This window comes from Lolium rigidum, chromosome 6 (genome assembly GCF_022539505.1).
Source record: "Lolium rigidum isolate FL_2022 chromosome 6, APGP_CSIRO_Lrig_0.1, whole genome shotgun sequence".
Lineage (NCBI taxonomy): Eukaryota > Viridiplantae > Streptophyta > Magnoliopsida > Poales > Poaceae > Lolium > Lolium rigidum.
Genome location: NC_061513.1, coordinates 359,189,655 through 359,261,743, shown reverse-complemented (window position 1 = coordinate 359,261,743; position 72,089 = coordinate 359,189,655). Strand labels below are relative to the sequence as shown.

The window sequence follows — 72,089 nt, the reverse complement described above, 5'->3', positions numbered from 1 at the left end:
GTACATATTAGGAATATGTATCCATATTTAAAACATAGAGTATTTTTCAATGATAAAGAAGATAAATTTGACGGAAAGAGTTTTTATAAGATTAAGAAAAAATACTTTATATTTTTCAAATATTAAAGGTGATGCCCTCGCATTTGCGAGGGTCCATGTGCTATCAATTACATAACTGTGCAGGTCCGGTTGACACGTTATATAGACGTACCATGGAATCTGACTCTAAAACTGATCGGTGATTATAAAATATGTGCAAAGCTGATACGTGATTAAAACCTTGGTAACGTTTGGCTCTCACACGGACTTGGCATGGCTTCATGTTTGGCACTCCCGCGAGAAAAAAAAAGATTTAAATGGAGAACCGTGAGTCCAGCTAAAACAAAACACACAAACGGACTTGGCATGACCCACCCGGAAATAGATAGATCTGCATGAGATGTACATACATGGTACACTAGCTCATCTAAGAAATACTTACGTTTGGATACGACATGCATGGATTTCACTAGACCCCTAAAAATGGTACCTAAAAGATAATGATTCTAGGACACATCGTACCTATTTTTAATATGATTTTTATTTATCTAGAATCTAAGTTAATGATAAACAAGTTGAATACGATTTTTAATGGACATATACCAATATTTGTGTAGCGACGTGTATAGCTACTCCTCCGCCCACAAATAAGTATACGCTTAGCTTTGTGTTAAGTTAAATTTATTAGCTTGACCAGGCACCGCGGGATATTACGATCGTGCAATAGGGAGTCAAACGGGAAGCAGCTATGGAATATTTTCGTGACCCCATCGTACAGGGATCGTATGAAAAAGATCATACATATAGTAGGCCTAGAAAATAAATACACAAGTTTTCTGAAAATAAATATAGCTTTTCGTTCAATATAATTACATTGCTTAATAGTAGAACACGTAAAGAGACACGGCGTGTTCAGGAAGACCATCGTGGAGTCCTCCCGAGGGGGTTATATGCTTGTGGAAGTGTCCAGGAAGTCACCGGTGTGGACACATCGAGTTGTTGTCAAGCGCCGGGTACATAAGACAACTGACTAGACACGAACCTGCTCGGAGCGTGGAAGGTGCTCAACCGGAGGTATTTCTTCCTGATGGAGAACACGGTGACGCCGCATAGTCATGCGGTGATGTGTGTCAACCAGTCACGTGCTAGCATCGTCGAGAGGTCTTTGCCAAGGGCTTCAGCGACAAGCTCCATGTCTTCTCCACCGACTTAAGCGATGGCCACTTTGTCAAGACATGTGACGGCGTCAATGGCGCCACGTAAGATCGACGGCTTCTCTAATTTAAGGAATTTTCAGCATTGTTTGCAAATAATCCTATAGTCTTTTCATACATGTAAGACTTCTTCGACATATAATTTTGACCAATAGATTTAGAAACGGAATATGGATTATGTGCCACGAAATAATACTATACATACAAAACAGTTTATCCGATCTTTGTACGACAAGAAGATCCATCCATCCGTCGGTGGCAGCTAAGTGCAGAGTACCACTAGATTCAACATCGTACATAGGTCGTACCAGAGAACGGCATACGTGGAGTGCTTATGCAAAAAGAGATATCACTTGAAACTTCCTTCTAATATAAATCAACAAATATTAGTTTTTTATAACATGGACGGTTGTTCGACCAATTCTTGGTCAAAGATTATTATTGCAAAGTATGCACAATTTCTTTTCGGGAACATAAGAGTATAATTTGTATATCAAGCCATATGCAACAGTGCAATTAATATGTTATATCACACATTGATGTCTAAAACGAGCAAACAATTAATAGAAAATTTTGCAGGGAAACCCAACGGTGTTTTATCCAGATGCACATTTTCCCAATTGTTCTCATCGATTGTTCAAATGATGCATCAATGCTAATTCTGCAAAAAATAAAATCAAATAACCTTCGGCGGATAGGGGACATACATGTATAGAAAGCAATACTGCATGCAACATCATAAATACCAAGCTACGAAAAGTGCGAGCAGGAGAGAGTGTATATATTAACAAATAAACCTGCATAAATTATAGTAGCTGCGAAAATCACGGTTAGGTCTAAAGTACAAAACTAAGACAACTGTAGCTTTAAAAACGGTATAATTAAACGTTCAGCTGATGGACATATTCTGCCTAAACTTGAAATCATAAAGAAAATATTAATAATAATTTTACCATGACATGTCGGATTTAGAAATCGTGAATGTTTTCTTAGATTTTTTTTTTGACAAATATTGTCTTAGATATTGATACGTCTCCGACGTATCGATAATTTCTTATGTTCCATGCCACATTATTGATGATATCTACATATTTTATACACATTATATGTCGTATTTATGCATTTTCCGGCACTAACCTATTAACGAGATGCCGAAGAGCCACTTGTTGTTTTCTGCTGTTTTTGGTTTCAGAAATCCTACAAAGGAAATATTCTCGGAATTGGACGAAATCAACGCCCAGGGTCCTATTTTTGCACGAAACTTCCAGAAGACCGAGGGGGAAAGGAAGTGGGGCCTCGAGGCGCCGACACAACAGGGCGGCGCGGCCTGGCCCTTGGCCGCGCCGGCCTGGCGTGTGGGGCCCTCATGTGGCCCCCCGCGTTGCCCTTCCGCCTACTTAAAGCCTTCGTCGCGAAACCCCCAGTACCGAGAGCCACGATACGGAAAACCTTACTGAGACGCCGCCGCCGCCAATCCCATCTCGGGGGATTCTGGAGATCACCTCCGGCACCCTGCCGGAGAGGGGAATCATCTCCCGGAGGACTCTTCACCGCCATGGTCGCCTCCGGAGTGATGAGTGAGTAGTTCATCCCTGGACTATGGGTCCCTAGCAGTAGCTAGATGATTGTCTTCTCCTCATGTGCTTCATTGTCGGATCTTGTGAGCTGCCTAACATGATCAAGATCATCTATCTGTAATTCTGTATGTTGTGTTTGTCGGGATCCGATGGATAGAGAATACTATGTTATGTTGATTATCAATCTATTACCTATGTGTTGTTTATGATCTTGCATGCTCTCCGTTATTAGTAGAGGCTCTGGCCAAGTTTTTACTCTTAACTCCAAGAGGGAGTATTTATGCTCGATAATGGGTTCATGCCTTCATTAAATCTGGGACAGTGATAGAAAGTTCTAAGGTTGTGGATGTGCTGTTGCCACTAGGGATAAAACATTGATGCTATGTCCGAGGATGTAGTTATTGATTACATTACGCACCATACTTAATGCAATTGTCTCGTTGTTTTGCAACTTAATACCGGAAGGGGTTCGGATGATAACCTCGAAGGTGGACTTTTTAGGCATAGATGCATGCTGGATAGCGGTCTATGTACTTTGTCGTAATGCCCAATTAAATCTCACAATATTCATCATATCATGTATGTGCATTGTCATGCTCTCTTTATTTGTCAATTGCCCGACTGTAATTTGTTCACCCAACATGCTATTTATCTTATGGGAGAGACACCTCTAGTGAACTCGTGGACCCCGGTCCATTCTTTTACATTGAATACAAATCCGCTGCTATTGTTCTTTACTCGTTCTTTGCAAACAATCATCATCCACACTATACATCTAATCCTTTGTTACAGACAAGCCGGTGAGATTGACAACCTCACTCGTTTCGTTGGGGCAAAGTACTTTGGTTGTGTTGTGCAGGTTCCACGTTGGCGCCGGAATCCCCGGTGTTGCGCCGCACTACATCTCGCCGCCATCAACCTTCAACGTGCTTCTTGGCTCCTCCTGGTTCGATAAACCTTGGTTTCTTTCTGAGGGAAAACTTGCCGCCGTACGCATCACACCTTCCTCTTGGGGTTCCCAACGGACGCGTGATGTACGCGTATCAAGCATATTTTCTGGCGCCGTTGCCGGGGAGATCAAGACACGCTGCAAGGGGAGTCTCCACAATCCAATCTCTCTACTTTGTTTTTGTCTTGCTTTACTTTATTTACTTACTTGTTTGCTGCATTATATCAAAACACAAAAAAAATTAGTTGCTAGCTTTACTTTATTTACTGTCTTGCACTCTATATTAAAAACACAAAAAAATTAGTTACTTGCATTTGCTTTACTTATTTCAACATGTTTCCTTTTAATTTTACTGTAAAAGATATACCTGTGGGACAAGGGTCTATAATTGGAAGAGATAATATAGAAGAATTTTTCACCCATGTTATTATGCATGAAGATCTTAAAGATATACCCCTTGCAAAAGCTGTCCCTACTTATGAAGATGCCTCTAATTGTTTGGTACGCATGATGGAAGCTAGATTTATTAGTCTCAACCCCATGATACAACACATGTTTCTTACACTTTCTGATATGGAGCGGGGAGAGAAGAGAGATTTTGTTCTAAAAGTCTTAGTGCGAGAATTTGCGGATATAGCTAAAGAAGCTAGAAAAGTTTTTAGTAAGCATGAGAGGCTTGGTATGATCACCGATTTTAAAAGAACACTTGAAAAAATGGATATGGATAGAATAAAGTACACTAATAATGTTAATGATGGTGGGGAGATTAAAGCATCAATACCATGTAAGCTCCTAGCAATGCATGAAGCTCTAGATAATAATTATGCTTGACTTGTTCCTGAAAATTTGTTTGATGAGAGCAGCAAGCCAAAGACTAATGAAAAGGGAGCCGCTGAAGCTTATGTATCCAGCATACTATGCATGGTTGAGAAAACTCCCAACACCCAAGGTAATGCCGATGCTTCATCTCTCGATAATACTTGATACACACTTTCTGCGCCTAGCTGAAAGGCGTTAAAGAAAAGCGCTTATGGGAGACAACCCATGTTTTTACTACAGTATTTTTGTTTTATATTTGAGTCTTGGAAGTTGTTTACTACTGTAGCAACCTCTCCTTATCTTAGTTTTGTGCATTGTTGTGCCAAGTAAAGTCTTCGATAGTAAGGTTCATACTAGATTTGGATTACTGCGCAGTAACAGATTTCTTTGCTGTCACGAATTTCGACCTGCCTCTCTCGTAGGTAGCTCAGAAAAATATGCCAATTTACGTGCGTGATCCTCAGATATGTACGCAACTTTCATTCAATTTGGGCATTTTCATTTGAGCAAGTCTGGTGCCTCAATAAAATCCATCTTTACGGACTGTTCTGTTTTGACAGATTCTGCCTTTTATTTCGCATTGCCTCTTTTGCTATGGTGGATGAATTTTTTTGTTCCATTAATGTCCAGTAGCTTTATGCAATGTCCATAAGTGTTAAGAATGATTGTGTCACCTCTGAACATGTTAATTTTTATTGTACACTAACCCTCTAATGAGTTGTTTCGAGTTTGGTGTGGAGGAAGTTTTCAAGGATCAAGAGAGGAGGATGATACAATATGATCAAGGAAAGTGAAAGCTCTAAGCTTGGGGATGCCCCGGTGGTTCACCCCTGCATATTTTAAGAAGACTCAAGCGTCTAAGCTTGGGGATGCCCAAGGCATCCCCTTCTTCATCAACAACATTATCAGGTTCCTCCCCCGAAACTATATTTTTATTCCATCACATCTTATGTACTTTGCTTGGAGCGTCGGTTTGTTTTTGTTTTTGTTTTTGTTTGAATAAAATGGATCCTAGCATTCATTGTGTGGGAGAGAGACACGCTCCATCGTTGCATATGGACAAATATGTCCTTAGGCTTTACTCACGAGTATTCATGGCGAAGGTTGAATCTTCTTCGTTAAATTGTTATATGGTTGGAATCGGGAAATGCTACATGTAGTAATTCTAAAATGTCTTGAATAATTTGATACTTGGCAATTGTTGTGCTCATGTTTAAGCTCTTTCATCATATACTTTGCACCCATTAATGAAGAAACACCTAGAGCTTGCTAAATTTGGTTTGCATATTTGGTCTCTCTAAAGTCTAGATAATTTCTAGTATTGAGTTTGAACAACAAGGAAGACGGTGTAGAGTCTTATAATATTTACAATATGTCTTTTATGTGAGTTTTGCTGCACCGGTTCATCCTTGTGTTTGTTTCAAATAACCTTGCTAGCCTAAACCTTGTATCGAGAGGGAATACTTCTCATGCATCCAAAATCCTTGAGCCAACCACTATGCCATTTGTGTCCACCATACCTACCTACTACATGGTATTTCTCCGCCATTCCAAAGTAAATTGCTTGAGTGCTACCTTTAAAATTTCCATTCTTTACCTTTGCAATATATAGCTCATGGGACAAATAGCTTAAAAACTATTGTGGTATTGAATATGTACTTATGCACTTTATCTCTTATTAAGTTGCTTGTTGTGCGATAACCATGTTTTCTCGGGGACGCCATCAACTACTCTTTGTTGAATATCATGTGAGTTGCTATGCATGTCCGTCTTGTCTGAAGTAAGGGAGATCTACCACTTGAATGGTTAGAGCATGCATATTGTTAGAGAAGAACATTGGGCCGCTAACTAAAACTATGAATCATGTTGTAAGTTTCAGTTTTGGACATATATCCTCAATCTCATATGAGAACACTAATTGTTGCTACATGCTTATGCATTAAAGAGGAGTCCATTATCTGTTGTCCATGTTGTCCCGGTATGGATGTCTAAGTTGAGAATAATCAAAAGCGAGAAATCCAAAATGTGAGCTTTCTCCTTAGACCTTTGTACATGCGGCATGGAGGTACCCCTTTGTGACACTTGGTTAAAACATGTGTATTGCGATGATCCCGTAGTCCGAGCTAATTAGGACAAGGTGCGGGCACTATTAGTATACTATGCATGAGGCTTGCAACTTGTAAGATATAATTTACATGATACATATGCTTTATTACTACCGTTGACAAAATTGTTTCTTGTTTTCAAAATAAAAGCTCTAGCACAAATATAGCAATCGATGCTTTCCTCTTTGAAGGACCTTTCTTTTACTTTTATGTTGAGTCGGTTCACCTATTTCTCTCCACCTCAAGAAGCAAACACTTGTGTGAACTATGCATTGATTCCTACATACTTGCATATTGCACTTGTTATATTACTCTATGTTGACAATTATCCATGAGATATACATGTTACAAGTTGAAAGCAACCGCTGAAACTTAATCTTCCTTTGTGTTGCTTCAATACCTTTACTTTGATTTATTGCTTTATGAGTTAACTCTTATGCAAGACTTATTGATGCTTGTCTTGAAGTACTATTCATGAAAAGTCTTTGCTTTATGATTCATTTGTTTACTCATGTCATTACCATTGTTTTGATCGCTGCATTCATTACATATGTTTACAATAGTATGATCAAGGTTATGATGGCATGTCACTCCGAAATTATCTTTGTTATCGTTTACCTGCTCGGGACGAGCAGGAACTAAGCTTGGGGATGCCGATACGTCTCCGACGTATCGATAATTTCTTATGTTCCATGCCACATTATTGATGATATCTACATGTTTTATACACATTATATGTCGTATTTATGCATTTTCCAGCACTAACCTATTAACGAGATGCCGAAGAGCCGCTTGTCGTTTTCTGCTGTTTTTGGTTTCAGAAATCCTACAAAGGAAATATTCTCGGAATTGGACGAAATCAACGCCCAGGGTCCTATTTTTGCACGAAGCTTCCAGAAGACCGAGGGGGAAAGGAAGTGGGGCCACGAGGCGCCGACACAACAGGGCGGCGCGGCCTGGCCCTTGGCCGCGCCGGCCTGGCGTGTGGGGCCCTCGTGTGGCCCCCCGCGTTGCCCTTCCGCCTACTTAAAGCCTTCGTCGCGAAACCCCCAGCACCGAGAGCCACGATACGGAAAACCTTACTGAGACGCCGCCGCCGCCAATCCCATCTCGGGGGATTCTGGAGATCACCTCCGGCACCCTGCCGGAGAGGGGAATCATCTCCCGGAGGACTCTTCACCGCCATGGTCGCCTCCGGAGTGATGAGTGAGTAGTTCACCCCTGGACTATGGGTCCATAGCAGTAGCTAGATGGTTGTCTTCTCCTCATGTGCTTCATTGTCGGATCTTGTGAGCTGCCTAACATGATCAAGATCATCTATCTGTAATTCTATATGTTGTGTTTGTCGGGATCCGATGGATAGAGAATACTATGTTATATTGATTATCAATCTATTACCTATGTGTTGTTTATGATCTTGCATGCTCTTCGTTATTAGTAGAGGCTCGGCCAAGTTTTTGCTCTTAACTCCAAGAGGGAGTATTTATGCTCGATAGTGGGTTCATGCCTCCATTAAATTTGGGACGATGACGAGAAAGTTCTAAGGTTGTGGATGTGCTGTTGCCACTAGGGATAAAACATTGATGCTATGTCCGAGGATGTAGTTATTGATTACATTACGCACCATACTTAATGCAATTGTCCGTTGTTTTGCAACTTAATACCGGAAGGGGTTCAGATGATAACCCGAAGGTGGACTTTTTAGGCATAGATGCATGCTGGATAGCGGTCTATGTACTTTGTCGTAATGCCCAATTAAATCTCACAATATTCATCATATCATGTATGTGCATTGTCATGCTCTCTTTATTTGTCAATTGCCCGACTGTAATTTGTTCACCCAACATGCTATTTATCTTATGGGAGAGACACCTCTAGTGAACTGTGGACCCCGGTCCATTCTTTTACATTGAATACAAATCCGCTGCTATTATTCTTTATTGTTCTTTGCAAACAATCATCATCCACACTATACATCTAATCCTTTGTTACAGCAAGCCGGTGAGATTGACAATCTCACTGTTTCGTTGGGGCAAAGTACTTTGGTTGTGTTGTGCAGGTTCCACGTTAGCGCCGGAATCCCTGGTGTTGCGCCGCACTACATCTCGCCGCCATCAACCTTCAACGTGCTTCTTGGCTCCTCCTGGTTCGATAAACCTTGGTTTCTTTCTGAGGGAAAACTTGCCGCCGTACGCATCACACCTTCCTCTTGGGGTTCCCAACGGACGCGTGCTGTACGCGTATCAGATATATACCCACACATTGGTTTGTTGGAAAATATGCCGATATGTGAACAACAGAGACATGCACAATGGGATTTCCTGACGCCCGAAGGCGACGGAGAAGTGATAGATATTTGCACTTGCTCTAGGATTTTTTCTGAAAGTTGATGTATACCACAAGAAATGACACAATAACATTTCAACATAAATATTTCATAAAATATCTCCAAATCTAGATGTACAACGTGGAACACTACCACATATGTCATATTTTTACCTAACATAGTATTCGTGGTAGCTATGTGTCTGCTATACACTAATTACACCACTAAATTATCTCATGAGTAGATTTGACAAGGTAAAGATGATGCCCTCGCATTTGCGAGGGCCACCTTGCTAGTTCAACAAAGGTAATAGTTGGTGGCGTTCCCAGAAACATGGTTACCGCTCAACAAGCAACTTATTAAGAAATAAGATACATAAGTACATATTTTCCACCACAATAGTTTTTAAGGCTATTTTTCCATGAGCTATATATTGCAAAGACAAAGGATAGAATTTTAAAGGTAACACTCAAGTAATGTACTTTGGAATGGCAGAGAAATACCATGTAGTAGGTAGGTATGGTGGACACAAATGGCATAGTTTTTGGCTCAAGGATTTGGATGCACAAGAAGAATTCCTCTCAATACAAGGCTAGGCTAGCAAGGTTGTTTGAAGCAAACTCAAGTATAAAACGGTACAGCAAAACTTACATATGAACATATTACAAGCATTATAAGACTTTACATCGTCTCCTTGTTGTTCAAACACCTTAACCAGAAAATATCTAGACTCTAGAGACCAATCATGCACACCAAATTTTAACAAGCTCTATGTAATTCTTCATTACTAGGTACAAAGTACATGATGCAAGAGCTTAAACATGATCTATATGAGCACAACAATTTCCAAGTATCAAATTATTCAAGACATTATACCATTTACCATATGCAGCATTTTCTGTTTCCAACCATATAACAATGAACGAAGCAGTTTCGTTTCAACCTTCGCCATGAACATTAAGAATAAAGCTAAGAACATATGTGTTCATACGAAACAGCGGAGCGTGTCTCTCTCCCAAACAAAGAATGCTAGGATCCGATTTTATTCAAACAAAAACAAAAACAAACAGACGCTCCAAGTAAAGCACATAAGATGTGACGGAATAAAAATATAGTTTCACTAGAGGTGACTTGATAAGTTGTCGATGAAGAAGGGGATGCCTTGGGCATCCTCAAGCTTAGATGCTTGAGTCTTCTTAAAATATGCAGGGATGAACCACGGGGGCATCCCCAAGCTTAGACTTTTCATTCTTCTTGATCATATTGTATCATCCTCCTCTCTTGACCCTTGAAAACTTCCTCCACACCAAACTCAAAACAAACTCATTAGAGGGTTAGTGCATAATCAAAAATTCACATATTCAGAGGTGACATAATCATTCTTAACACTTCTGGACATTGCACAAAGCTACTGAAAGTTAATGGAACAAAGAAATCCATTCAGCATAGCAAAAGAGGCAATGCGAAATAAAAGGCAGAATCTGTCAAAACAGAACAGTCCGTAGAGACGAATTTTTCAGGGGCACTTAACTTGCTCAGATGAAAAAGCTCAAATTGAATGAAAGTTGCGTGTAAATTGGCAGATTTTTCTGAGTTACCTACAGAGAGGCCTATTGAAATTCGTGACAGCAAGAAATCTGTTTCTGCGCAGCAATCCAAATCTAGTATCAACCTTACTATCAAAGACTTTACTTGGCACAACAAAGCAATAAAATAAAGATAAGGAGAGGTTGCTACAGTAGTAACAACTTCCAAGACACAACAAAATAGTACCAAAAATAAAAACATGGGTTATCTCCCAAGAAGTGCTTTCTTTATAGCCATTAAGATGGGCTCAACAATTTTAATGATGCACTCGCAAGAAACAAGAGTTGAAGCAAAAGAGAGCATCAAAAAGCAAGTATGAGACACTTTTAAGTCTAACCCACTTCCTATGAAAAGGAGTCTTGTACACAAATAAATTCATGTAGAACAAAGTGACAAGCATAGGAAGATAAAACACAAGTAACTTCAAAATTTTCAGCATATAGAGAGGTGTTTTAGTACCATGAAAATTTCTACAACCATATTTTCCTCTCTCATAATAATTTCCAATAGCATCATGAACAAACTCAACAATATAACTATCACATAAAGCATTCTTATCATGAGTCTCATGCATAAAATAATTACTACTCCCAACATAAGCATAGTCATTCTTATTAATTGTAGTGGGAGCAAATTCAACAAAGCAGCTATCATTATTATTCTCATCATCAAATATAGGAGGCATAGTATAATCATAATAAAATTTATCCTCCATAGTAGGCGGCACCAAAATACCACTATCATTATAATCATCATAAATGGGAGGCAAAGTATCATCAAAGTAAATTTTCTCCTTCATGCTTGGGGGACTAAAAATATCATGCTCATCAATACCAGCTTCCCCAAGCTTAAATTCTTCCATAGCATTATCAACAATGGTGTTCATACTAATAACATTGCTACTAGCATGCAAATAAGGTTCCATAGGTTTTTTAATTTTCGCATCACAAAATTTATTTCTTAACTCAGGAAATAGATTAAAAAGCTCATTGTTGTTTTCCATTATGCCTAACTAGTGAAAAATAAAAACAAGAAACAAAAAGATGCAATTGCAGGATCTAAAGGAAATAGCTTCGAGCACTCACACACCGGCAACAAGACTAGGAGGTAGCTTAGTAGTTGGAGGATGTGAATACCTTTTACCTTACCTCCCCGGCAACGGCGCCAGAAAATAGCTTGATGTCTACGCACGCTTCTATTCCTGTAGACAGTGTTGGGCCTCCAAGAGCAGAGGTTTGTAGAACAGCAACAAGTTTCCCTTACGTGAATCACCCAAGGTTTATCGAACTCAGGGAGGAAGAGGTCAAAGATATCCCTCTCAAGCAACCCTGCAATTACGATACAAGAAGTCTCTTGTGTCCACAACACACCTAATACACTTGTCAGATGTATAGGTGCACTAGTTCGGCGAAGAGATAGTAAGATGCAAGTGATATGGATGAATATGAGTGGTAATAACAATCTGAATAAAATATGGCAGCAAGTAAATATGCAGTAGAACAGTAAATAAACGGAGTTTCGATGCTTAGAAACAAGGCCTAGGGATCATACTTTCACTAGTGGACACTCTCAACATTGATCACATAACTGAATAAACAAATAATACTTTCTCTACACTCTCTTGTTGGATGACAAACACCATTCATTGTGTAGGGCTACAAGAGCTCCCTCAAGCCGGAGTTAACAAGCTCCACAACATTCGGTGTTCATATTTAAATAACCTTAGAGTGCATGATAGACCATTGCAATTATACCGAGTACTAACATAGCATGCATACTGTCACCGTCAGGCTATGAAAGGGGGAATAGATCGCATCAATACTATCATAGTAATAGTTAACTTTATAATCTACAAGAGATCACAATCATAGCTTATACCAAGTACTACATGATGCACGCACTGTCAACATTACATCATGGAGGAGGAATAGACTACTTTAATAACATCACTAGAGTAGCACATAGATGATATTCAACTAGATCACAAAGCTCATGATCACATAAAGATCACATGGTGGAGAGAGATGAACCACATAGCTACGGTACAGCCCTTAGCCTCGGGGGAGAACTACTCCCTCCTCATCATAGGAGACAGCAGCGTTGATGAAGATGGCGGTGGTGTCGATGGAGATGCCTTCCGGGGGCAATTCCCCATCCCGGCGACGTGCCGGAACAGAGACTTCTGTCCCCCGAATCTTGGCTTCGCGATGGCGGCGGCTCTGGAACTTTTCTCGTATCGTGGCTTATTCGTGTCCAAGATTTAGGTCACGAGGAGTCTTATAGGCGAAGAGGCAGGGTCGGAAGGGCGCTGGGGGGCCCACATAGTAGGGGGCGCCCCCCCCCCCTCTGGCCGCGCCGCCGTGGCGTGTGGGGGCCCTGGGCCTCCCCTCTGGTCCCTCCTCGGTGTTCTGGAAGCTTCGTGGAAATATAAGATCGTGGGCCTTGATTTCGTCCAATTCCGAGAATATTTCCTGTGTAAGATTTCTGAAACCAAAAACAGCAGAAAACAGGAACTGGCACTTCGGCATCTCGTCAATAGGTTAGTTCCGGAAAACGCATAAAATCATCATAAAGTGTGAACAAAACATGTAGGTATTGTCATAAAACAAGCATGGAACATAAGAAATTATAGATACGTTGGAGACGTATCAAGCACTAGCATTAGGACTCTAGCAAGTTTTTGCAAGAACTTAATAACTTCAGAGATATGACAATTATCAAAATCAAAATCATTATGATCTAAAGCAATGGGATCATTGTCCCCAATACTCTGAAAATTTTTAGCACTTTTATCACAAACAGTTTCAGCAGTTTCAGGCAATTTTGCATGCTTTGTATTAGAAGTAGAAACATTGCCAACACCAATTATTTTTACCAGTGATAGTACGTAGGAGATTTAGCAACATGTGAAGCATTAACATTACTAGTGATGGTAATAGTCCAAACTTTAGCTACATTATTCTCTTTAGCAAGTTTTTCTTCTCTTTCCCACCTAGCATGCAATTCAGCCATCATTCTAATATTGTCATTAATTCGAACTTGGATAGCGTTTGCTGTAGCAAATGACTTAATATATTTATCTTCATTAGGCATAACTTTCAATTTTAGAAGATCAACATCAGCAGCAAGACTATCAACCTTAGAAGCAAGAACATCAATTTTACCAAGCTTTTCTTCAACAGATTTGTTAAAAGCAGTTTGTGTACTAATAAATTCTTTAAGCATGACTTCAAGACCAGAGGGTGCACTCCTACTATTGTTGTAAGAATTACCATAAGAATTACCATAACCATTACCATTATTAGAAGGATATGGCCTATAGTTGTTGTTACCAAAATTATTCCTATAAGCATTGTTGTTGAAATTACTATTTTTAATGAAGTTCACATCAACATGCTCTTCTTGAGCAACCAATGAAGATAAAGGAACATTATTAGGATCAACATTAGATCTACCATTAACAAGCATAGACATAATAACATCAATCTTATCACTCAAGGAGGAGGTTTCTTCAACAGAATTTACCTTCTTACCTTGAGGAGTCCTTTCAGTGTGCCATTCAGAGTAGTTGATCGTCATATCATCAAGAAGTTTTGTTGCAGCACCCAAAGTGATGGACATAAAAGTACCTCCAGCAGCTGAATCCAATAGGTTCCTTGAAGAAAAATTTAATCCTGCATAGAAGGTTTGGATGATCATCCGAGTAGTTAGTCCGTGGGTAGGGCAATTCTTTACCAAAGATTTCATTCTTTCCCATGCTTGGGCAACATGTTCATTATCCAATTGATTAAAATTCATAATGCTACTTCTCAAAGATATAATTTTAACATGAGGATAATATCTTCCAATGAAAGCATCTTTACATTTAGTACATGAATTAATACTATTCTTAGGCAAAGACAGCAACCAATCTTTAGCTCTTCCTCTTAAGGAAAAGGAAACAATTTCAGTTTTATAATATCCCCATCTACATCCTTATACTTTTGCATTTCACAAAGTTCAACAAAATATTAAGATGGGCAGCAGCATCATCAGTACTAACACCAAAAAATTGCTCTCTCATAACAAGATTTAGTAAAGAAGGTTTAATTTCATAGAATTCTGCTGTAGTGGCAGGTGGAGCAATAGGAGTGCATATGAAATTATTATTATTGGTGCTAGTAAAATCACACAACTTAGTGTTTTCAGGAGTATTCATTTTAACTGTAGTAAAGTAAACCCAATTAAATAAAGTAAAACAAGTAACTAATTTTTTGTGTTTTTGATATAAAGAAAGCAAACAAGACAAAAAATAAAATAAAACAAGAAAATAAACAAAGTAAAGAGATTGGATGTGAGAGACTCCCCTTGCAGCGTGTCTTGATCTCCCCGGCAACGGCGCCAAAAAATATGCTTGATAACGCGTGAAGCACACGTCCGTTGGGAACCCCAAGAGGAAGGTGTGATGCGTACATCAGCAAGTTTTCCCTCAGTAAGAAACCAAGGTTATCGAACCAGTAGGAGATGAAGGCCACGTGAAGGTTGTTCGTGAAGGAGTGTAGTGCGGCGCAACACCAGGGATTCCGGCGCCAATGTGGAACCTGCACAACACAATCAAAAAACTTTGCCCCAACTTAACAGTGAGGTTGTCAATCTCACCGGCTTGCTGTAAACAAAAGATTAAACGTATGGTGTGGAGAATGATGTTTGTTTGCAAGGAACAACAGAGAACAATGATTGCAGTAGATTGTATTTCAGATGTAAAAGAATGGGCCGGGGTCCACAGTTCACTAGTGGTGTCTCTCCAATAAGATAAATAGCATGTTGGGTGAACAAATTACAGTTGAGCAACTGACAAATAGAGAGGGCATAACAATGCACATACATATCATGATGACTACTATGAGATTTACTTAGGGAATTACAACAAAGAACATAGACCGCTATCCAACATGCATCTATGCCTAAAAAGTCCACCTTCGGGTTAGCATCCGCACCCCTTCCAGTATTAAGTTGCAAACAACAGACAAATGCATTAAGTACTGTGCGTAATGTAATCAATACAAATATCCTTAGACAAAGCATTGATGTTTTATCCCTAGTGGCAACAGCACATCCACAACCTTAGAACTTTCTGTCACTCGTCCCGCATTCAATGGAGACATGAACCCTATCGAGCATAAATACTCCCTCTTGGAGTCACAAGTATCAACTTGGCCAGAGCCTCTACTAGCAATGGAGAGCATGCAAGATCATAAACAACACATATATGATAGATCGATAATCAACTTGACATAGTATTCCATATTCATCGGATCCCAACAAACGCAACATGTAGCATTACAAATAGATGATCTTGATCATGATAGGCAGCTCACAAGATCTAAACATGATAGCACAAGAGTAGAAGACAACCATCTAGCTATCGCTATGGACCCATAGTCCAAGGATGAACTACTCACGCATCAGTCCGGAGGCGGGCATGGTGATGTAGAGCCCTCCGGTGATGATTCCCCTCTCCAGCAGGGTGCCGGAGGCGATCTTCAGAACCCCCGAGATGGGATTGACGGCGGCGGCGTCTCAGTAACTTTTCTCGTATCGTGGCTCTCGGTACTAGGGTTTTCGCGACGGAAGGAATAAATAGGCGAAGGGGAAGAGTCGGGGGGGGGGGCGCCCGAGAGGCCCACCCCATATGGCGGTGCGGCCATGTGTGGGGCCGCTCCACCCTATGGTTGGCCGCCTCGCGTCCCCTCTTCGTCTCCTCTTCGGTGTTCTAGAAGGCTCCGTGGAAAATAAGACCGTGGGCTTTTGTTTCGTCCAATTCCGAGAATATTTCCTGTGTAGGATTTCTGAAACCAAAAACAACAGAAATCAGGAACTGACACTTCGGCATCTTTTTAATAGGTTAGTACCGGAAAATGCATCAAAATGATGTAAAGTGTATATAAAACATGTGAGTATTGTCATAAAACTAGCACGGAACATAAGAAATTATAGATACGTTTGAGACGTATCAGCACTCACCGGCTGGCCCCTCTTCGTCACGGCCTCCTTCTCTCACCGTGGGGTGCTAGGCGGCGCCCATCTCCACGGCCTGCTCGGTGGTGCCCCTCCTCGCAGCGGCGGCCTCCTTCCTTCTCCATAGCCTGCTCGACGGCGCCCCTCTCCACGTTGCTGGCCTCCTCCCCTCTCTATGGCGTGTTGGGCGGCGCTCCTCATCGTGGCATGTGATACGTCTCCAACGTATCGATAATTTCTTGTGTTCCATGCCACATTATTGATGTTATCTACATGTTTTATGCACACTTTATATCATATTCGTGCATTTTCTGGAACTAACCTATTAACAAGATGCCGAAGTGCCGACTGTCGTTTTCTGCTGTTTTTGGTTTCGTAAATCCTAGTAAAGAAATATTCTCGGAATTGGACGAAATAAAAGCCCGGAGGCCTATTTTCTCACGAAGCTTCCGGAAGACCGAAGACGAGACGAAGAGGGGCCACGGGGAGCCAAACCCTAGGGCGGCGCGGCCCCCCCTTGGCCGCGCGGCCCTGTGGTGTGGGCCCCCGTGCCGCCTCTCGACTTGCCCTTCCGCCTACAAATAGCCTCCGTGACGAAACCCCCAGCACCGAGAGCCACGATACGAAAAACATTACCGAGACGCCGTCGCCGCCGATCCCATCTCGGGGATCCTCGGAGATCGCCTCCGGCACCCTCGCCGGAGAGGGGATTCATCTCCCGGAGGACTCTACGCCGCCATGGTCGCCTCCGGAGTGATGAGTGAGTAGTCTACCCCTGGACTATGGGTCCATAGCAAGTAGCTAGATGGTTGTCTTCTCCCCATTGTGCTATCATTGTCGGATCTTGTGAGCTGCCTATCATGATCAAGATCATCTATATGTAATTCTATATGTTGCGTTTGTTGGGATCCGATGAATAGAGAATACTTGTTATGTTGATTATCAAAGTTATACATGTGTTGTTTATGATCTTGCATGCTCTCCGTTATTAGTAGATGCTCCGGCCAAGTAGATGCTTTTAACTCCAAGAGGGAGTACTTATGCTCGATAGTGGGTTCATGCCTCGCATTGACACCGGGACAAGTGACAGAAAGTTCTAAGGTTGTGTTGTGTCTGTTGCCACTAGGGATAAAACATTGATGCTATGTCTAAGGATGTAGTTGTTGATTACATTACGCACCATACTTAATGCAATTGTCTCGTTGTTTGCAACTTAATACCGGAGGGGGTTCGGATGATAACTCGAAGGTGGACTTTTTAGGCATAGATGCAGCTTGGATGGCGGTCTATGTACTTTGTCGTAATGCCCAATTAAATCTCACTATACTCATCATGATATGTATGTGCATTGTCATGCTCTCTTTATTTGTCAATTGCCCAACCGTAATTTGTTCACCCAACATGCTCGTTCGTCTTATGGGAGAGACACCTCTAGTGAACCGTGGACCCCGGTCCAATTCTCTTTACTGAAATACAATCTACCTGCAATACTTGTTCTACCGTTTTCTCTCGCAAACAATCATCTTCCATACAATACGGTTAATCCTTTGTTACAGCAAGCCGGTGAGATTGACAACCTCACTCGTTTCGTTGGGGCAAAGTACTTTGGTTGTGTTGTGCGGGTTCCACGTTGGCGCCGGAATCTCCGGTGTTGCGCCGCACTACATCCCGCCGCCATCAACCTTCAACGTGCTTCTTGGCTCCTCCTCGGTTCGATAAACCTTGGTTTCTTTCTCGAGGGAAAACTTGCTGCCGTGCTCATCATACCTTCCTCTTGGGGTTGCCCAACGAACGTGTGAAATACACGCCATCAAGCATATTTTCTCGGCGCCGTTGTCGGGAACCGAAGAAAAGCTACACCACAAAGATTTCTAACTCCCACGTCAACTACGCACCAAGCATATTTTCCGGCGCCGTTGCCGGGGAGATCAAGACACGCTGCAAGGGGAGTCTCCACTTCTCAATCTCTTTACTTTGTTTTTGTCTTGCTTTATTTTATTTACTACTTTGTTTGCTGCACTAAATCAAAATACAAAAAAATTAGTTGCTAGTTTTACTTTATTTGCTATCTTGTTTGCTATATCGAAAACACAAAAAAAATTTAATTTACTTGCATTTACTTTACTTATTTCATCATGTTTCCTTTTGATTTTACCACAAAGAGCATACCGGTAGGACGTGGGTCTATAGTTGGGAGAAATAATATAGAAGAATTCTTCAACCATGTTAGTACCATTGAAAATTTTGAAGATAGACACTTGGTAGATCTTGCGCCTACTTATGAAATTGTTGCTGCGCATTTAGTTCGCTTGTTGGAAACTAAATTTGTTAATCTTAATCCTATAATCCAACACATGTTTTTCACACTTGGTGATATGGAAGAAGGGGAAAAGAAAGATTTTGTATTAGAAACCCTTCTTAGAGAATTTGGTGGTCTAGCAAGAGAAGCTAGAAAGGTGTTTGCTAAATTTAATATGCTTGGTTCTCCTACTCATTTTGTTAGTCTCCTTGAAAAGATGGATATGGATAGAATAAGATACACTAATAATATTGATGATGGAGGGGAGATCAAAACACCAATACCATGTAAGCTCCTAGCTATGAATGATGCACTAGAAAATAACTATGCTTGGCTTGTTCCTGAAAATTTGTTTGATGAGAGTAACACGCCTAAGACTAATGAAAAGGGAGATGCTGAAACTTATGTATCTAATATAATATGCCTGGTTGAGAAAAGTCCACACCCCTCTGTAGAAGTACCACCCTTCGATAATACTTGATACACACTTTCTGCGCCTAGCTGAAAGGCGTTAAAGAAAAGCGCTTATGGGAGACAACCCATGTTTTTACCTACAGTACTTTGTTTTTATTTTGTGTCTTGGAAGTTGTTTACTACTGTAGCAACCTCTCCTTATCTTAGTTTTGAGTTTTGTTGTGCCAAGTTAAGCCGTTGATAGAAAAGTAAGTACTAGATTTGGATTACTGCGCAGTTCCAGATTTCTTTGCTGTCACGAATCTGAGTCCACTGCCCTGCAGGAAGCTCAGAAAATTATGCCAATTTACGTGCATGATCCTCAGATATGTACGCAACTTTCATTCAATTTGAGAATTTTCATTTGAGCAAGTCTGGTGCCATTTTAAAATTCGTCAATACGAACTGTTCTGTTTTGACAGATTCTGCCTTTTATTTCGCATTGCCTCTTTCGCTATGTTGGATGAATTTCTTTGATCCACTAATGTCCAGTAGCATTATGCAATGTCCAGAAGTGTTAAGAATGATTGTGTCACCTCTGAATATGTCAATTTATATTGTGCACTAACCCTCTAATGAGTTGTTTCGAGTTTGGTGTGGAGGAAGTTTTCAAGGATCAAGAGAGGAGTATGATGCAACATGATCAAGGAGAGTTAAAGCTCTAAGCTTGGGGATGCACCCGGTGGTTCACCCCTGCATATATCAAGAAGACTCAAGCTGTCTAAGCTTGGGGATGCCCAAGGCATCCCCTTCTTCATCAACAAATTATCAGGTTCCTCCCCTGAAACTACATTTTTATTCGGCCACATCTTATGTGCTTTTTCTTGGAGCGTCGGTTTGTTTTTGTTTTTGTTTTGTTTGAATAAAATGGATCCTAGCATTCACTTTATGGGAGAGATACACACTCCGCTGTAGCATATGGACAAATATGTCCTTGGTTTCTACTCATAGTATTCATGGCGAAGTTTCTCCTTCGTTAAATTGTTATATGGTTGGAATTGGAAAATGATACATGTAGTAATTGCTATAAATGTCTTGGGTAATGTGATACTTGGCAATTGTTGTGCTCATGCTTAAGCTCTTGCATCATATGCTTTGCACCCATTAATGAAGAAATACATAGAGCATGCTAAAATTTGGTTTGCATATTTGGTTTCTCTAAGGTCTAGATAATTTCTAGTATTGAGTTTGAACAACAAGGAAGACGGTGTAGAGTCTTATAATGCTTTCAATATGTCTTTTATGTGAGTTTTGCTGCACCGGTTCATCCTTGTGTTTGTTTCAAATAAGCCTTGCTAGCCTAAACCTTGTATCGAGAGGGAATACTTCTCATGCATCCAAAATACTTGAGCCAACCACTATGCCATTTGTGTCCACCATACCTACCTACTACATGGTATTTTCCAGCCATTCCAAAGTAAATTGCTTGAGTGCTACCTTTAAAATTCCATCATTCACCTTTGCAATATATAGCTCATGGGACAAATAGCTTAAAAACTATTGTGGTATTGAATATGTAATTATGCACTTTATCTCTTATTAAGTTGCTTGTTGTGCGATAACCATGTTTACTGGGGAACGCCATCAAATCATTGTTGAATTTCATGTGAGTTGCTATGCATGTTCGTCTTGTCTGAAGTAAGGGCGATCTACACTGAGTTGAATGGTTTGAGCATGCATATTGTGAGAGAAGAACATTGGGCCGCTAACTAAAGCCATGTTCCATGGTGGAAGTTTCAGTTTTGGACAAACATCCTCAAATCTCTAATGAGAAAAGAATTAATTGTTGTTGAATGCTTAAAGCATTAAAAGAGGAGTCCATTATCTCGTTGTCTATGTTGTCCCGGTATGGATGTCTAAGTTGAGAATAATCAAAAGCGAGAAATCCAAATGCGAGCTTTCTCCTTAGACCTTTGTACAGAGCGGCATAGAGGTACCCCTTTGTGATACTTGGTTAAAGCATATGTATTGCGGTGATAATCCGGTAGTCCAAGCTAATTAGGACAAGGTGCGAGCACTATTAGTACACTATGCATGAGGCTTGCAACTTATAAGATATAATTTACATGATGCATATGCTTTATTACTACCGTTGACAAAATTGTTTCATGTTTTCAAAATCAAAGCTCTAGCACAAATATAGCAATCGATGCTTTTCCTCTATGAGGACCATTCTTTTACTTTCAATGTTGAGTCAGTTCACCTATTTCTCTCCACCTCAAGAAGCAAACACTTGTGTGAACTGTGCATTGATTCTTACATACTCGCTTATTGCACTTATTATATTACTCTATGTTGACAATATCCATGAGATATATATGTTACAAGTTGAAAGCAACCGCTGAAACTTAATCTTCTTTTGTGTTGCTTCAATACCTTTACTTTGAATTATTGCTTTATGAGTTAACTCTTATGCAAGACTTATTGATGCTTGTCTTGAAGTGCTATTCATGAAAAGTCTTTGCTTTATGATTCACTTGTTTACTCATGTCATACACATTGTTTTGATCGCTGCACTCAGTACATATGCTTTACAAATAGTATGATCAAGTTTATGATGGCATGTCACTCCGTAAATTATCTTTGTTATCGTTTTACCTCGCTCGGGACGAGCGTAACTAAGCTTGGGGATGCCGATACGTCTCCAACGTATCGATAATTTCTTGTGTTCCATGCCACATTATTGATGTTATCTACATGTTTTATGCACACTTTATATCATATTCGTGCATTTTCCGGAACTAACCTATTAACAAGATGCCGAAGTGCCGCTTGTCGTTTTCTCGCTGTTTTTGGTTTCGTAAATCCTAGTAAAGAAATATTCTCGGAATTGGACGAAATAAAAGCCCGGAGGCCTATTTTCTCACGAAGCTTCCGGAAGACCGAAGACGAGACGAAGAGGGGCCACGGGGAGCCAAACCCTAGGCGGCGCGGCCCCCCTTGGCCGCGCGGCCCCGTGGTGTGGGCCCCCGTGCCGCCTCTCGACTTGCCCTTCCGCCTACAAATAGCCTCCGTGACGAAACCCCCGCACCGAGAGCCACGATACGAAAACATTACCGAGACGCCGTCGCCGCCGATCCCATCTCGGGGATCCTCGGAGATCGCCTCCGCACCCCGCCGGAGAGGGGATTCATCTCCCGGAGGACTCTACGCCGCCATGGTCGCCTCCGGAGTGATGAGTGAGTAGTCTACCCTCGGACTATGGGTCCATAGCAGTAGCTAGATGGTTGTCTTCTCCCCATTGTGCTATCATTGTCGGATCTTGTGAGCTGCCTATCATGATCAAGATCATCTATATGTAATTCTATATGTTGCGTTTGTTGGGATCCGATGAATAGAGAATACTTGTTATGTTGATTATCAAAGTTATACATGTGTTGTTTATGATCTTGCATGCTCTCCGTTATTAGTAGATGCTCTGGCCAAGTAGATGCTTTTAACTCCAAGAGGGAGTACTTATGCTCGATAGTGGGTTCATGCCCGCATTGACACCGGGACAAGTGACGTAAAGTTTTAAGGTTGTGTTGTGTCGTTGCCACTAGGGATAAAACATTGATGCTATGTCTAAGGATGTAGTTGTTGATTACATTACGCACCATACTTAATGCAATTGTCTCGTTGTTTGCAACTTAATACCGGAGGGGGTTCTGGATGATAACCCGAAGGTGGACTTTTAGGCATAGATGCAGCTTGGATGGCGGTCTATGTACTTTGTCGTAATGCCCAATTAAATCTCACTATACTCATCATGATATGTATGTGCATTGTCATGCTCTCTTTATTTGTCAATTGCCCAACCGTAATTTGTTCACCCAACATGCTGTTCGTCTTATGGGAGAGACACCTCTAGTGAACCTGTGGACCCCGGTCCAATTCTCTTTACCGAAATACAATCTACTGCAATACTTGTTCTACCGTTTTCTCTCGCAAACAATCATCTTCCACACAATACGGTTAATCCTTTGTTACGAGCAAGCCGAGTGAGATTGACAACCTCACCGTTTCGTTGGGGCAAAGTACTTTGGTTGTGTTGTGCAGGTTCCACGTTGGCGCCGGAATCTCCGGTGTTGCGCCGCACTACATCCCGCCGCCATCAACCTTCAACGTGCTTCTTGGCTCCTCCCGGTTCGATAAACCTTGGTTTCTTTCCGAGGGAAAACTTGCTGCTGTGCTCATCATACCTTCCTCTTGGGGTTGCCCAACGAACGTGTGAAATACACGCCATCAAGCATATTTTCTGGCGCCGTTGCCGGGGAACTGAAGAAAAGCTACACCACAAAGATTTCTAACTCCCACGTCAACTACGCACCAGCATGCTTGGCAGCGGGGGCGCAGCGCTCCGGTGCTTCTCCGATGCGCCGCTCCGACACCACTCCGATGGGTCGCCTTCGATAGATTTTCCTTTTATTTATTTAGCTTCACTTGCACGGGCGGAGCGCCTTGGAGGCGAAAGTGGGCTAGGACTCCCCCCTTCCGAAAGTAGTGGACGTATGTTTCTAGCCATATATCCTCATCGATAGTCTTTTGTTTCATGTGCAATCAAGCAAAGCAATGAAAATAGGCCTGGGTTCTCTCGTCCAACATTTTTTTTGAATAGATAAGGCCTCGAAGGGCCTCGAGCTTCCATTACGGCGGTGGGCAAAGTTTTACAAAAAGGACACTGAAATAAAAAGAAATTACAATGAGGTCCTTTACAAATCCAGTCTTCACCCTCAAGAAGATTGTAGAAAACGCAATTGGGTCCAAACACTCTGCCGGCGACGAGCAGCCTCCAACCACGGCCACCTCTACTCAGGCCGCGGACAAAACCATTTGGCCAAGAAGGGGCTTGAACGGACATGGCAAGGCTGAAGATATTCCTCACGCAGAGGAAGAAGACGCTCTGGCAGGCAAGGCTGCCGAGCGAGGCGGGGTCAGCCTCCTGACCAAGGATATCGACGGCGAGATGTGGCCGTCACTTGGGAACCTCCTAGGGGAGACGAAGATCCGAAGCTCCCCGAACAACGCTGAAGCACCACCGGCTCGAGGTGTTCCTCATCCTCTTCCTCGCCACCATGGCAGGCCGAGAGGAGGAAAAGCACCATGAAGCCACCAGTGCGGCGTTGAGGTAGGCTTCTTCTTGATCTGCAGAGCACCAGCAAAGGTGCCTCCTTATCCTCGCCACCCCGACTTGCCAGAAGGAGCCACACCTTGGTAGATGCAGAGCTCAAGAAGAGAGCGGAACTGCACTTATTGACTTCCCCGTCCAGGACGCTCTCACAAGTGACCTCCCACCGGAGGAGCTCACCGGAGAGCAATCCAGAGTTCCAGACACCACCTGACGCCGTGCGAGAGCGCCAGAGAAGTGGGAACCACCAGGTGATGAACTTGAAGTCGCCGATTGCTGCCATCCCCTCTTCCCTCGCCTCCATGGCGGGCCGAAGAAGGAGCAAGCAGCCACCTGCTGTTGTCGCACCTGGGCAAGGCCTTGTTCAAGGCATGGCCGGCAGATGTCCACCCTACCGCCGCCCCATGGACAGCAAGGGAAGAGAACACCCACCATCGCCGGATCTGGTCGAGAGATACCGACGAAGACCGCCCGGCATAACGCCACCTACTGGCACAAGGCCGAACGCTACAACTACTATGTACAGAAAGAACTCTGGTGCCGCTCCCCTGCCTCCATCGACCGCCCTCGCCGGTGAGTTTGGCTTCGGATTGGCCCGGTGAGGTCGAGAGCTCTCTCAGGTAGTGTAGCAAGAGATAGAAGGAATGATAAGAATGAGCCACCTTTTTTTCTCGTCCAACATTCACTTCCCCATATCTGCGCATTGATGATGGGTCCTACTAGGTAGAGACCCATATCTTGGCCACATATCGATGCTGGTACTATTTTGTCTTGGCCTATGCACTGATTCAATGCTTTTCCTTGCTGGTCATCAGCGCATGGTTACTTACTCTCAAAAATATCAGCACATGGTTATACTTTACTAATTACAAATAGGACACGATGTCTGTTGCTACTCCAATTCCTATGTGAATTCATTTTCTAAAAAATCCTATGTGAATCATGAAACCACTACAGACCATATGGGTGGATCTTGGCCATTTTTCCCTCTCTTACTTGCTACTTGCTAGGTTCATTTTTGCGTAAATAAAAAAAAGGAGCATTTCAAGCTAGAAAATCATCTCTTGTTGATATTAATAGAACTTGAAATTGCAGCAAAATTTGGGCGCATAGTTTTAAAAAATCAGAAAAGGTAGAATTTTGCCCCCTCTGTGCTTTTGGTCACGCTCCGCGAGTATTCACTTGCGTGTGGTACTCATGAATTTGTAAAAGTCGTGGCCATGTCTAGCGAATGAGTCATGTACAGTTGAGCCAGTTCATGTCTGCACACAAGTCAAGCAATTCTTTGCCACGGTATGTAAATATGTGATCCGGTTTGGATTTATGTGACGTGAAACACGATCTGTGTGGGCCCTAATTACTGGGGTGTTAATTTGACAATTTGCGAATCCTCTGGAAGGGGTCATGTTCACTTTCATGTTTCAACTCGTTGTCCAGCATGAATTCTGGTGCTCTGTTGACATTATTTCCAGCGAGAAATTAAGATATATAGTATATTCTATACAAGATGCACATCGTCGAGGTACTCTATAACAGCATTTGCCATTTCCGTCAGCGTCAGCGCCGGTGAACACGTGCCCAAATACCAAACCGACCATCCATATATAGTAGCCGAGCAGCGACACCTCACCTTATAATTTAGCTGCATTTGGCGTGCGGTACTCATGAACTTGTCAAGTCCACATCCTGTCAATCTCAAAAAAAAAAAAAAAAAAGTCCACATCCTGTCTACAGGGTAGACTGTCCTTATGTGAGATTATCATTTTGGAGTCAAACGGCGCCCGAGTTCTACACTTCTACAGTAGAATTCGCATGAACTACATAAACAGAAAGAGAGCCCGCCTGCATTTGCACATGCTTTCTACACAACACAGCCATGGATGCCTCGTCACTCTTTGCTGTCCGGCACTCGCCGCTCTTCCTCCTCGTCCTCTTTCTGCTGGTGCCACTCTTCTCCGTCCTCATCCTCTTCTCCTCCAAGAGGAACAAGAAGCTTCTTACACCCAGCAGCAATGGCGGCCAGAAGCTTCCTCCGTCCCCGCCGGGTCTTCCCATCCTCGGCCACCTCCATCTTCTCGGGTCCCTGCCGCACCGGAACCTCCGCTCGCTGGCCGAAGCGCACGGTCCGGTCATGCTGCTGCGCCTCGGCCGCGTGCCCACCGTCGTGGCATCCTCCGCCGCCGCGGCGCAGGAGGTCATGAAGACCCGCGACCTGGCCTACGCGAGCCGCGCCCACATGCTCATGGCCGACAAGCTCCTCTACGGTCAGGACATGGTGCTGGCGCCCTACGGCGAGTACTGGCGCCAGGCGCGCCGCGTGTGCGTGGTGCACCTCCTCAACCCGCGCCGCATCCGCTCCTTCCGCCGCGTCCGGGAGCAGGAGGTCGCCGCCCTGCTCGGCCTCGTCCGCCGCTCGCCTCCGGGCGGCGCCGTGAACCTCAGCGACGTCATCACCTCCTACTCCAACGCCGTCATCAGGCGCGCCGCGTTCGGCGACGGGGAATACGGGCTCGACGGCGACGAAGGCGGAGAGAAGCTCAGGAAGGTGCTCGACGACTTCGAGCACCTGCTGGGGACGGCCACGGTGGGGGAGTTCGTGCCGTGGCTGGCATGGCTCGACACGTTGGCGGGGGTGAATGCCAAGGCGACGCGCACGTTCCAGGCGCTCGACGGGTTGCTCGACCGGGTCATCGCGGTGCACCGCCAGCGGCGCCTCGCTGGTGGACGGCCGGTGGGCGACGACGGCGAGGACGATCGGCGGGACTTTGTGGACGTGCTGCTGGACGTGAACGAGTCGGGAGAAGAGGCCGGCGGAGTCCACTTTGACGAGATCCGCATCAAGGCCATTATGCTGGTAAGTACGTACTCCTCCTATGTTTTGGTCCCGCATGACACTTGACACTACAACGATCAGCTCGATCATGCTATGTAGGCAACACCAGGTGCATGTTGGAACTAATCTTGTTAGTAATTCATTCAGCATGTTTAGTTACGTAGCTAGCTAGCTAGCTGAGATGGATAAACTAGCTCGGGGGCGAAGCTTCCCTCGGGGCAAGGCAGAGCGGTCGCCCTACCTCGATTTTTTGTGACTATATTTAGATGCACCTGTTTTTTCTGAATAATTTAAGTAGTCATACATAAAAAATGGACTTCATATAAAAAATGTATGCTTGTTTTAGTGAACACTCCGTAAAACCGAACCGAAAAGAAGAATTAGGTAGTATAAGAAATATAAACTAGATTTTTTATTACAAAGATTTATCATGAACCTTATTATATACAAGATAACATTGAACTACTTTTTATTCATACACGGAGAATTAGTGGATTTAAACATTTCTTGATATTTAAAAAGTCACATCGTGTTTTCTCCGGCGACATTATCGGCTCAATGAATTGACTTTGCTTTTACCGGTGGCGACGATAACAATTAAAATATATTTTCCAATGATAAAGGTAATCGAGATAGAGTTGCACATCGAATGAGAGATATTCAAAAGTCCTAATCGATAGAATTATAGAAGATTTTTTTTTTAAAAAGAGTAAACCTTTGCCACTCGGATGACAATTTGGTATGTCTGTAGGTTCTAATTATAATAAAATATAACATTTTTATATTTTGTAAGTGATTATGTTATAATCTTATATACATTAATGTCTCATTACCATTTCTGATTTTTTGCATTATTTTCTAAAAATATAGTCGCCCTACCATTGATCATTTATGTCCTTCACCACTGAACTAGCGAGTGGTTAGGTTGTTACAGTCAGGCTAGCTTCATGCGTATGGTGTTTAGCCTGGTAAGTGTGGCCGTTGAGAACTAGTCATGCAAGTGACTAGTCCAACTCGTGAGAATAGGGCTAGGTGTTAGTGGGTTAGTGCATGGTGTTAGTGGCCGGTGTGGGCTCAGGTTGTCATCCTGTGTTGCCTATTTAAGCTGACGAAAGGAATGAGAAAATGTGGCCTGTGGACAGAGAAACCATGTAGCATTCCTGTTGGTGCCAATGAAGTCTCACGGCAAAGCCTTGTGTCTTCCTTGGTGTGTGAGCGTGTGTTTTTCTTGGGTTCTTGCTAAGAGCGTGTGTGTTCATGTGAGAGTGCTGAGAGAGAAGAGGGAGCTGCAAGGTGCAGCCCCCAACAGTGCAAACAGGTCAGAGCTACAGGAAGCGCTGACTCTAATCATCTTCACTTGTCCCCACCAATGCTTATCCAATACGATATCCGTTATCCGACATCCTATTTGGTTGATGTGCAAGTGAACAACGTCTTGTAGGGCGTTACTCGCCGCTCTCAAAGTTCTATGGTGGTAGTGCCTTTCTTGGATACGGACTCTTCATGCAGTCTCCACGTATTTTTGTGTATGCGGCATCTTTTGCCTTCAAGGATGCAGAAGTGAAATACATTAGATGGTACTGGCCTTATTTAATTATTTTTCACTCTTTTCCTGCTGCTTACACATAGGATATATGCTATATGACCTCTGCTTTGAAATGTAAATCTTTTTAGAAAATTTAGCTTTGTAAAAAATGATTACATTTTGGTGCGGAGATAGCAAGTGTGACCTAAACTTCTGCCCACAATTACGCAGGATATGTTCGCCGCTGCCACTGACACGACATACACGGTTTTGGAATGGGCCATGGCGGAGCTCGTCAACCACCCGTCCGAAATGCATAAGCTCCGGGACGAGATCCGCGCCGCCGTCAACAGCGCCAACCACGTCAACGAGGACCACCTCGAGCAGCTTCGCTACCTCAGGGCTGTGATCAAGGAGAGCCTCCGGCTGCAAGCGCCCCTGCCGCTCCTTCTGCCTCGGGAGACGCTCGAGGAGACGGAGCTGCTAGGCTACCGCGTTCCGGCGAGGACCCGAGTGGTGATCAACGCGTGGGCCATCGGCCGCGACCCAGCGACGTGGGAGCGCGCTGACGAGTTCTTCCCGGAGCGGTTCATGGATGACCCAGCAGAGTACGGTGTGGTGCAGGATTTCAGCTTCGTGCCGTTCGGCGCCGGGAGGAGGGGGTGCCCAGGGGCTGGGTTCGCCGCGCCATCGATGGAGCTCGCTCTGGCGAGCCTGCTGTACCATTTCGACTGGGAGCTGCCGAACGGGACGTCCAAGGTGGACATGCGCGAGCAGTTTGGGATCTCGGTGCGACTCAAGGCGCCGCTGCATCTGGTTGCTAAGCCGTGGTCTCCTTGAGCGCCGTGCGTGGCTTGCTTGAAGATCTACTCGACCTTCCATGGCTGATGGATGTGATGTACAGTGGTTTACCGATGTAAGTGCATGTACGTAAGATACAACGTGACTTGCATTGTCACGTAAAGTTACGTCAACAAAAACAATTACACTATTACAATGTATAAAATAAATAAGCTTCATGTGACCAGCAGGAGCCGGAGACTCTTGTGCACGACCTTGATTAAATGGTGCACCCCACAGAAGTGTGAGGAGTTGAGACCGCCGTGACGTTTGGAGGGGCGGAGCCCAATGGGCTAAACCTGATGCACGGGCATGAGGGTACATAAATAATTTTAGTAGTACTTAGAGCATCTCTAGCAGAGCCCGTAAAAATGCGAACCGAAAAATACGAGTTCAGTACACCAAATTCGTGTTTACGGGCCGGAAAATGGCAGGCGCAGAACAGAGCCCGTAACGAAAACTGAAAAACAGAATATTCTGTTTTTCAGTTTCGGTTTACGGTCTCTGTTCTGCACATGCAGGTTCCAAACCCGTAAAGGCAGGATTTGTGATAGAATTCATATGCAACACATACACCAATCTATCATAATTAATCAAATAATCATCCAAATTATTACAACACATAAATAATTGTCTGAACCAAATTATTACAATAGTTTTGGGAAAATTGAACAAATGTAAAATGTCTCAACCAAATTACAACAACTCTCAGAAAATTGGACAAATGCACAAATGTCTCAATAATGATACATGTGACAAACAAATGAATGGAATGGTAGGATCAAAGGCGACGACCATGTCGCTGCCAGTGGTGCATCTTCAAATCATAGACGAGCTGGGCATGGGTATTGGCATTCTCAATCTGCCGATGTGTTTCAAGGAAATCTTCAATGCGATCCGGATTGCGTTGGGGTTCCACTCGGGTGTCAACATTTTCATAGAAGCAGGGCAACCTCAACTCTCTTTCATCCTCGATGATCATGTTGGGAAGAATCACACAACATGTCATGATGTTGATAAGGGTTTTCTTACATGTTTACTTATTGCACTTGTTATATTGCTTTATGTTGACAATTATCCATGAGATATATATGTTGAAGTTGAAAGCAACCGCTGAAACTTATATCTTCCTTTGTGTTGCTTCAATGCTTTTACTAAGAATTTATTGCTTTATGAGTAACTCTTATGCAAGTCTTATTGATGCTTGTGTTGAAAGTATTATTCATGAAAAGTCTTTGCTATATGATTCAATTGATTACTCATTGCATTAACATTGCTTCGAATCGCTGCATTCATCTCATATGCTTTACAATAGTATGATTAAGATTATGTTGGTAGCATGTCACCTCAGAAATTATCTTTTATCGTTTACCTACTCGAGGACGAGTAGGAACTAAGCTTAGGGATGCCGATACGTCTCCAACGTATCTATAATTTCGATGTTCCATGCTTGTTTTATGACAATACCGACATGTTTTGTTCACACTTTATGTCATTATTATGCGTTTTCCGGAACTAACCTATTGACGAGATGCCGAAAGGCTAGTTGCTTTTTCTGCTCGTTTTTGGTTCCGAAAGGCTGTTCGGGCAATATTCTCGGAATTGGACGAAATCAACGCCAAACCTCCTATTTTTCCCGGAAGGCTCCGAACACCGAAGAAGAGTCGGGGAGGGGCCGGGGGCCACCACACCATAAGGCGGCGCGGGCCAAACCCCGGCCGCGCCGGCCTAGGGTGAGGCCACCCCTGTCGACCCTCCCGCGCCGCCTCTTCGCCTATATAACCCCTTTCGACCTAAAAACGCAGGACCTCTCGACGAAACTCCGAGAAAGACTCCAGGGGCGCCGCCACATCGCGAAACTCCAATTCGGGGGACAGAAGTCTCTGTTCCGGCACCCTGCCGGGACGGGGAATTGCCCCCGGAGTCATCTCCACCGCCGTCTCTGTAACGGCCCCGGGTAGCACCCTACTAGTTTTGCTTGTGCTTTTCTTTTATGCATCATCATAACATCATGCATGCATCTCATCCGTGTTTTTACAAAATAAAATATATTTTATAAACCCTAAGTTTTTCCTTTTCCCTCTCATATGGTTCTCATATAACACCTCCTCTTCTCTTTCTTTTAAAACAAACCCTAAAAGAAAATATATCAAAACAATAAAATAATTTAAATGCTTTTCTTTCAAAATAAGGTTTGAATTCTGGTTTGAATTCAAATGTGCAAAACAGTTTTGAAAAGAAAAGAGAAAGAGTTTTAAAAGAAAACCCCCTCCAACTCCATGGGCTGCCTCTCTCTCTCTAGCCCATCTTCTTTCCTCCACCTCTGGCCCGAGCCGGCCACTTCCCCTTTCAGCCCAAGCCCACCGGCCATACCCCTTCGATCTTTTCTTCCCCGTCCTTGTCGTCATCCCCAGAGAGAGCACGAGCATGGCGTGAGCTTCCCATCTCTGTCCACCACCTCCTCCTTTCCCCCTCCTTTTAATCCCTCTCCAGATCCCTAGCAAACCCTAGCCATCTCCCCTCCACGCCGCCGCCACCTACCTCCCTCCACCCTTTCTTTTTCTCCTCTCTCTGTGAACAAACGAAGGGGAAAACCCCACAGCTCCGACTCCACCTCGCCATGGCGCCGCCGCTATGGTCCATCCCCCGACGATCTGAGACCACCACCGGAAGCGCCTCGACGTCCTCTACCTCCCTCTGCAAGGAATCGACCCACGGCGCCTTGAAGCACCCGCACCACCGCCGGTTCTTCACAATGGCCGCCATACTCCGGCGTCGATTCCGGCCGCCCTCGTCCCCCTCCGGCCAAACCGAGCACATCTTCGGCTCCCCCGTGTCCAGGCGCACCCTCGACGCCCTCGCGCTCGCGCTGTTTCGCACGCAACTGTCAAGTTCTTCTCCGGCCAGGGCCGTCCGCCATGGCTGCCAACCGTGAGCTCCGCCTCTACCTCCTTCATGTTGCTGCGAGCCCTCCTCTTGACACGATCCGACCAGTAGCATACTGGTTCGTCCTTGGTTTCCCCAATCGTTTGGCCTGAGTTCAAATCCCACCCCATGCGGATTAATCCATCCTTTTGTCTCTGTTTTGTTCAGATCTGGCGTTGAGAGATGTTTCACTTAGCCCATGAGATCTTCCTAATCGTCAATAGCAGGTAGCTCATCTGGTTGTTCTCTGATATGCACCATCGAGATCATGTGTTCAATTCCCAGTCAAAGCGAATATAACTCGCCAATCTTTTTTGTTTTCTGCTCCAGATCCACACACGGGCCTCGGCCCAGTTCTTCCCGATGAAGCCCGCTGCTCTGCGCGTCCAGCAGCCAGGTTCTCTCCGATGCAGCAGCAGGCCAGGTCCGGCCCAGTTCCCTGTGCGGAGCCTTTCTTTTATATGTTTTGCATGTAATGGTTAAATCCATATCTTTTGAATCCTATTTTCAAATACAAAGTATTTTATATGAAAATTGATCAGAAAAACATAAGGAACATGAATATGCCATCCATTCATCTGTTTGCATCTCGCATCATGTCGCTCGTGGATAGTCGTGTATGTTCACCTTACATATATGCGGAGTATTTTGGATTTCCAACTATGGTTTTCCCCGCTCCGTTTAATATTGATGTAGCTCACCCATGCCTTGTGTTGCCATGCTAATGAACACTTAACTTTGTCGGTAGAAAATGCAACTCCAACTTTAATTTGTTTGTCCGGGGTTCCGACTCCGATTAATTTGGATAAGATGCATTGCACCATCTATGCCATGCCATGCATATCATCTTCATCATGCTCGGTTCTTATTCCGTAGTTGTAAACTTTGCATCCGTTGTTTGCTGTAGCATTTGCTTCTTCCCGGATAGGATCGCGAAGTGGTGATGTGAGATACGACAAGTTCTCCGGATGTTCCTCGGCAAGCTTTAACAGGCAAGCATTTCCCCTATACTCCTGTCCCTGCAGGAGTCGCTCACCTATTTTATTTTGCCTTCTCCCTCATGCTATCCTTAAGTTGCGTTCTTGTCACGTGTCCCTTCCACTTGTTACCCCAAGCAGCCCATATTGCCACCATCACCTCCTACGGCTATTGTTTGATTATCGAGTCTGCCCTTGCGAGTCGTAGTGCATGCTAGTGCTGTTTATATCTCGTTACCGTTATTGTTATCTTATCGGGTTATATGTTGGGAAGAATCATGGTTACTCTAGTTGTTGATATTTGTTTAGCGGAGGCATCGGTGGGTCAGTCTGATCGTTTTATGACGGCTCACTTGTGTTTCCTAAATATCTTAGGACCCCGAGTTCTTGTTATCTGTTCCGAGACTGAGCGCTCTAACCACACGTGGGTATGCTTACCGGGTCTCCCCTTGACCACTGCCGGAATCTACAGCTTTGTCCAGTGGCCGCAACTAGTTTGAATGTTTGTTTGTTTCTCCCGGGCGTGCAAGCATGTTTCTTTGTGGTCAGATGATATGATATTATTTTTGGGGAAGCCATGTTGCCTTGTAACCCCGTTGTCTCTTGCACGTCCGTAGGTGCGGCACGTATTGTTAAGAGGTCATCCTCTAGTGGGCTCTGATTGTGACGCCCCGGAACCGGTACCATGAGGATTCCAGCGATCCCGCCGAAATCCGCACGATATCGATTCAGAGACGCCCTCCGACACGACGTGCGCGACAATTCACACACGTGATGCCAGAGGAATTAACACGAGAGGTAACATTAAAACAGGATTACAATAGAGCCCACAAGAAAACATATATTACAACAACGACTCCAACGAGTCAAGATACAAATATACAATACAAAGATCCAATTCATACAAAAGATCGAATACGTCCGACTACGGACAAGATACAAATTGGACTAAGAGTCCTGAAGATAACCAGTGGCGTCCATAACCCTGCCCAGGCCAAGCCGGAAGGGTAACCTTGCTAACGTCGTCTTCACCGAACATATCTTCATACCTGCCCGGTTATATCCCGTAGAAGCAGCAATAAGTACGGGTTCGTACTTAACAAGACTTCAAGACGTATAAGCATTCGTCAACCGGCCGTCCTTTGTACTTGAGGCACGCAGGGGACTTAGAGGACGCAAGAGGAACGTCATAGGCAATATGGTGGGGTTAGGCGGCAGCGCGCAAGCACTAAAAACCTATAGAGACACTCTACAACATTCGTCTAATCAGAGAAGGTGAGAGAGCGCACAACTAACAGTTCTATACTCGCAAACATAACACAGCTCGATGTGTTCCCCTTCGCCAAGAGGTACCGGCAAAGGCACTCACACGGTTGTCAAGTTTTAACCAGCTTATTATTTAAGTTGTTCCGTCTTACTATGCAAGTTATTAGTATTGAAACAACAGGTGTAAGTTGTCTATGGTCGAGTCATACAGCCTCCAAGTCGTCCATAACCGCGACGCGGCTTATCGATAAGATTGTAACCACGAGGGGTGCCCAAATGTGCCCACACGCACGATCAACCCACTTACGACAGGTGGATATCACGACACGCACTCTCCTTCACTACAACAATGTCCAGGAAGCCACCTAACTAAGTTAAACCCGTATCAGAGTCCGGCCGTGCTCCGAAGCGGACTTAGCTGTTTGCGTCTACGGCTTTCAGATGGAAACAGTGCCCGCAGGGTGAATCCATCTTCAGCAATACGTACCGCGCCTACGAGCGTGCAAGAGACAACGGGGTTACAAGGCAACATGGCTTCCCCAAAAGTAACATCATATCATCTGACCACAAAGAAACATGCTTGCACGCCCGGGAGAAGCAAAACAAACATCCAAACTAGTTGTGGCCACTGGACAAGGCCGTAGATTCCGGCGGTGGTCGAGGAGACCGGTAAGCATACCCACGTGTGGTTAGAGCGCTCGGTCTCGGAACAGATAACAAGAACTCGAGGTCCTAAGATATTTAGGAAACACAAGTGAGCCGTCATAAAACGATCAGCTGACCCACCGATGTCTCCGCTAAACAAATGTCAACAACTAAAGTAATCATGATTCTTCCCAACATATAACCCGATAAGATAACAAAAACGGTAACAAGATAAGACAGCACTAGCATGCACTACGACTCGCAAGGGTAGACTCGATAACCAAACAATAGCCATAGGAGGTGGTGGTGGCAATATGGGCTGCTTGAGGTAACATGTGGAAGGGACACGTGACAAGAACGCAACTTAAGGATAGCATGAGGGAGAAGGCAAAATAAAATAGGTGAGCGACTCTCGCAGGGACAGGAGTATAGGGGAAATGCTTGCCTGTTAAAGCTTGCCGAGGAACATCCGGAGAACTTGTCGTATCTCACCACACCACTTCACGATCCTATCCGGGAAGAAGCAAATGCTGGAACACACAACGCATGCAAGTCTTACTACTACGGATAAAGAAGATCCAGCATGATCAAGATGATATGCATGACATGGCAATTATGATGCGATGCAACTTATCCAATTTAAGCGGAATCGGAATCCCGAACAAACAAATTAGGTTATGGTTGCATTTTCTACCGACAAATTTAAGTGTTGATTAACATGGCATATCATGGCAGGGGTGATCTACTTCAATTTTAAACGGAGCGGGGAAACCATAGGTGGATATCCGAAATACTCCGCATATATGTTAGGTGAACATGCATAACTATCATCGAACGAACATGATGCGAGATGCAAACAGATGAATGGATGGCATATTCATGTTCCTCTCATTTTTCTGATCAATTTTCATATATAATACTTTTCATTTCGATAAACGGTTTGAAAGATATGAATTTCGCAAGATTTAAACATTTTATTGCAAAATAAAAAAAGAGAGGAAAGGCAGGGGGCGAACTGGGCCGAACCTGCTCACTTCTGGACCGGAACTAAACCTGCGGCGGCGTCGGATGAAGGCTAGCGCCGGGAGAAGAATCTGGGCCAAGGCCCATCCACGGATCTGGGGAGAAAACAGCAAAAAGGTGTGGCTTAATTGCCAGGTTTGGGATTTGAACTCTGGTCTCACAGGAATTAGATCAAGGGTAGAACCAGACGGGCTGCTGCGTGGATGTTGAACATGATGGGCCGCAGCTGCTCTTGAAGCACGAGAAACGGAGACCTTGGACAGAACAACCATGTCTGGGAGGATCTGGTCGACCACGAGCCTGACGATTCGAGGCGAAGCGGGGCAAGGCACTAGGCGTCGAGGGCGCGCCTCGTCGTGGCGGTTCAGCTTCGGGTGGTGGGATGGCCGGGGAAGGACCAGGCCGGCCGGAATCGAAGATTAGCTCGCCGGAGACGGAGAAGGAATCGGCGATTTTGCGGGCGATTGGAGAGGTTCCGGTTCGATTCCTTGCACTAGGTTGAAGAGGACGACGAGGCGCATCTCCCGGTGCCCTCAGAACGGCGAGGGGTGGTGTGTAGCGGCGGCGCCATGGTGGGTGGAAGAGGTACTGTGGGGTTTCTCCCCTTCGTTTTGCTCACATAGAGAGGAGGAAGATGGCGGCGCGAGGGTGGGAGAAGGGCTAGGGTTTGCTGCTGCACTGGGGTGGGGATTAAAAGGGAGAAGGGAGGAGCAGGTGGAAGGGTGGTGCGGTGGTGGTGGAGGACCACGGTGGTCACGCTCCTCTCGTGAGGGGAGAAGACGACAAGGGGAAGGGAGATCTTTTCCCACCGAAGGGGTACGGGCCAGAAGATTGGTTGGGCCAAAGGAGAAGGAAAGGAGAAGCTGGGCCGCCGGATCAAGTTAGATGGGCTGCTGGGTTAGAGGGGTTAGGATTTCCTCCTTTTGTTTTGTTTTTAGAAAACTATTTTGTATATTAGTTTGAAACAAAACCAGACCAACATAAATTTTATATTTTATAAAACTTATGAAAATAATTTTATTTTGCTTCGATAGTTTTGTTTTAGGGTTTGTTAAAATGAAAAGACAAAGGTAGGGTATATTATACATACCATATGAGAGGGGGAACAATATAATTTTTATTTAAAATAATTTTTATTTGATAAAACCTTGTGGATGATATGATGCATATGCCATGATGACTTGGAACGACACGGAAAAACAAGCAACGGAGAAAAATCTAATATTGGGGTTTTTCCGGGTCGTTACTCTGATCCTCTTAGCCGTTCTCGCAACAGCTAGGTCCGCGTCAGAGTTCCGATCGGGCTCTGAAACGGGTTAACTTAGTTAGGTGGCTTCCTGGACATTGTTGTGGTGAAGGAGAGTGCGAGTCGTGATATCCACACGTCGCAAGTGGGTTGAGCGTGCGTGTGGGCACATTTGGGCACCCCTGCAGGGTTACATCTTATCGATAAGCCGTGTCCGCGGTTATGGACGACTTGGAGCTGTATGACTCGACCATAGACAACTTACACCTGTTGTTTATTAATAATAACTTGCGTAGTAAGTTAGTACAACTTCAATAATAAATGGTCAAAACTTGATAACCGTGTGAGTGCCTTTGTAAGTACTTCCTTGCGAGGGGGGAACGCATCGGCTGTGTTATGTTTGCAGAGTATAGAACTGTTAGTTTATGCGCTCTCTCATCCTCTCTGATTAGACGAACGTTGTAGAGTGTCTCTATAGGTTTTTTTTTAGTGCTTGTGCGCTGCCGCTTAACCCCACCAAATTGCCTATGACGTTCCTCTTGCGTCCTCTAAGTCCCCTGCGTGCCTCAAGTACAAAGGACGACTGGTTGACGAATGCTTATACGTCTTGAAGTCTTGTTAAGTACGAACGCGTACTTATTGCTGCTTCTACGGGATATAACCGGGCAGGTATGAAGATATGTTCGATGAAGATGACGCTAGCAAGGTTACCCTTCCGGCTTGGCACAGGCGGGGTTATGGACGCCATCGGTTATCTTCAGGACTCTTAGTCCAATTTGTATCTTGTCCGTACTCGGACGTATTCGATCTTTTGTATGATTTGGATCTTATGTTGTATATTTGTATCTTGACTCGTTGGAGTCGTTGTTGTAATATATGTTTCTTGTGGGCTCTATTGTAATCCTCGTTGTAATGTTACCGCTCGTGTTAATTCCTCCGGCATCACGTGTGTGATTCGTCGCGCACGTCGTGTCGGAGGGCGTCTCGAATCGATATCGTGCGGATTTCGGCGGGATCGCTTGGAATCCTCATGGTACCGGTTCCGGGGCGTCACAAGTTGGTATCAGAGCCTCAGGTTGACGGTACCCCACTAGTCCAGCCTGTAGGATAACCTTGCCAACGGACGTTGTTGTGTCTAGTGTCAAAACTATTTTCTGAAAACTCGTTGGATAGATCTGAATAGCTCTGAATTTTTCTCCTTACCTCAATTCTTTCTCCTCTTACCTTTGCGAGTTTTGAGTCTTCTCTCTTATCTAAGTTTTCTGAGTCTTAGGTCTCTACGCGGGTTGGACGATCTTTGCCCCATCCTAATAGGTTCGATCTTTGGAGGATCTGACAGAAGTACATCATCAACAGCGGAACAACGACTTCTTGTTGGTGGTGTCGCCGATCTACATGGAGCAAGAACTCTTGTTAGTGGTTTCGAGGAGATCGAGACGTCGCCTGAAGATCCGATAGTTCACCTCTCTTTCCCCGTACCATGGCGTGGAATCTCGGGGCGAGATTCCTTGTTAGTGGTGTCGATTGTAACGGCCCCGGGTAGCACCCTACTAGTTTTGCTTGTGCTTTTCTTTTATGCATCATCATAACATCATGCATGCATCTCATCCGTGTTTTTACAAAATAAAATATATTTTATAAACCCTAAGTTTTTCCTTTTCCCTCTCATATGGTTCTCATATAACACCTCCTCTTCTCTTTCTTTTAAAACAAACCCTAAAAGAAAATATATCAAAACAATAAAATAATTTAAATGCTTTTCTTTCAAAATAAGGTTTGAATTCTGGTTTGAATTCAAATGTGCAAAACAGTTTTGAAAAGAAAAGAGAAAGAGTTTTAAAAGAAAACCCCCTCCAACTCCATGGGCTGCCTCTCTCTCTCTAGCCCATCTTCTTTCCTCCACCTCTGGCCCGAGCCGGCCACTTCCCCTTTCAGCCCAAGCCCACCGGCCATACCCCTTCGATCTTTTCTTCCCCGTCCTTGTCGTCATCCCCAGAGAGAGCACGAGCATGGCGTGAGCTTCCCATCTCTGTCCACCACCTCCTCCTTTCCCCCTCCTTTTAATCCCTCTCCAGATCCCTAGCAAACCCTAGCCATCTCCCCTCCACGCCGCCGCCACCTACCTCCCTCCACCCTTTCTTTTTCTCCTCTCTCTGTGAACAAACGAAGGGGAAAACCCCACAGCTCCGACTCCACCTCGCCATGGCGCCGCCGCTATGGTCCATCCCCCGACGATCTGAGACCACCACCGGAAGCGCCTCGACGTCCTCTACCTCCCTCTGCAAGGAATCGACCCACGGCGCCTTGAAGCACCCGCACCACCGCCGGTTCTTCACAATGGCCGCCATACTCCGGCGTCGATTCCGGCCGCCCTCGTCCCCCTCCGGCCAAACCGAGCACATCTTCGGCTCCCCCGTGTCCAGGCGCACCCTCGACGCCCTCGCGCTCGCGCTGTTTCGCACGCAACTGTCAAGTTCTTCTCCGGCCAGGGCCGTCCGCCATGGCTGCCAACCGTGAGCTCCGCCTCTACCTCCTTCATGTTGCTGCGAGCCCTCCTCTTGACACGATCCGACCAGTAGCATACTGGTTCGTCCTTGGTTTCCCCAATCGTTTGGCCTGAGTTCAAATCCCACCCCATGCGGATTAATCCATCCTTTTGTCTCTGTTTTGTTCAGATCTGGCGTTGAGAGATGTTTCACTTAGCCCATGAGATCTTCCTAATCGTCAATAGCAGGTAGCTCATCTGGTTGTTCTCTGATATGCACCATCGAGATCATGTGTTCAATTCCCAGTCAAAGCGAATATAACTCGCCAATCTTTTTTGTTTTCTGCTCCAGATCCACACACGGGCCTCGGCCCAGTTCTTCCCGATGAAGCCCGCTGCTCTGCGCGTCCAGCAGCCAGGTTCTCTCCGATGCAGCAGCAGGCCAGGTCCGGCCCAGTTCCCTGTGCGGAGCCTTTCTTTTATATGTTTTGCATGTAATGGTTAAATCCATATCTTTTGAATCCTATTTTCAAATACAAAGTATTTTATATGAAAATTGATCAGAAAAACATAAGGAACATGAATATGCCATCCATTCATCTGTTTGCATCTCGCATCATGTCGCTCGTGGATAGTCGTGTATGTTCACCTTACATATATGCGGAGTATTTTGGATTTCCAACTATGGTTTTCCCCGCTCCGTTTAATATTGATGTAGCTCACCCATGCCTTGTGTTGCCATGCTAATGAACACTTAACTTTGTCGGTAGAAAATGCAACTCCAACTTTAATTTGTTTGTCCGGGGTTCCGACTCCGATTAATTTGGATAAGATGCATTGCACCATCTATGCCATGCCATGCATATCATCTTCATCATGCTGGTTCTTATTCCGTAGTTGTAAACTTTGCATCCGTTGTTTGCTGTAGCATTTGCTTCTTCCCGGATAGGATCGCGAAGTGGTGATGTGAGATACGACAAGTTCTCCGGATGTTCCTCGGCAAGCTTTAACAGGCAAGCATTTCCCCTATACTCCTCGTCCCTGCAGGAGTCGCTCACCTATTTTATTTTGCCTTCTCCCTCATGCTATCCTTAAGTTGCGTTCTTGTCACGTGTCCCTTCCACTTGTTACCCCAAGCAGCCCATATTGCCACCATCACCTCCTACAGCTATTGTTTGATTATCGAGTCTGCCCTTGCGAGTCGTAGTGCATGCTAGTGCTGTTTATATCTCGTTACCGTTATTGTTATCTTATCGGGTTATATGTTGGGAAGAATCATGGTTACTCTAGTTGTTGATATTTGTTTAGCGGAGGCATCGGTGGGTCAGCTGATCGTTTTATGACGGCTCACTTGTGTTTCCTAAATATCTTAGGACCCCGAGTTCTTGTTATCTGTTCCGAGACTGAGCGCTCTAACCACACGTGGGTATGCTTACCGGGTCTCCCTTGACCACTCGCCGGAATCTACGGCTTTGTCCAGATGGCCGCAACTAGTTTGAATGTTTGTTTGTTTCTCCCGGCGTGCAAGCATGTTTCTTTGTGGTCAGATGATATGATATTATTTTTGGGGAAGCCATGTTGCCTTGTAACCCCGTTGTCTCTTGCACGTCCGTAGGTGCGGCACGTATTGTTAAGAGGTCATCCTCTAGTGGGCTCTGATCCTCTTAGCCGTTCTCGCAATAGCTAGGTCCGCGTCAGAGTTCCGATCGGGCTCTGAAACGGGTTAACTTAGTTAGGTGGCTTCCTGGACATTGTTGTGGTGAAGGAGAGTGCGAGTCGTGATATCCACCTGTCGCAAGTGGGTTGAGCGTGCGTGTGGGCACATTTGGGCACCCCTGCAGGGTTACATCTTATCGATAAGCCGTGTCCGCGGTTATGGACGACTTGGAGCTGTATGACTCGACCATAGACAACTTACACCTGTTGTTTATTAATAATAACTTGCGTAGTAAGTTAGTACAACTTCAATAATAAATGGTCAAACTTGATAACCGTGTGAGTGCCTTTGTAAGTACTTCCTTGCGAGGGGGGAACGCATCGGCTGTGTTATGTTTGCAGAGTATAGAACTGTTAGTTTATGCGCTCTCTCATCCTCTCTGATTAGACGAACGTTGTAGAGTGTCTCTATAGGTTTTTTTAGTGCTTGTGCGCTGCCGCTTAACCCCACCATATTGCCTATGACGTTCCTCTTGCGTCCTCTAAGTCCCCTGCGTGCCTCAAGTACAAAGGACGACTGGTTGACGAATGCTTATACGTCTTGAAGTCTTGTTAAGTACGAACCCGTACTTATTGCCGCTTCTACGGGATATAACCGGGCAGGTATGAAGATATGTTCGATGAAGACGACGCTAGCAAGGTTACCCTTCCGGCTTGGCCTGGGCAGGGTTATGGACGCCATCGGTTATCTTCAGGACTCTTAGTCCAATTTGTATCTTGTTCGTACTCGGACGTATTCGATCTTTTGTATGATTTGGATCTTATGTTGTATATTTGTATCTTGACTCGTTGGAGTCGTTGTTGTAATATATGTTTCTTGTGGGCTCTATTGTAATCCTGTTGTAATGTTACCGCTCGTGTTAATTCCTCTGGCATCACGTGTGTGATTCGTCGCGCACGTCGTGTCGGAGGGCGTCTCTGAATCGATATCGTGCGGATTTCGGCGGGATCGCTGGAATCCTCATGGTACCGGTTCCGGGGCGTCACAGTCTCCACCGCCATCTTCACCGCCATCGCTGCCTCCATGATGAGGAGGGAGTAATTCACCCCCGGGGCTGAGGGCTCCGCTGTAGCTATGTGGTTCATCTCTCTCTTTGTGATCAAGTTGAGTATTATCTATGTGCTACTCTAGTGATGTTATTAAAGTATTCTATTCCTCCTCCGCGGTGTAATGGTGACAGTGTGTGCACCGCGTAGTACTTGGCATGGATTATGATTGTGATCTCTTGTAGATTATGAAGTTAACTATTGCTATGTTAGTATTGATATGATCTATGCCTCCTTCATAGTATGATGGTGACAGTGTGCATGCTATGTTAGTTCTCGGTGTGATTGTGTTGATCTATCTTGCACTCTAAGGTTATTTAAACATGAATATCGAATACTGTGGAGCTTGTTAACTCCGGCATCAGATGTTCTTCTTCCCCATGACGATGCTCCAACGGCTGGAGCCGGATGTGATGGGGGAGGAGTCGGCGGGGTTCTTCATCTTCAATAAGGCCTTCTGCTCTTGCAGATTCGATGCAGGCGGGCAAGAATTAGGTGCTCCCTTCTCTAGCCAAGGTGATATGGAGGATGGTGGGCTTCAATTCGGACGTTGCCTTGCGCTCAATCTGCAGCGGGGGAGTGTGGAAGCTGCTCCTGGGAGTCAATCAACGGTGGCTCGTTGTCAGACGCCGTCCAAGATGGTCGTAGGGCGATCGCTCCCGCCCTCGTGGCTGTTGGCTTCGGTTTCTTCCGGCAGGCGTGCGCAGGTGAATCCTAACCTCCAGGCTTCTATGACATCGCGGAGGCCCCTCAACTCTCATGCAGTTAGGTCCCAGAGCATCGCTCCAAGTGGTCATGTCCTCGGCTACGATGCCCTTGGATGCACGGCAGCGCGCAAAAGCGGTGGTCAAGGAGCTGGACCTGATGGATTTTTCTCTGTTTTTTCTAGGGTCATCTGTGCCACCCTACGCCACCACCGCAACCGCTACCCCACCGCCTCCATGGCCGCCGCCTATCGGCTTGTGAGCACGGGTTTGCACCACCGCCGCCATGGCCGCAGCCTCTCGCCTTGTGAGCACGGGCTCGGACCACCGCATCCTCCATTGCCGCTGCCTATCGTCTTGTGAGCACGGGCTCGTATCACCACATCCTGCTCTTAGGAAATGCTAATCTGGGGCGTGCGGTTATAATTTTACAGCAAGAGGGCCATACTCTCATTGGCGACCGTCGTAAGGCCTATAAAGCTGCAGCAAAAGAGGCATGGCACCCAATTCCTGATGCACAAGTGGAGTTTGGTGTTTCAACAGTTTTATCAAGGATTTGGTTGTCAAGTACGGAATAATTCCTGAATCAGTGTAAGTACTGACCCACCGTTGATTCAGATTATGCAAGCATTCAAAATGCAGAGTTGGGATAACACAGTAAAACATCTTCCCTTGGAGCCTCCAGAGCTCCCTGTGATGTGGGGGTGTTAGGGACTAGCTGGATGAAATCAGTGGGAATTAGTGCTACAAATATGGTCTGCAAGAAAATAGTAAGACAATACCACGGAAGCTAGTTGTGTGGTCGTTTCATTTCCTAGCTGCTTCAAACACCCAAGGAATCAGAAACAACCAAAAAACGTAAGAAAACCAAAGCAGACCTCGTCCTAGCTAGCTCTCTCCAGCAAGCCAAACGTCAAAAATCATACTCCATGATCAGGCAATAAAGCCAAAGCTAGACCAGGGAAGAGCGATTTACCTGCTGATTGCCACACCACACCTCCCCCATCTCAGAAGCGTCCTCGCCCGCCCTGCCACGCCAAAGATCAGATCGACGACCTCCTCTTGTCTCGCCTCTTCTCGTCTCGTCTGCTCTCCTCTCCTCTCCTCTCCTCTCCTCTTGGAAGTCTAAGTCGGTCGCACGCGCAAGCCGCACGCGGTGGGTTCATCCCTCTTGGTATTTATAGACGGGAGTCCAAGCTTAGAGCTTTTGGTTCAAAATTTGTAACTCTGGCGCCAAATATTGAATTTTTACGGAAGAGGCTGGAAGAAGATGGGTTAATTGTCTCGAGAAATCAATCGGTCCATCCTCCGTGTTTAAGTCTGCGCTTGCATGAGCCGCTAATTAATCAATGGAAATAGTGGTTTCTGGGCCAGTATTTATACATGGATTCCAACTGATCTCTACTTTCTATGTTTATTACTCACCCCGACTAATTTCAGCACGAGAGAAGTTATGGCAGTGGCTCCAGAGCAAATAAGTTATACTACTCCAGAAGCAGGCGTGCATGGCAGGTAGCGAAAAACGAGGAGGCGGTGCCCAGTAAATCAGCAAGGATTTAAGGAGGAGAGAGTAGTTAGGGATGAGATTGGAAACTATTTTTCACTGCAACCTTCCTTAATCAGCGCGCCGAAAAATTTACGCATTGAAATGGAGGGAGTATATGGTATGGACTGAAATAAAATTTTCTTCCTCTCTGTATTTGTTTTCTTAGTTTTATGTATTGTTGACTGTTGTGAACTAAGACGAGGGGTTAATTATCGCGAGGAACCAAACCGTCCATCCGGTGAATCAGATCCATGCCTCCGTGCTACTGCTAGTCAATCAATGTAGTTAGGAGTTTCCACGCCAATAGTTAGCTAGATTGCAGGTTGGTCTCTACTCTATTACACACCCCGAGTAATTTTAGCACGAAAGGAAGATATGGCACTGCCTCCAGAGCAAATACGCTATGTATATGGTATGGACCGAAATATATTTTTGCCAAGCTAGTTTTCTGCATTGGTGACTGTTGGGAACCAAAAAAAAAAAAAAAAAATTGGAATCAATCAACTTTGGATGACCCGTTTTTGAAATGCTGGAATTACTTGTTTTGATTTAGTAAATAAACTAGAATACCCTTCTAGACATACAGAGACTTGCTTTGTCCTATTGCTTTATCCTTCTTCTCTCACATTTTTTACTCCATCCATCCGCAAATAAATGTAATTATACCTTTGTCCTATGTCTACCTTTTAATATGAATCTAATGATTTTAATTTAATGTCATAAATATTGCCAGGTTTCCTTACAAAGTAAGTCCAATTTAAATGAGTTTAACATAGGACAAAGGTAGAAATACCACTTATCCACAGAACGGAGGGTTAAGCAATAAATAAGATGAAATTTTGGCATGGCCTTGGCAATTTTTTGGACATCCACATCAGACAGAAAAAAATATGGAACAATATAATGTCACTTGAGTTGCATCACAAACATAACACATACACACCAGCTCACAGATGGAGCCAGCCAAGGTTCTAAACTTGAAACAACAACAAAAGTACACGGTCACCGACAAAACTGAATTAAGTCTCAGCAGCAAGTTACTCGGACAAAAAAAAGGTCACGGCAGCAAGTTGTCGTCACCACCACCTCCGACGGCCGCGGACAGCTGCTAAGCAGACAACCCCAGCAACAAGGTAGGTGAAGCTGCAGTTGCAGACCAACCAGCTCATCTCCAGGCTAGAAAAGGCAGCTCGTCCTCTCCTCGCTCGGCACCTCATACCATCTCAGGTTAGGTTTCTGAGGAAGGGTGGTGCCAGCGACCATACCGTCCTACAGCAGCTACACACATCAAGGGAGAGCCACAAAAATCTGAACTTCTTTACAAGGCAATACTTGAATTATAGTTCTGGATTAGAACCAGTAATGCATGCAAATTCTATAGTAATCAAATGACTACCTGCCACAAGCATATACTTCTCAAATTGCTTATGGACTTGTGGTAATGCAAGAAAAGTGGAGGCCCTACCATGTTATGGAATGCATCCCCCTTACGAGTTAAAGGAAATACATTTTTTAAGCTGGGAGAGTCAAGTTTATTCACCGCCATGCTATGGAATGGATAGAATTGAAATGAAACGACTGTAATCCAAGAAAAGTAGATTGCCACATTTTCAGCTGGATGGAAAACCACTAGTATTGGCAGTAGGACCTGTATTGTCCATGTTTCCAGTAGGTACACGACTTCTAAGGTTACTGCTTGCCCTATTGCCGGAAAACGAATGAAATGGTTTCGGAAAATGAGAAGGCCCATCTCAATCACCATGCAATTGATTGTTAATAACCATAATACTACAACTGACATTTTTGATTGCGCAATCTGTACATTTGGCTTAAATATTTAACATCAAAAGGAAACAGTAATCTGATGAAAAGTTCATGAAATTCTCTATGTTTCCATGATGCATAAGCATAGCTATACACTGAATAGAAACTAACATAAGCATACCTAATTATGTATATCTAGTAACCATTTCCGCTCCATTGGTTTACTGGATTTGGCTTGCAACATGTCATGAACAGGCAAATACTGCAACAAAGGGCACTACTGCAAGAGAGAAAAAATGCACCACACAAAGGAGCAAGAAACCAAGTAGCGCATCATTACACCATCAGCAATTCTACAATTTGACAGTAGACAACTGTTGACACATACTAGAGTATACATCAAAGAGAACCACAAAACAGGTTCACTACCATGTTTCTAGGTTCAAGATAATGCCAAAATAGAAATTGTACACTTGAATTCCTGGTTTAGAAATGTACCACGAGAGTATGGAGGCAGATATATTTCCAATGATATTTAAATGACCAATGTATTTCTTCCTACTAAGGTAAACAAAGATCTAATTCTTGGAGGATGAGGCAGAAGAGGATGGAGGCATGCAACAGTTACTTGTAGAAGGTCGTCTTCGTTCCAGGAGAGGTCGAGCTTGTCCATCTTCAAGCTTGGCTAGCGCTGCTCCTCCCTTGGGCGTGGGGGACCTGGCGGTCAAGACCATGCCTATCACCAAAGATAAAGACTGTTTAGTTTGCAGAGTTAAAATCGACAACTCTGTCTAGTGCCTGCTAACTATAAACAGAACATGACATCCATTGTCACAAAACGAAGTCATCCAAAAAAAAGAAAATGGTGTAGCTTTATTGATGGGTTTACGGATCAAATATGGGGTGCAAGAAAATAGTAAGGCAGTACCAATGAAGCATCATCCAAGTTTTACATCGATCACACCATGCAAGCAACGAGATCCATAATGACTGAGTTCATGTCAATCCATCGATGTGCATAAGGCATCAACAGAACATTTCCAATATACATAGAAAAATATCGAATCACTAACAGTTGGCAAAGGACTACATTCAAGGTAAATCTCGAGATTCAGGATATATTTCAACTTTCAACATGCCTTAAGTATTATGCATCTAGGCGAAGTTATTCTACAATTTGTATTTGTGCTGGTGAACTTCCATAGTAGAGAATGCATCGTTTGCTTTTTACTACACCTTTTTTGGCTACTCGTGCAAATACAACCATATGGTGACAATGTGCATAGTCAATAGTAAGCGATATGATGCGCATTCCATTAGCTATCCCTGATAGTACTTACAGGCTGCAAGAAGAATGTAATCATGCACATGGACTGCCCCAGACATCACCACACCAAGGCCAAACCCTGTGAAGATATAGGCATTCTTTGCCTACATACCAGGACCAAGACAAAATTAACTTGGTAATTCAGACCATTTGAAGTATAAAAAAGTTTTGCAATGAACAGTGAGCTAAACCCTACCGATGGATACCCACATACTAATCTTGTTTGGCGCATACTCACATTAGAGAAGCATCTCAGGCTATCAAAGATCAAGCACCGGTAGAAGAAACCATGTCCGCCCGATCTGACAGCCAACACCACCCTCTAGGCCACATCACAACATACTGATTGGTTCTGCTACCTTGGAACATGCACAATGTAGAAGGAAATGCATCAGTAAGAGCTAAGGACTCATAGCAGAACCATAAGATTAGAAAAGACTTGGTGTGGATGCAGTACCTTACCATATTGAACACTTGAAACCTCATGGTAGAATTCAGGGTCACTTTCTTTTCCTCTATTGTATGCATCCATTTTTGGTCCTCTACTTGTATGCAGTATATAAGGTTTTCTAGTAAGAAACTGAAAGCAAGAAAAAACTTATTAGAAAACATGTAAGTACATGCCTGTATGCCTCATATACACAATTATGGAAAATGCTATACAAGAAGAACCCTATTAGAAGAAGTCCACCCCTGCCATCGCATGAAGCGGTGAACTCGCCGGCATCTCACCGACTGCTTTGCACCCTTGCAGCCACACCAAAGGTGGTTCTGTAAGATAATCAACAATACGACAAGATCAGGTTATCAATTGCAAGATGTGACCACCTGTTAAAAGTATATAGTATTTCCTCCAATCCATAATAAGTGTCGAGGATTTAGTACTAAGTTAGTATAACTTTTGTACTAAGTTACTGAAACTTATTGTGGAGTAGCATATTTATTACAATATCACTAGATGACTTAATGTTACTGCAAGATCAAAGTGTACTCAGTCACTTATAGATAAGCTTAATTATCTTTCATTGTCTTATGTACATGCTAGGATGGTTTCTAATGTAAAACCAATTAGGCAGATTCGAGCCTAGCACTTCTTAGGAAATCCGAACCCAGCAAAGCCAGGGTTTAGATGGGAACAAAACAGTAATCATGGGAAGTTGGTTATACTGTGACCAAGAGATCATATGCAAACCAGTAGATGGTAATATATAGTTTGAGTATGGGTTGTATACCACCCTTTATTTCAGACAAAACACACAAAAAACACATGAAGTAAACAATTTCATTTCAGAATTCTAATTGTAAGGTACAGAATGTGTTCAACTCACAATAAACAACATATATGCAAAATGATAAGCTTGCACAAGAAATACCAGTCAGGTTGAGCTGCAGGAGATAACCATGTGAGCAAGCTCATCATATTCAGTCGAAGAGGGTAATTACCTTTAAGCTAAATTCTGGATGCTACCGCAGATGTTGGGGCACACCGCCTTGGATCTCTTCATACAGAGGATCCGGGTGGAGCTCCCGGAGCAGTTAAAAAACTCACCAAGCATCTCATAGCTGACAAAGACACAAACCAGATTAGAATTTAGAACTGCTGCAGTGGAGATTATAGCAAAAATGCTTTCAGAGAATGATTCGAAGAGAACTTTGAGGTACGGTGTTGCATTAAATTTCGTACTTTCAGTTAATGGAAGGGCCTTACGTATGCAACAATAACAAAGAGAATTGTTGCATAAAACATATGCCAATTACTCATTTATGACGGGCTGATGAATTTAACTTCGCAGGACAAATAGCACAACATTGTTACCAGAGACAAATTCATGAAACTACAGTTCACTTGCACGTCAACTAGATCTGTAGGGTTTTTAGCCAATGTACACACGACAAAAACACCAATGGATTCAAAATTCAAACAGGGGCGTGGCACAGTAGAAAAGAAATTCTAGCCTGAGTGTCTCAGTACAAGCAAGAGATTTCATCAACCTGTGTTGTTCTTGACGATCAGCATGAGGACGGACAGATGCCCCGTGGTGAACTCCTCCTTTACATTTATGCTGGAAAGGAGACACAAATCACAAGAGGAGAATCCTGTGGTCCACACAGAATCTTGATGAGGGCGACAAGGCCTGAAAGCCAAACAAAGGTAGAGGGAAACTGTGAGTATCAATTGAGCATGACAAAGAAAATAAACATCAGGCTACTAGTATCAAGGCAACGTACGGTTACAACAAGGCCAATATCAGTGATGGTGTTAACATAGACATCAATGATAGATCCTAATTTCTGAAGAAAATTCTCTGCTGCTAGAGTACCAAGCTTAACAGATTTTTTTCATCCCAAATTTGTATCAAGTTAAGCCTTCTAATTGGTTCAAGGTGATCAGGAAGTATAACGAAGATGCTATTTAAGATGCCAAACTTATACCCAAAACAAAAGCATCATGCCAGCACCAACTAGTTCAACTTGCAGCGCCGACTAGTGCTCAGATTTCTGGAATATAATACATCAGGATTCAAAGAGTTGCGATATGTACAAGGTCTACTATGGCTAAAGAAAAAGATTGAGTAATAAGAAATAGCCATATCCTACTAACTATTGTATGAACAGATATAAATAATTGCATGTTCAACTTAGCTTCCAATAATAAGGTTCTAAACATATCATATTCATCGAGCAAACAATTATACTATCAACTTGTAAATTAATCTTGTACCCATAGTTGCAGAATTCAGTAGACACAAAAATAGATATATGGCACCCAAACCATATAAGACGAATAATCAACAGGAGAAAATAGATTTATGTTGCTCGCTAGAACCAATTAATACTATAATTGTTTACAGTGCGAAGACGGTATAAAAAAATCCGCAGGCTCATAGTACAGATTACGAGAAAAGCTCCAGATTTATAAGGCCTAATACACAATATACATCAAAACAAGGGGAGAGATGGCAAGAGGGAAATCAAACAAACGGAGTGTCTTGTTAATGCATCGTTAAATGATATTGACTGCTTCAGAACTTTCACGTACCCAGTCAATGTCGCGTTGTTCCTCTGACTCCATAAGACCGATGCAAACAAATGAACCGGATAAGACTGCCACTTGAGAAGAGGCTTGTTCTTGCATGTTGGGAGGTTCTTCATCTTGAAGGGAGAGGCCAGTTTCAGGCACAACAATTTAAATGTGTTTGTGGGCAACATAACATTGCAGATAGAATTTCAAAATATCTATACTTGTATCGATGTTAATTTTGTGGCCACCTCTTAAAAAACGATGCTCTATAAAGTGTGTGCTATCAATAACATATATGCAACCAAATGAAACAAGTATTATTGTATATGGCACACATCCAATTCATTAGGGAAAGGAAACATATTTCTGCAAGAATAAGATGGAGGAGAGAGAGCTCACCAACACGAGATTGTTGGGCAGAAGTAGCTCAAAGACGTTGCCATCGGCAATATCTCGGGGATGTGGTCACCAGAAGATAGCCTGCAGCAACTCTAGGTGGACTGCCAGCAGAAGCAGCCCGGTCAGACAACCAACATCTCTTCCTCCTTGCCTCCCAGACACCATTCCTACGGCACGGCCCGCAGGCCACAGCTGTGACCGAAGAACTCACCCATTGACCTGGATCCCATAACTTGAGGGGTAGTCCTTCAAAATGTAAGAAAGAAATCCTTGGCATTCTTAGTAAACAAAAGAGCATTAATACCCCCAGAAAAATAAACATAAGTAATCCAATGATGGAATGTCTTAAAATACTAGCAGGTCATACTAGAATTTATCGCATAACATGCTAGTCAAGAACCAAGAGTGGTATTTCTGATAAAAAAACAAGCAAATGTCCTGAAACTAATCTTCATTAGAGTACCATCCATGTCAGTGCAGCATCAAATAAACTAATCCATCCATGTCTTAGTAGACTGCCCAAGACCCCTGAATATACACTTTCATTTAATAATAGTCTCCAGATAGCAAATACTCATGTGCTGCAAACATGAATAAGGGTACACATGTATGCCAAGTAATGAGCTATGAAATTTATTAGTAGACCCCCTTAATTCACTCATGCATGGTCATTGCAATCTAGAACATCACAAAATGTTCAGTACTCAGGCAAATTAACAAGATTTAACTGTTTCAGAAACAAAACAATGTTGCAAACACAAATACTAACCAGTGTTATTCACAACCAAATATACTAGGGCCAAATTATTCAAACGGGGAAAAAGTAACCAAGCATTACTACCTCATGCCATTAAATGCAAGTACATAGAAAAAAGCAACCAATCATTACTCACCTTCAAAGTCTAGACTAGAGGGAGAAGAAGGGACGGGGAGCGCAATGCTGCTTTACAAGTCCCCTACGAGGTTGCGCTTGGCAAGGCAGACAACAACCTCCTGTGCTCCAAGGGTTCTACAACTTGCAGTTAAAATACATCAAAATCGGTGCAAGAAAGGAAATTTTGTATCACTGCAAATTCAATCAACAGAAATGAGTTCCAATGATGAAACATGAATAGATAATAGTATAGCTCTAACTATAACATTGAGATGATATCTAGAATCAAGCTACTAATCATAGAGGGGTTTGCTTTTCTTATAAAGCAAAATGCAAAAATAGGGGACCAAACATCAAAGCTCACATAGCACCCACATAGTCACAAAGTCAGCCACAGTATAAAAATACACTTTCATGTAGATACCAGATGTGTGTATAAATTCTAATTGCTCAACTACACAAGGATAACCAACTCACTTTTGCGCAACACATACATAGGAGCATGATCAAGATCAAGGGAAATACCACAAAAATCTAAAATGCAAATAAAGAACATCGACACCATAAGGATTAAGGAATATCTAAACCTACCCAGTAGAATATTTATGTACACATTGGAAGTCATCAGCTCAAGGACCAGAACATAGTAATGCCACAGCACAATGGTCCACATGGGAGACAAAGATCCAAAGGGGTAAACCAGTAGCTCATCAGAGAGGTCGACCACAAGGCCGTGCATCACCGCCACTACGGCTGAGTCATGGTAAGCTCAAGATGTACAATGGGACCCTCTATTGGTCTTCGCCATCATATTGGCTATGATGGGACCCACCTTCGGGTTGACTTGGTGCTTGGGAAAGTTGGCTGGGTTGCTCATCGCTGCAAACAAGTCAAACATAGGGTCAGGTCACTGCAAATAAAGTATACTAGGAGCATAACAATGTAGCCTGTAGCAGCTATCGCTACACACAACCATAAAGCAGCAAAACACATCGATGCAATATAGATCTATCGTTATAAGTGACACCATGTCTCTAGCTAGCTACCTTCTCGAACCAAAGGGCCAGTGGTGGTAGACTTACAAGAGGCGACATGGCCAATGACCACAATGTTGGTGTGAGTCTTCTCCTTGGCCATGTCTGAAATCTTTAGCCGCCAAACTGCAAGAAAAAAGTTAAGGTGTTTAAAAACAACAGATGAACTGAATCAGAAAATGAACACCTAAGACAAGACATTCAATGTATACCACTCATGGTAAGGCAAAAGGCAAGGGAACCACATGGCCGAACCGATACAAAGTGACAACGGAACTCTCTTACAAAAAAGCAAAGCAAATATAAAAAGAAATAACAGGAGTAGCTACACCGCACAAGAAGCAACCCTCAAATACTGACTAGAGGTGACACTAAGCCTCCTTGTGAAACCACCGGACATCAGAGAACCACCTGTGCTCTTTCTCCGGTGCGTGGAGCGCTGATCCTGCCAGCAGAGAGCGAGGCCAGGAGCGGTGGCAACTCAGTCCCGTGTGAAAGATATAAGGTCGGCGAGACCACCCCACACCGGCACCGAAGGGCTTCGAGATAGGATCTAAACTTATCCGCCGATGAAAAAGGCTAACCTTAGGTCCACGACAACGCCCCCAATAGGGTAACAACGCTAAGCGTCACCGCCGCCGAGAATGAATGATCAAGGGTTTTCACCTGGAGCCCTGGCAGGGGGGAGGTCACCACACCGACGGCCTCTAGAGGAACACAAAACTCACAGATGCCATCGCTGTTGGTGTCAAAGCGCTGGACTTTCATCCCACATCACAACCACACCACACCAAGATACCATGGTCAACCCGTCGTCAACAAACGAAGTCTCCAAGAAACGCTCTGGGAACCTTCACTGCCAACACACTGACAACATTCAAGGTCCCCCGCCGTCCGCTCCTCTCCACCCACACAGCCAAAGAGACGAACAACCACCATCGCAACGCTGCTTGCTTGAGAGCCGACCGTGCGCTCCACCTTCCAGGGCCGCCATCCTAGCATCCCGGCTCGAACCACAGGCACCACTACAGCTAGGCCAACGGCATTACCAGGCGGTGTTGGCGAATGCAAGTGCGATGAGCCAGGTGGAGGCAGCACCTCCGCACCATCCACAAGCCGCACCTACCACACGGTGGCCGCCGGCCCTAGGCTCTCCTAGACCCGATCTGGCCCTCCAGGCGCGCGGCAGACAGAGACGAGGGCTTGCACCTCCCAGCCTTTCGCCGGCGCAGTCCACCAATCATTTACATATAAATTTTCTTTGCAACTTACAAGTTCATATACCCCAAGGTGCACAACTAAAGTGTGAGCAGTAAAATTCTTTAATAACAAATAAATAAAAATTAACTTATGGCTCCATACTACCAGTCATGTAAAGATTTTCAGGTGCTGAAATTAGAAGAAACTCTAGATATAGCATTCGGTGTTTGAGAACTATCCAAATCCATCACAAGGAATATGGGGAGTCAGCCAAGGCTTAGAGATAAACCTCACTATTTTTATTGTTCCTTAAAATACTCAAGTCGATTAGTTTTGAGCACTTGGAAAGAAATCAACATCGATCAAAATATATGCTAAGAGACCAAATGTGACTGGTGAAGAGATATCTAATTGCCAATGTGATCCCACAGAGCAGAGAGCAACTGACAACAAATGTAATAATCTTTGTAAGCTTACTAAGCCGTAATGCAAATCAAGAATCAAAGTTATGGTTGCAAGTACAGGAAAAAAGTTATGAATTAACAAATGGACAGAGACCTCAGCGTGCAAGCACAAGCTAGTTCTTTGATCAAGGCCTCCCTTTTGATTATGCCAATCACTTCAAAACACCGACAAACTGTGTGTCAGAGTAGTGCAGATTATACTATACTTTCAAACATCACCATTCAGCAAATGAGAAGGAATTGCTAGATTTTCGAAACAATCTGTAGTAGAGCAGAATATAGGTTTAAGAACATTGTTGTACCAGTGTATGGCGAATATGTCCATGCTTAAATTTACTTTCGATTATTCAAATAATTTACCATTGGACGAGAGTATCTAATATGTGAAAATAAATTTAAAAAATGCATATAAATTCATAAAGACATAAGGTATCATCAGCTACTCATCTGAAACTATTGTATGGAGAGGGGAAAAGACCAGCAGAGACATATGTCATGCACTAGAAGAACTTAGTGTATCCCACTACTTAGTCAGCAAAGTACTGCAGATATTGTCTATGGTGCTGCATAAAAGGAAGTTGTCACGGATCACTCACTTTAGTTAAATTATGATGTCACAGTGCATGAACTTTCTAAGCAAGAGAAAGAAACAGATCGATATGTAGAGACAATGTTGTTCCCTGGGCTGAGCTGCAGTGTTAGCAGGAACACAATGACCTTGCACTTGGTGGCGAGCTTGACACTTCCACTGGTAGACACAGACATCAGTTGCAGCAAGAACAACCATGGCCTAGAATGAAAAAAAGGAAATTACAATATCTTATAAACACATATTCTTTCCTAAAGAGAATTGTTACAGTAAAATGCAAACATTTCCTCCAATGCAGGTTCTAGTAAAGCTCCCTAACATGATACTAGAAACCATAAACAGAATTGGCGCAAGTAATAGAACAAAAGAACATGTTATAACTTGACCGGAAGAAAAAAGATATTTTCAAGATCAATAAGGGGGAAAATGCAGCCATTAGAGTATTACCAGCAAGGTATTGACAATAATTAATCGTTACATCTAGTTGTCTTTCTGTGAACACCTCATCTGCACCTATTTAGGATTTTATTTTGCTTCTTACCCAGGTATACAACACTTCAATTACAGACGAACTAAATAATTGAGATGAGAAAGATATAGTAATTTGAAAGTAGAGCAACATCATTTGTGTTGTTTCGGTACATCTCGTGGCGATGGTTCATGGCGTCCGAGATGACTAGGCAGCTAATCTTTCTCTGAAATTATGAATGGAAATTCAGTGACCCAACCCAAATTGGCAGGCCAACACGGAACAAGAAACGTCAGACTGATATTAAGCACTACGAGTAACGCAGTTCTGTGGGTGCCTGTCTGAGTAAATTTTCTTGATTTTGAGGAGCAACTTTGGAAACAAGGGTTAGAGGAGAGCAGAATCTTTTTATAATGGGAGGGAAGGGGCTGTACCTGAACCTGAAGGAACGATGTGCTGGGAGACTGACGGCCGGCATTAATTAAGCGCCGGACGCCCTCGACGTCTTCCCTGATCAACCACCGACATACGGAGGCGTTCCTCGCCAGGGGAGGAGTTCCTGCGCCATCGTCGATCTGCTGGCCGCTGTCTTGCCGAAAGGAACAAAGCCTCGCGCGCCCTGCCATGCCTGCACCACCTCGCGCCCGCGACCGTCGTCCGTGCAGCTCGTCCACACCAGCCACCAGGACGACGAGTGCAGCTCCCTCCTTCCTCTGTCCTGGTCTCGCTCGCCCCCTGGCTAGGCTCGCTCGCCACAGGGACGAGCGCAACCATGGCGGCCTCCCGGCGCCGATCCACCCAACGCTCGCCCCCCGCGTCTGTGAGGTGCTCCCCGGTCACCATCAGGAGGGGAAACGGAGAAAGGGGCACCGGGTCTGCATCCCTGCCGGGCGGTGGGAGGCGCCCACCTCGAGCCGCTCCTGACGACGATCTCTCCTTGCTGGGCCCGGCGGCGACGCAGGTGACGGCCAGCGCCTGGGGTTTGGGTGGCTGGCGTCGAGGCGATTGGGTGGGTGGGTTGGAGCGGCGACGCGGGGTTGCCGGCGGGGAGGAGCAGCGAGCGGCAGTGGGGTGCAATGTGATCAAGGAGAGATTGGGTGGGTGAGACCGGGAATGGAATGCGCGGGGAATGGGAGGAGATGGACCGCCGGAGATTGGGGTGAGTGAGACTTCACTTGGGTATCGGAGGAGACGACCGCCGGAGATTGGGTGAGTGAGTCTCGGGAATCGGAGGAGACGACCGCCAGAGATTATTGGGTGGGTGGGGTGGTGCTCCGCCCAAAATATAAAAAAACATTTGGAACCCAAAACATTTGATCAATTTTATTGAAAAATGTAGCCATATTTATTACACTAAATTAGTAGTATCGCTTGATCTATTTTAAAACATATTTTTGTAATATACCAATATGATGTTATATATGTTGCATTGTTGCTACTCTTTGGCATAAGTTTGGTCAAATTTCAAAAGTCATATGTTTGGTTAAAACATGACGAGATCATCCTAGAACCTACAGTAAGTTATATGGCATCTCCAGCGGCGCGAGCGACCGTTTTCGTCCGCCGTGACCGGAAATGCGTCTCGCACCACCTCCAGCGGGGCGACGCAAAGTGACCGGGCCGTCCACGGAGACGCAAACCTCACCCAAATATGCGTCTCTGCAGACGCTGCGCGGACGCGGAAAGTGTCCGCTCGCGTCTGGCGGACGTTTTGTCTGGCCCGCCTGGCAGTGACCCAGCGTCGATGCGTCTTCTCCGCTAGTATTGGCGCTGAGGCGTCGCTTCGGCAGTCTGCGGCCACGTAAATGGCGATTGCTCGCTTGGTGCTCGGCCGTCGCCTACCTCTGCGCACGTAGTAATGGCGATGCCACGCGTGGTGCGGCCATCGCCCTGCCTCCGACCTATATAAACAGGGGCGCGAGCGTCTCATCTCCTCCCCACTAAACCCTAGCTGCCGCTGCCGTAGCGCCGCTTCCGCTCAGCCCTAGCAGATCCACCATGAGCAGCGCCGGACGCGGCCAGGCTGCCGCGCCTCCACCTCCACCTTCACCTCCCACTCCACCTCCCCCGACATCGAGCTCCGACGACGAGTTCGACTCCGAACACAGCACCGACCTCCTCCACCCGGTCAGGGACGCCGCGGCCCTGGCTGAAGCGGAGAAGGAAGCAGAGGAGGAGCGGGCGACCCATGCGGCGGTCGACGCCAAGCTGGAACAACGCAGGCTGGCGGCCGCCGCAGCCGCAGAGGACTCCGAGTCCGAGATATCTTGGTCTTCCGATGACCCTGATGCGCCTACGCCGGAGGAGAGGGCGGCTGAGCAGAGGGCTATCGTCGAGTCTTTCGAGACGCTCAAGGACGACGCCATGAACGCGAGGCTGGAGCAGCGCTTGCAAGAGGACGCGGCGGCGCATCGAGCCATAGCAGCCACACGGGAGGCGGAGGAGAAGCAGGCGATGGAGCGACGCAACGACGGGGCCGACCCGTCCGGAAGCAAGTAGTCTAGCCTTCTAGATCTACATTGTATAGTTTTTATGCATTTAAATGTACTACTATTTATATTTTTAAATATGTTGCAAATCTAAAAAATGGGTAGCCCCGGTGGGAGCACACCCAGACGCAAACGGACGCGCGGACAAAATATGTCCGCGGGGCGACGCAAACAGACGCTTGCGACCATTTTTGGGCGTCCGAAATGCGTCGCCCCGTTGGAGATGCCCTCATACGCATCAACTTCACGCATGGCGGCATGGCTCGAGGCCACGTGAGTGGCACTTACAGCTTCAATTTCCGCAACAATATGCATCTTAGGCGGGCCTGACGGCTGCAACAATGCATTTTGGTTACAAACAGGCGACAAACCATGCTAACTCTTTTAGGACTAAAACTCAGGTTTGGAACTTAGTTGGGCTTAGCAACTAGCCAACATCGTGGACAAATTAACCAGCATGTATGGTTCCAACTAGAAAACTAACTCAACTAGCTAGTCTGGTGAGACGGCATAGAAACATCGTGGCCTCCTCCCAGGCTACACGACGTCACCTACTAGGTAACTAGCTTAAAATTCATGTGTGTGTGCAAAACGTTAGCTAGCTCATGTCAGTCGAGCGAGCTAGCTACTTTGGCTCCAGCCATAGGTCCATCGCCCTCAAACACATCTATTCAATCAAGAATAAGAGGTTGACGGATAGCTTTTATATTAGTTACTCTTTATTTTCTGTCCATGCTATCGTATCTAGCTAGCATTGTCATGCATTACACTACTAGCTACTAGCTACGTACTTGTACAACACTGCACATGATGAAGCACGGACGGTAGACTAGCTTGTAGTACAATATTTGAAATAACTTTGACCCCCTTTTATGTTGGTCTTGTTCCTATGCTCTGTACTCCTGCAAACAATGAGGAAAGTCACATAGAAACACCACTTTGTATGGAAAGTGCACATATTTTCATTTCTGGGGCACTAGAACACGGGAACATATGAAAATCACACCAAAAACTGTCGGAAACCCAAGCTCTTTTGCATGGAGTTCTAGGTTAGGCATATAGTAGGGTTGGTGATAATAAGTGCAATCAAATACACCACTTTAAAATGACACCTCTTAACAAATTGAATTATCTTGCAAGAAGTTTCTTGACCCAAAGTAGAAAACTCCTAGCTGGTCAAAGCAAGCAAGTTTTTTTTTTGTAAAACCTTGGCTTTTTTGAGTTGTTCCTATTTCTATTCCCTACTATATCACTATAAATGTTAAATTAACATAAATTCATGATTTATTTTAAAAAAATGACGTATTTCCTTTCGGGGAGTGCTAAACAATGGAACACATGAAATCACGCCAAAAACCATTCAAAGCCTGCTCTTTGGCATCGAGTCCTAACATGGGCATGTAATGTTTTTTAAAGATTTAAATACAATAAAAACTTTTGAAATATCACATCATTTAGAAAACTGGACTACCTCATATGAAGTTTGTGGACTAAGAGTGTAAAACTCTCAATTGTGAGAAACCGAAACATCTCTTCATAACAAATTGCCCATTTTTTAGTTGGTCATGTTCATATTCCCTATTTATATCACGAATAAAGTTGGAAGCCACATAAAGTCACCAATATTTATGAAAAAATGGCGCATATCCATCCTTGAGGCCACCAAGTAGGGGAACACATAAATCACGCCATATATAAAACGTCTGAAATCATAGCTCTTATAGCACTTAAAAACTGTCCCTTCCTCTAGTTTGGCGCGGGTGCGATGCAATCTCTGATGTCCCAAAACTGTCCCTTCCTCTAGTTTCCCTCGTCTCCCTCACCGATAGGAAATCTCACCCGTCTCCTCCACCCTGCACTTCCACACCGCCTCCGCTAGAGACCGTTGCTTGCCGCCGTTCCTCGCTTGCCGCCGTCTCCCGCTCGCCGCCGTTCCTTGCTTACCCTCGCCTCTGTCCCCTGCTTCGATGCTACGCTCGCTGGGGAGAGTTTGGATGCGGCGTACTGGTCTTTCAGCTCGATGAGGGCATCGCGGTCCTCGATCGACGCTGTTCACTGACCCGTCCCATGGCACAGGCCACCAGCTCCCAGTCGTGGTTCTAGCCGTCAACGCCTTCTCTTCCCTCATAACCATGGCCGCGGCCACCATCTTCAGCGTAAGCAACGCCAAGATTCTGCCTCGCTCCCGAGTCTCCAGTGACCTCCTGTAGTGGGCGCCTAAAAAACGCAGGGATGTGCATCAATTTGGCAAGGCACCATGGCCATAGTCGATGTGGCCGGTGCTATAGCTAGCAATCGGGGGGAGATTGGGGAGAGGTGGAGAACTGAGCATTTAATGCCGAGTTAAAGTAGGGGTAGGACAATCCAAAACTTACATACCCGAATCTTCCTTAATTCATGCGCTAGAAAATATACGCCTTAACCCTTGGGTCGGAGGGAGTATTATAGAAAAAGGTTGAGATATGTATCTTCGAAATGGAGGGACCAGATGATTAATTAACCATCTGTTGAGTTTTCAATTTCAAGCAAAAGAGAGGAAAAAAAAAAGAAAGGAGCTAGTTTTCAATTGGAATCAAAGGGGGAAAAAGGAAGGAAGAAAAATGGAACGACGGAGGTCACTCGTCAGCGTCGATTGTGCAATTAATAAAGGAAAACACGATCGAGGAATTGGGAGGGAGGGAGAGAAGCGGGCGGTGGATCCAGGCTGGCAAGCAGCCACAGCAGAGCCAGGCTGGCAACTTTTCGGCTTCCACGCGGGCAAGGGCATGCTGCTGCTTCGATCCAGCGATGCGTTCATCTTTTCGGCTCCCACGTGTCAGCTCGCGTGCCCGCGGCGGATCAACACGTCAACGCGCGCCTCGCTGAGTACGTAGTCCAATGTGGCCCTTTTGTCTCAGCGTGGCCGGTGAACACGTGCCCAAATACCAAACCGACCATCCATATATAGTAGCCGAGCAGCGACACCTCACCTTATTTATATTTGGGCCGTGCTCAGCGTCGGCCGACCGATCCGGGGGCGGGATCGGTTGCCTCGACCGCCGTCCATCCGGCCGCATCGGACGCTCCAGACCCGTCCCATCGAGCAGGTCGCTTTCACCGTTTGTGTATGCATGTTCGGCTGCTGAAGGGTAGCGTGTTGTTTTGGTCACTGTTTTCCTGCTGTAAGCTAGGTTGTTGGTAATAAAGCCTAGATAGGCTGGGTGCTAGGTTGTAGCTGCTCGCACGAGTGCTAGCTGCCGCTAGCTGGCTCTTGTCTATGCGCTAGCTAGTAACTACAAAATCTTTATTTTTATTAATACTTCTACAAAAATAAATGTGGTATCTCACAGAAAAAATAAAAACTATAATTAGATTTTTATTACAACAAAAAATTGCTATATTTTTAATAATAATGTTATAGAAAAAGAGGTTAAACAATAATATTTTTGTTGCAGATTTGTTTTACAAAAAAATTAATATCGACTACAACAAAATTCACAAACTATTACTACAAGAAAACATCTGTTTGCACTAATGAAAAATTGGTTAAACACGGTTTTCTGCATTAGATTGATTTACAACAAAAATCATCAACTAATTTTCCAGAAGTCACAAACTATTACAATAAAAATCCATATGTTTGCAAATAATGCAAAAATGGTCAAGCAACAATTAATTGGCTACATACTGAATTACAACAAAAATCACGATCTATTTTTACAGAAGTCACAAATAATTACAACAAAAATCCATATGTTTGCAACGATGCAAAAGTTGTCAAGCACCAATTTATTTTGCTAAAGTTTTAATTACAACAAAATTCACCAATATTTTTTTACAAAAGTCACAAACGATTACAATAAAAATCCATATGTTTGCAAACAATGCAAACTGGCCAAGCAAAATTTAATTTGATAGATATTAAATTACAACAAAAATCACCAACTATTTTTTACAAAAATCACAAATGATTACAACAAAAAAAGGCTTAGTTGCGGTGTAGCGGCTGATTCGTGCCCGTGCTCGCCATGAACCGCAGCTTGGCCGGTGACAAAGGACATCAAAATACCTCTAAAATAATTGTATGTAACAATATAAAAGTAGACATGTGTGAATCTAGCAAGATAAACATTCATAGGAGTACATTTGGTCCTAGCCTGGTACTGCATGCATAGGACATGCATCGGAATAGATGTATGCATACGCAGCACGTCAGCAACGAGCTAGCAGGTTATTCCCGTGGCCATATGCGCGCAGGTGCTATGTGCAAATACCGAAATACACCGCAGGTTATGCTGGCCGGTGGCGTGCGGATGCTGAGCGCGCAGGTCGCGCTGGGCGTGCGCTGACTCCGGGACGACCGATTTCTACAACCCGATCGGTCGACGGATGTAAAGCATTTTCCTTTATAATTTAGCTGCATTTGGCGTGCGGTACTCATCAACTTGTAAGTCCCCATCCTGTCTACAGGGTAGACTGTCCTTATGTGAGATTATCATTTTGGAGTCAAACGTCGCCCGAGTTCTACACTTCTACAGTAGTAATTCGCATGAACTACATAAACAGAAAGAGAGCCCGCCTGCATTTGCACATGCTTTCTACACAACACAGCCATGGATGCCTCGTCACTCTTTGCTGTCCGGCACTCGCCGCTCTTCCTCCTCCTCCTCGCTCTGTTGGTGCCACTCTTCTCCGTCCTCATCCTCTTCTCCCCCAAGAGGAAGAAGAAGCTTCTTACACCCAGCAGCAATGGCGGCCAGAGGCTTCCTCCGTTCCCTGTATTGCCTATTTAAGCTGACGAAAGGAATGAGAAAATGTGGCATGTGGGCAGAGAAAACATGTAGCATTCGTTGGTGCCAATGGAGTCTCACAGCAAAGCCTTGTGTCTTGTGTGAGTGTGTGTTTTTCCTGGGTTCTTTCTCAGCGTGTGTGTGTTCATGTGAGAGTGCTAAGAGAGAAGAGGAAGCTGCAAGGTGCAGCCCCAACAGTGCAAACAGGTCAGAGCTACAGGAAGCGCTGACTCTGATCATCTTCACTTCCGTTCCATGCGGTGGTGAGAAGGCTTGCTCCTTCTCTTGTCCCCACCAATGCTTATCCAATACGTATACGTTATCCGACCCCCTATTTGGTTGATGCGGGCAAGTGAGCAATGTCTTGTAGTGCGTTACTCGCGGCTCTCAAAGTTCTATGGTGGTAGTGCCTTTCTTGGATACGGACTCTTCATGCAATCTCCACGTATTTTTGTGTATGCGGCATATTTTGTCTTCAAGCTAGGATGCAGAAGTGACATACATTAGATGGTACTGGCCTTATTTAATTATTTTTCACTCTTTTCCTGCTGCTTACACATTAGGATATATACTATATGACGTCTGCTTTGAAATGTAAATCTTTTTAGAAAATTTAGCTTTGTAAAAAATGATTACATTTTGGTGCGGAGATAGCAAGCGTGACCTAAACTTCTGCCCACAATTACACAGGATATGTTCGCCGCTGCCACTGACACGACATACACAGCTTTGGAATGGGCCATGGCGGACCTCATCAACCACCCTCTTGAAATGCACAAGCTCCAGGACGAGATCCGCGCCGCCGTCAACGGCGCCAACCACGTCAATGAGGACCACCTCGAGCAGCTGCGCTACCTCAGGGCCGTGATCAAGGAGAGCCTTCGGCTGCACGCGCCGCTGCCGCTCCTCCTTCCTCGGGAGACGCTGGAGGACACGGAGCTGCTAGGCTACCGTGTTCCGGCGAGGACGCGCGTGGTGATCAACGCGTGGGCCATCGGCCGCGACCCCTTGACATGGGAGCGCGCCGACGAGTTCTTCCCGGAGCGGTTCATGGACGACCCGACAGAGTACGGCGTGGTGCAGGATTTCAGCTTCGTGCCGTTCGGCGCCGGGAGGAGGGGGTGCCCAGGGGCTGGGTTCGCCGCGCCGTCGATGGAGCTCGCTCTGGCGAGCCTGCTGTACCATTTCGACTGGGAGCTGCCGAACGGGACGTCCAAGGTGGACATGCGCGAGCAGTTTGGGATCTCGGTGCGACTCAAGGCGCCGCTGCATCTGGTTGCTAAGCCGTGGTCTCCTTGACCGCCGCGCGTGGCTTGCTAGAAGATCTACTAGACATTCCATGGCTGATGGATGTGATGTACAGTGGTTTACCACCTTATACCGATGTAAGTGCATGTACGTAAGATACAACTTGAGTTGCATTCTCACGTAAAGTTACGTCAACAAAAAAGATTACACTATTACAATGTATAAAATAAATAAGCTTCATGTGACTAGCAGGAGCCGGAGACTCTTTGTGCACGACCTTGATTAAATGGTGCACCCCAGCAGAAGTGTCAGGAGTTGAGACCACCGTGACGTTTGGAGGGGCAGAGCCCAATGGGCCAAACCTGATGCACGGGCATCAGGGTACACAAATAATTTTAGTAGTACTTACCATCAAGAATCGACCTGTACATCAGGGTGGGCCGAGCATCGTGCATTAGGGTGGGCCGCCAGCCGCGCATTGTGCATCAAGGCCACCGGGCCGGAAAATCTTATAGATCGACCCACGGGAGTGTTTTGGGCCGCGGCCCATTAACCTGCTGGGAGGCTGTAGGCCACGGTTTTTTCGGTTTTCGTCAAGGTTTTTTCTGGTTTCCTGGGTTTCGGTTTTTCTTCCTTTTTTCGATTTTTTCGATTTTTCTTTTTTTCTTTTTAACAAATCTTAAAGTGGAGCAAATTTAAAGTTAAGCAAATTTTAAATTCAAATAAATTTTCGAAGTAAGCAAATTTTTAATCTTAGCAAATTTCACATGTGTACAAATTTCGAATCTGGGCAATTTTTAAATCTAAGCAATTTTCGAATCTGGGCAAATTTGAATCTAAGAAAATTTTCGAATCTGGAAAATTTTGAAATAACCGACTAATGGGCCAGGCCCATTAATGGGTTCCTCTTAAACCATCGCTAAAGGGTGATGGTTAGGCACTCCCCACCGGGCCTTGGCTTTCCCACACGCCCGACTAGGCCCCGTTCCATATCTCTGGACTAGGGATGGAAATAGGCACCCATGACCCGCGTACCCGTTTGGTAAAACCTCAATAAGAATATGGGCATGGGATAAAATATTACCCATGTGTTTGTAATAGGAAAAATATCATACCCATCGGGCGGAACGGGTACGGGTATGGGATCGTGGAACCCATACCCATGTACCCATTTACCCATCAAAATTTGACAAATGGCCATCGTAATATTCTAAACTACTTAATTTCTCCCCTAATCATGTCTTCATGTTGCTAGGCTGAACCTCACCCCTTCCGGTCTCACAATTGTTGGTAGGTTAGTGTGGATTAGACCCTATTTTGGATTGCTTCACCTCATGTCATATTTTTTGATCATTCTGATGTGTTGTAAGCGTGGGTATTTTTAACCGCGGGTGTCGAGGGTGCTCCTCGGCAATGCCCTCCGATAGGGGCTTAGGGTTGATGGAATCCTGCAAGCTGACACGAGACATCGGTTCACAGACAAGCGGGGAGAGCGATTTACTGAGGTTCGGGGCCCTCGATGAGGTAAAACCCTTACGTCCTGCCTGTCTGTTCTTGATTATGATGATAATGGGTTACAATGGGGTGCCGAATAGTTCGGCTGAGATCTCATCGAGATGGCTAAGTGCTATGGTGACCTAGCTCTAAGCTTTTGGTGGCTAAGGTTGCTAAGATTGATTGTCCCTCGGCAGCCCCTCTCCTGGCCTTTATATAGGAGGCCAGGTCTCAAGAGGTCCAACCGAGTACGACTAGGTTTACAGTAATTCTAGATCTAATCTTTCCTTGTTCGGCTGCTTCTTTGCCTTGCCTGCCAAGGAATCTTCTGGTGTGCCATCCGGTTGGGCCGCCTTGCCTCCAAGTGCTTTCATGGGCCTCCAACTAGGAAATACAGGATAGGGCAACATCGGTTACCCGAAGGGTAATGCCCACGTCAGCGGGTACCCATTTACCCTGTCGGGTGACGTGTATGGGAAAAACTTGTACCCATTGACGGGTATGGGTATGGGTGATGGGTAAGATTGAAGGTGATGGGTACCCATATCCTACAGGCGCCATCCCTACTTTGGACTCCTCTCGTACGCAGTGTCGTAGGCTCACAGTGAGACTCTGCTCGATCAATTGTTGGTCGATCCAACCAATCAAGATCGGGAACAGGAACAACTTCGGGTGCATCTCCTCCAGCGGCGAGGCTCCGATAGTCCGTACTCCGTACTCTGATCCGATCACTAGCCAGAGCAGAAAAAACTGCATCGTATAAGAGTGAAAATCATGCCAGCATGGCCTTGTGTCCTGGAAATGCAAAACCCCCTCGTCAACTAGGAACCATAAACATCCTATAATTAAAACGGAAGCGCCCATCTAGTACATCAAACTCTTAGCGAGTACTACACACGCTACAAAAGCCATCACCTCCATTGAACCGCCAAGCAATCTTCATGGTTAATATCTACATAAATTTCTGTCGGAGATATGCCCAAGAGGTAATAATAAAAGTGTTTATTGTTATATCTTAGTGTTCATCATAAATGTTTACATCCCATACCATAAGTGTATTAACCGGAAATATTAATACTTGTGTGTTTTGTAAATATAAAGGAGTTCCTAGTAAGCCTCTTGTTAAACTAGCTTGTTGATTAGATGATCATGGTTTCCTGATCATGAACATTGGATGTTATTAATAACAAGATCGTATCATTAGGTGAATGATGTGATGGATATACATCCATAGTAAGCATAGCATATGATCAAGTCATTAAGTTCATTGTGTTTCAAGCTTTAAATATACATAGTAACCTAATCCTTCGACCATGAGATCATGTTAATCACCTACACCGGATGGATGCTTTGATGACACCAAACACTACTTCGTAAATGGATTGCTATAAAGGTGGCATTAAGTGTTTGGAAAGTATAGGGTTGAGGCACGTGGATCATGAGTGAGATTTGTCCATCCAAATGACAGATAGATATACTCTGGACCCTCTCGGTGGAATGACATCCAATTAGCTTGCAAGTATGTGACTAGCTCACAAGGGATATCATATCACGGTACGAGTAAAGAGTACTTACCGGTAACGAGGTTGAACTTGGTATGAAGATATCGATGCTCAAACTTCGGATAAGTAAAATATCACGAGACAAAGGGATTTGTTATTTTATGCAAATGATTCTTTCGATCACGAAGTCACCGTTGAATATGTCGGAGCTATTATGGATCTCTAGGACCCGCTATTATTGATCGGCGAAGAGTCTCGATCATGTCCGCATAGTTCTCGAACCGTAAGGTGACACACTTAAGGTTTGCTGTCGTTTTAAGTAGATATCAAATATGGAATGGAGTTCGAATGTTGTTCGGAGTCTCGGATGGGATCCAGAACATCACGAGGAGTTCCGGAATGGTCCGGAGAATAAGATTCATATATTGGAAGTCACATTCCAAGTTTCAGAGTGGTCCGGTGAATTTATGGAAGGATGTAGAAGGTTCTAGAATCATCCGGAAAAAATCACTATGGAAGGAGGGACTCCACAGCCCTAGCCAACCCACCAAGTGGGAAGGTGGAGTCCATGGTGGACTCCACAAAGGTGGCCGGCCACACCATAAGGAAGGGGAGGAATCCCACCTTGTCTAGGTTTCCCAAATTTGGTATGTTTTGGAGTTGGACTCCAATGTGGTCTTGGGATAAACCCTAGGGATTTCCACCTATTTAAAGGGGAGGAGAGGGGAGGGGCTCGTCACCACTTGGCCGCACCACCAAGCGGCTCCCAGGCCGGCGCCCCAAGCCCCCCTCTCTCCCAAACCCTAGCTACTCACTCCACCTTCTTCTCCCGCGGTGCTTACGGTGAAGCGCTGCCGGAGATCTCCACCATCACCGTCACCACGCCGTCGTGCTGGCAGGATTTCGAGGAGGATCTACTATATCCGATGTCCGCTAGAACGGGGAGAAGGACGTCGTCATCAACACCGTACGTGTGACCGAGGGCGGTGGTGCTGCCCGATTGTTGCACCGTCAAGATTTTTTACGTGCTTTTTGCAAGCGGCAAGTGATCGACTACATCCACCACGAGATTTATCTCGTTAACGCTTAGCTATCTTCGAGGGTATGTTGATCTTCACCTCGTTGCTACCATCTACTAGATTATATCTTGGCTTGTTATTCATTCTTGCGGTAGGAATTTTGTTTTGTTTTCTATGCTACGAATCCCTACAACTTCGTTGTCCCTACCGTTGACGCCATCACGGCGCCAGACAGCGCCACCTCCTTACGCGCGTCCATCGTCACACGCCGGCCGCCGAGACCCATCGAGACTTGTCGTTTGTAGTGGTAGATGGCATGCCGCTCCACATTGATCTCCACGCGGAGACCCACACCCATCCACCATGCAGTCCACACGTCCGTACAAGCGATAAAAGTCTCCAAAGATGATGCCTCCACGTCAATACGATATTTTTTTCATGTTCCTTTTCACGTGCACTATGATGTATTGCATTTATCCTTCCACCCCTACTAGTGTTGTGTATATCCTTGCAAATTGGATGGGAGTGCTTAGAAAAAAGTTATTGCACATATCCAGGTGGGGGTAATGTAATTTACGCTAGGTACTCCGTGTGGACTGGTCTTCCCGATGGATCTTCTAGGATCCGGTCGGTATTCGTGTCAGTGGGCGGGTGTTGTTGCAAGGTTGACCCTTCTGATCTATTATTTTCATCTTTGGCGATAGTTACTACTGTGGTGGGTTGGTCTTTTGGGGCCTTAGAACGACGACTTCCCGTCTATTTACCACAACAAGGTTTGCCCATCTTCGGTGAGGGATCGAGGGGCGTGGATGACGACACACATTTGGCTCGCTCTAGCTAGTGATTGTAGTCTTCGCTGGGTGGTGGAAGAATCTATTTATAATTTTTTATTACTTTAGAGCTATTTTTTGCTACAATTAATGTTTATTAATAAATAGATGATTTTTTCAAAAAAACAACAACACATACAAGTTGGTTGTATTCTACTTACTAAGCTTTTAATTGCCCTTTGCGATGCACTGCTGTGTACCCTCCGTATAGTGTTTGTAGAGCCTACGTGTATCTTTATATTATCAATTTAACAAATATAATACAAGATATGTATTATGAAAATATATGTTTTTTGTGGAGGAAAAGGAATTATATTACTTAAACAGTAGCATTACAATCCCTACGGATGAGTTCAATGATCTCATCTGGCCCATGACCAAACCAAACAGCAGTACTATCAGACTCCCTATCAAACCGAGCTAAGGCATCGCTAGCGCTATTCTGGGAACTTGAAATATTTGCAATGTCAATCCGACGATCCGACAACAGGAGACGCTTGACCTTAGACTTTAGATGTTCTATTTTCAATGATATAATTTTGGGATTTCTATTTTCGTGCCCCTGCTTCGTTAGTTGTACTCAGTTTTCCCCAGCTCGTTAGTTTTTCCTCAGTTTTCCCCTCCCTCTAGTTTGAAACCCCTCGAAGACGCGGGTTGCCGTCAGGTCAGAGGCCTTACCGTTACCGTGAGGTCGGTTCCTCGCTGACCGTCTCGTGCCGACGGTGGATCCATCTACGCCGACGCGTGGGCCGTTTTATTTCCCGATTGTATACGCGGTGCTGCCAATGACAAATGGGGCCGCTCTATGGGCTGCCGCAGCCAATGACCAGTGGGTCGTCTATTTATTTATAGAAAATTATATATTGCCGCTCCGTGGGGCCTCCGCAGCCAATGACCGTTGTGGTCGTCTATTTTATTTAGAGAATATAATATAGAGCCGCTCCGTAGGGGCCGCCTCAGCCCATGGCACGTGACTATTTTCGCAGCTTAATCTAAAGTGACTCTTATGCTAAACATTGTGCATCCCGACGTTGACCTAGCAAGTGGTGGCGAGCATAGCCGTTTCTGACCATGCCGATATCGGCATCGGCATCGGCATCGTTTGGAGGATGTGGTGCTCGAATAATAGTGGAAATGGGATGTTATTTTTTACATGCATAATATATAGAAAATAGCTAGATCTCTAAATCGATGCATATGAAGCTACATATATATTCTTGGTCATAATCCCCTTAATTATCTAAAGGGGATGGATGCATGGCTTCACGTCGTCGTCGCTTTCATCGTCGCATCTTCGTCGTCCGAGTAGTAGTACCTCCCGCACATTGTTCCGTCGAACACCTTCACCGTGAGCACATCATCGCCTTCATATTTGAAGTGTACGAACCAGCCGAAATCCACACCGTGCGCGATGGCGAATTTCTCCCAGCCCTTGTCGAGGTACATCCGGCCTTGTCCGTCAAATAGGACCTCCACGGTCCGAGACGAGGACCGCAGTCAGCCTGCTCGCAGATACACCTTAGCTGGCTCCTTGCCGTCAAGATAGTCCGCAAATTTTTTTGGGAGTTCCTGCAAAGAGATCGAGCGCCGATCGTTTGAAATTAGGGAACCCTTGAAATTAAAGGTTTTTTAGAACATGCCCATAATTAATCACATGCATCATATATGTGGGAACGCGTACGTACCTTCTTGACCAAAGGGTCTTCATAGACGACGATGAAGAACTCCTCTATGATCAATGGCAGTGTTGACGGTGGTGGTGGCAATGGATAAAGTGTATGTGAACGAAAAGAAGAGAGAGGCAGAACCTATTGACACAAGGGATGGCCGTGTGGGTGTTTATAAGGGAGAGATGACCGTTGTAGGGTTTACACAATAAAATAAGGAGGAGATGACCGTTGTGGGGGTTTATACACAATAAATTAAGGAGGAGACGACCGTTGTGGGGGTATAGTTTATCATTTTACCGTGAAAAGTAATGCCTAAAAGGAAAGTAATGGCTACAAGAAATCGGTGATGGTTTATCGTTTTTTGCGTGAAAAGTAATGGGTACAAGAAATGGGTGATGGTGTATCATTTTTTGCGTGAAAAGTAATGGCTACACGAAATGGGTGATGGTGTATCATTTTTGTGCGTGAAAAGTAATGGCTACAACAAATCGGTGATGGTTTATCATTTTTGTGCGTGAAAAGTAATGGCTACAACAAAATCGGTGATGGTTTATCATTTTTTGCGTGAAAAGTAATGGGTACACGAAATGGGTGATGGTGTATCATTTTTGTGCGTGAAAAGTAATGGCTACAAGAAATCGGTGATGGTTTATCGTTTTTTGCGTGAAAAGTAATG

At 44.7% G+C, this 72,089-nt stretch overlaps 1 protein-coding gene and 4 long non-coding RNA genes across 13 annotated transcripts; 3 read left to right on the top strand and 2 right to left on the bottom strand.

The window, feature by feature from the left end:
- Positions 1-26,348: 26,348 nt before the first annotated feature.
- On the top strand, positions 26,349-65,040 carry LOC124660694 (cytochrome P450 71A1-like). Of its 2 annotated transcripts, none has more exons than XM_047198517.1 (2): positions 26,349-27,326; positions 64,341-65,040. In XM_047198517.1, exons 1-2 carry the CDS (start codon positions 26,349-26,351, stop codon positions 64,947-64,949), a joined length of 1,587 nt encoding a protein of 528 aa, XP_047054473.1. In that variant the 3' UTR covers positions 64,950-65,040. The 2 variants fall into 2 exon arrangements, with proteins under 2 accessions (XP_047054473.1, XP_047054472.1); XM_047198516.1 differs by lacking the exon at positions 64,341-65,040 and adding an exon at positions 29,062-29,670.
- Positions 32,533-33,017, top strand: LOC124660699. The gene is made up of 3 exons (XR_006989940.1): positions 32,533-32,674; positions 32,764-32,822; positions 32,926-33,017. It is a non-coding gene; the product is annotated as an uncharacterized LOC124660699 (long non-coding RNA).
- LOC124660698 lies at positions 40,197-40,755 on the top strand. Its single transcript, XR_006989939.1, has 3 exons — positions 40,197-40,338; positions 40,428-40,486; positions 40,590-40,755. It is a non-coding gene; the product is annotated as an uncharacterized LOC124660698 (long non-coding RNA).
- LOC124660695 lies at positions 46,132-51,489 on the bottom strand. 8 transcript variants are annotated; one of them, XR_006989934.1, is made up of 9 exons: positions 51,382-51,489; positions 50,334-50,476; positions 49,785-49,904; positions 49,005-49,112; positions 48,799-48,921; positions 48,580-48,700; positions 48,355-48,445; positions 47,196-47,750; positions 46,132-46,519 (listed from the first exon to the last, which is right to left on the bottom strand). It is a non-coding gene; the product is annotated as an uncharacterized LOC124660695 (long non-coding RNA). The 8 variants fall into 8 exon arrangements; XR_006989935.1 differs by having other exon boundaries at positions 49,014-49,112; XR_006989932.1 differs by having other exon boundaries at positions 48,538-48,700; positions 48,799-49,112.
- LOC124660697 lies at positions 51,605-56,996 on the bottom strand. Its single transcript, XR_006989938.1, has 6 exons — positions 56,827-56,996; positions 55,931-56,124; positions 55,429-55,489; positions 53,719-53,796; positions 52,656-53,515; positions 51,605-52,008 (listed from the first exon to the last, which is right to left on the bottom strand). It is a non-coding gene; the product is annotated as an uncharacterized LOC124660697 (long non-coding RNA).
- Positions 65,041-72,089: the final 7,049 nt, after the last annotated feature.

What these genes read in the sequence shown, in the direction of transcription:
- LOC124660694 (XM_047198517.1), top strand. Translation starts at nt 26,349, where the DNA reads ATGGATGCCTCGTCACTCTTTGCTGTCCGGCACTCGCCGCTCTTCCTC. An exon ending in GCATCAAGGCCATTATGCTG is followed by an intron (nt 27,327 to 64,340) that starts GTAAGTACGTAC and finishes ACAATTACACAG; the next exon opens with GATATGTTCGCCGCTGCCAC.